The 59,769-nt window shown below is 38.4% G+C and overlaps 1 protein-coding gene across 7 annotated transcripts; it reads right to left on the bottom strand.

Annotated features, from left to right (window-relative positions):
- Nucleotides 1-9,136: 9,136 nt before the first annotated feature.
- On the bottom strand, nt 9,137-46,634 carry FZD6 (frizzled class receptor 6). Of its 7 annotated transcripts, none has more exons than XM_036995552.2 (7): nt 46,437-46,634; nt 45,152-45,471; nt 19,151-19,347; nt 15,661-16,678; nt 13,241-13,389; nt 11,631-12,059; nt 9,137-10,615 (listed from the first exon to the last, which is right to left on the bottom strand). In XM_036995552.2, the coding sequence occupies exons 2-7, from the start codon at nt 45,326-45,328 to the stop codon at nt 10,447-10,449; spliced, it is 2,139 nt and encodes a 712-aa protein (XP_036851447.2). In that variant the 5' UTR covers nt 45,329-45,471; nt 46,437-46,634; the 3' UTR covers nt 9,137-10,446. The 7 variants fall into 7 exon arrangements, with proteins under 7 accessions (XP_036851447.2, XP_036851448.2, XP_036851450.2 ...); XM_036995553.2 differs by having other exon boundaries at nt 45,152-45,446; XM_036995555.2 differs by having other exon boundaries at nt 45,152-45,446; nt 46,487-46,618.
- Nucleotides 46,635-59,769: the final 13,135 nt, after the last annotated feature.

Genomic DNA, 59,769 nt, shown 5'->3' with positions numbered 1-59,769 from the left:
TATTGTGCCCCTTTATCCCCTCACCCTCTCTGCCACCCCCGGCCCAACCCCTCCCCCTGGGTAACCACTAGTCCCTTCTCAGTGTCTATGAATCTACTGCTATTTGTTCCTTCTGTTTTGCTTTGTTTTTATACTACACAAGCAAGTGAAATCATACAGTATTTGTCTTCCTCCACCTGGCTTATTTCACTGAGCATAATACCCTCTAGCTCCATCCATGTTGCTGCAAGTGATAGGATTTCTTTTTTTTATGACTGAATAATATCCCATTGTCTCTATATACCACATCTTCTTTATCCATTCATCTACTGATGGACACCTAGGTTGGTTCCATGTATTGGCTATTGCAAATAGTGTGAAGATAAACATATGTCTTTTCAAATCAGGAATTTTGTTTTCTTCACGTAAATTCCTAGAAGTGGAATTACTGCATCATATGGTATTTCTATTTTTAGTTTTTTGAGGAACCTCCATACTGCTTTCCACAGCAGTTGCACCAATTTACATTCCCACCAATAGTGTAGGAGGGTTCCCATTTAGAGAAAGATACTATTAAAAAACAACAGAGGGTGGTGGAAATCTCCTCCCAAAACCACATGTATTTTGAAAATACAGCAAATACACCTATTCCTAAAAGAGTGACCAGAAGATACAGTACTTGAGGAAAGCTATATCTGCAAGAGCCCAACATCTCACAGAAAAGGGTAGGATACAAACTGTGACCCAGCGGGACCCAAGCCATTCCCCCCACCCCATGACACCGGCGGGAGGAAGGTATGAGTGGGGAGGGAGTGGAAGCACAGGACTGCTAAATACCCTGGTGGTCTGTCCTGGGAGGCACAGACACACACTGCATGGTGCACTGGATATTTGAGGAGTGGAAATGCAAGGTCCAAGATTGAGACTGTGAACAGGTTCCCACAGCTGGCTGCCCTGGGACAAAAGAAAAGTGGGCGCTTTAAAAGTCTTGAAGGGACAAGGGTTTAACAGGTGGAGAAAATTGTCCTGGCACACTGAATCCAGCAGGCTGGCAACTTTAAGGAACGTCAGGTGCCCTAACCCGCTGGGTGGCAACACAGCTCTGAAGCCCTCACGGCAATAAGCAGCCGGCCGTTCCTTCCACGCCACTGGCACTGCAAGCAAACCAGCCGACCCGCCAATGATGCAGAACAGCCAAGAGCATCCCCACCTATAGCAGTCACACAGTTTAACACAGAGGCTTCTCCCAGAGTGCAGCTAACCAGCCCAGACCCAGAGGCTAGTCCCTGCACGCGGTTGACTGGCACAGACAGCAGAGACCAGCGCACAGTCCAAGAGGCATAAAGGGGCTTAGTTCTCATGGCAGAACATGCGCCGCTCACCTGCAAACCCCGCTAGTGCCCTAGGCCATCCCGAGGGCCGTGCCACCCACTGCAGTTTAGGGCATTAACCCAGAGGCTGGTCCCTGCGCACAGTTGACCAGCACAGACAATGGAGACAGGTGCGGAGACTGGGAGGCAGAAAGGGGCTTTGCCCTTGTGGCAGAACATGCGCTGCTGGCCTGTGACCCCCTGCCTTTGCCCTAGGCCATCTCAAAGGCTGCCCCGCCCATGGCAGTTTAGGGGATTAACCCAGAGGCTGCTTCCTGTGTGGGGATAACTAGCACAGAAATTGAAGACAGGCAAGGTGACCAGCAAGCAGGAAGGGACTTTGTTCTCTGAGCTGACACATGTGCCTCTTGCTGGCAACCACTCTCATTGCCATGAAAAGGCAGAACCTTGTTGAGTCCAAAATTCCTCAAACACCAGAGAGAGGGCTTGGTGAGACTGAAATCACCAATTTTCCTGAAAAAAAATTCAAAATTAAAGTCATAAGCATGCTGATGGAGTTACAGAGAAAAATTCAAGAGCTAAGGATGAAGTTGAGAGGGAGATAACAGAAATGAAAAGAAACAATGGAAGGACTTAAGAGCAGACTGGATGGGGTGGAAGAGACTGTTGATGGAATAGAAATGAGAGAACAGAAATACAGAGCTGAGGCAGAGAGAGATAAAAGGATCTCTAGGAAAAATGAAAGAATATTAAGAGAACTGTGTGACCAATCCAAATGGAACAGTATTTGCATTATAGGGGTACAGAAGAAGAGGAGAGAAAAGAAGGGATAGAAAGTGCCTTTGAAGAAATAATTGCTGAAAACTTCCCCAATCTGGGGCAGGAAATGGTCTCTCAGACCATGGAAGTTTACAGATCTCCCAACACAAGGAACCCAAGGAGGACAGCACCAAGACATATAATAATTAAAATGGCAAAGATCAAAGACAAGGACAGGGTATTAAAAGCAGCCAGAGAGAGAAAAAAGATCACATACAAAGGAAAACCCATCAGGCTATCATCAGACTTCTCAGCAGAAATCTTACAGGCCAGAAGGGAGTGGCATGATATATTTAATGCAATAAAACAGAAGGGCCTTGAACCAAGAATAGTGTATTCAGCAAGATCATTATTTAAATTTGAAGGATGGATTAAACAATTCCCAATAAGCAAAAGTTGAGGGAATTTACTTCCCACAAACCATCTCTACAATGTATTTTAAAGTGACTGCTCTAGGGAAATATGCCTAAGGCTAAATAGCTGTCACCAGAGAAAATAAAACCACAGCAAAGAAAGCAGACCAACCAAATACTAAGTAAAGGCAAAATAAAATCAGCTATCCACAAAATCAGTTAAGAGAAACAAATACTTACAGAACTAAAAGGGGAAATAGAATGCAATGCATTCATTCTAGAAGACTTCAACACTCTACTCACTGTGAAGGACAGATGAGACAGAAAATAAGTAAGGAGACAGAGGCACTGAACAACACATTAGAGCAGATGGACCTAACAGACATCTACAGAACTCCACACCCCAAAGCACCAGGATACACATTCTTCTTAAGTGCACATGGAACATTTTCCAGAAAAGACCACATACTAGGCCTCAAAAAGAGCCTCAGTAAATTAAAAAAGACTGAAATTGTACCAACCAGTTTCTCAGATCACAAAGGTATAAAACTAGAAATAAATTGTACAAAGAAAACAGAAAGGCTCACAAACACATGGAGGCTTAACAACATGCTCCTAAGTAATCAATGGATCAATAACTGAATTAAAACAGATCAAGCAATACATGGAGACAAATGAAAACAACAGCACAATGCCCCAACTTCTGTGGGATGCAGCAAAGGCAATTCTAAGAGGAAAGTATATAGCAATCCAGGCCTATTTAAAGAAGGAAGAACAATCCCAAATGAATAGTCTAAAGTCACAATTATTGCAACTGGAAAAAGAAGAGCAAATGAGGCCCAAAGTCAGCAGAAGGAAGGACATAATAGAAATCAGAGAAGAAATAAATAAAATTGAGAATAAAACAATAGAAAAAAATTAATGAAACCAAGAGCTGCTTCTTTCAGAAAATAAACAAAATAGATAAGTCCTTTGCCAGACTTATTAAGAAAAGAAGAGAATCTACTCACATAAACAGAATTAGAAATGAGAAAGGAAAAATCACAATGGACCCCACAGAAATACAAAGAATTATTAGAGAACACTATGAAAAATTACATGCCAACAAACTAGATAACCTAGAAGAAATGGACAAAATTCTAGAAAAATACAACCTTCCAAGGCTGACCAAAGAAGAAACAGAAAATCTAAACAGACCACTTACCAGCAGTGAAATTGAACTGGTAATCAAAAAACTACCCAGGAACAAAACTCCCAGACCAGATGGATTCACTGCTGAATTTTATCAGACATTTAGAGAGGACATAATACCCATTCTCCATAAAGTTTTCCAAAAAATAGAAGAAGAGGGAATACTTCCAAATTCAGTCTATGAAGCCAGCATCACTCTAATATCAAAACCAGGCAAGACTCCACTAAAAAAGAAAACTACAGACCAATATCCCTGACGAACATAGATGCAAAAATATTCAACAAAATATTAGCAAACCAAATTAAAAAATACATCAAGAGGATCATACACCATGATCAAGTGGGATTCATCTCAGGGATGCAAGGATGGTACAACATTCAAAAATTCATCAACATCATCCACGACATCAACAAAAGGACAAAAACCATGCGATCATCTCCATAGATGCTGAAAAAGCATTTGACAAAATTCAACATCCATTCATAAAAACTCTCAACAAAATGGGTATAGAGGGCAAGTACCTCAACATAATAAAGGCCATATATCGCAAACCCATGGCCAACAACTCAACAGTGAGAAGCTGAAAGCTTTTCCTCTAAGATCGGAAACAAGACAAGGATGCCCACTCTCCCTGCTTTTATTCAACACAGTACTGGCAGTCCTTGCCACAGCAATTAGACAACACAAAGAAATAAAGGGCATCCAAATTGGTAAGGAAGAAGTTAAACTGTCACTGCAGATGTCATGATATTGTACATAAAAACCCTAAAGAATCCACTCCAAAACTACAAGAACTAATATCTGCATTCTGCAAAGTTGCAGGATACAAAATACACAGAAATCTATTGCATTCCTATATGCTAACAATGAACTAGCAGAAAGAGAAATCAGGAAAACAATTCCATTCACAGTTGCATCTAAAAGAATAAAATACCTAGGAATAAACCTAACCAAGGAAGTGAAAGACCTATACCCTGAAAACTACAAGATACTCTTAAGAGAAATTAAAGAGGACACTAATAAATGGAAAACCATCCCATGGTCTTGGGTAGGAAGAATATTGTCAAAATGGCTATCCTGCCTCAAGCAATATACAGATTCAATGTAATCCCTATCAAAATACCAACAGCATCCTTCAACGAACTAGAGAAAATAATTCTAAAATTCACATGGAACCACAAAAGACCCTGAATAGCCAAAGCAACCCTGAGAAGAAAGAATAAAGCAAGGGGGAATCTCACTTCCCAACTTCAAGCTCTACTACATAGCCACAGTAATCAAGACAATTTGGTACTGGCACAAGAACAGAGCCACAGGCCAGTGGAACAGAATAGAGAGTCCACATATTAACCCAAGCACATATGGTCAATTAATATACGATAAAGGAACCATGGATATACAATGGGGAAATGACAGCCTCCTCAACAGCTGATGTTGGCAAAAGTGGACAGCTACATGTAAGAGAATGGAACTGGATTACTGCCTAACTCCATACACAAAAGTAAACTTGAAGTGGATCAAAGACCTGAATGTAAGTCATGAAACCATAAAACTCTTAGAAGACAACATAGGCAAAACTCTCTTGAATATAAACATGAACAGCTTCTTCATGAATACATATCCATGGGCAAGGGAAACAAAAGCAAAAATGAACAAGTGGGGACTATATCAAGCTGAAAAGCTTCTGTACAGCAAAGGACACCATCAGTAGCACAAAAAGGCATCCTATAGTATGGGAGAATATGTTCATAAATGACATATCTGATAAGGGGTTGACATCCAAAATATACTAGGAGCTCATGCACCTCAAAAAACAAAAAGCAAATAATTCAATTAAAAAATGGGCAGAGGATCTGAACACTTCTCCAAAGAAGAAAATCAGATGACCAACAGGCACATGCAAAGATGCTCCACATCACTTAATTATCAGAGAAATGCAAATTAAAACCATAATGAGATATCACCTCATACCAGTTAGGATGGTCACCTTGCAAAAGACAAACAACAAATATTGGTGAGGATGTGGAGAAAGAGGAACCCTCCTACACTGCTGGTGGTAATATAAATTGGTTCAACCAATATGGAGCAATATGGAAAGCAATATGGAGGTTCCTCAAAAAACTCAAAATAGAAATATCATTTGACCCAAGAATTCCACTTCTAGGAATTTACCCTAAGAATGCAGCAGCCCAGTTTGAAAAAGACATATGCACCCCTATGTTGATCACAGCACTATTTACCATAGCCAAGAAATGGAAGCAACCTAAGTGTCCATCAGTAGATGAATGGATGAAGATGTGGTACATATATACAATGGAATATTATTCAGCCGTAAGAAGAAAACAAATCCTACCATTTGCAACATCAGTGGAGCTAGAGGGTATTATGCTCAGTGAAATAAGGCAGGCAGAGAAAGACAAGTATCAAATGATTTCATTCATCTGTGGAGTATGAGAACAAAGCAAAAACTGAAAGAACAAAACAGCAGCAGACTCACAGAACCCAAGAATGGACTAACAGTTACCAAAGGTAAAGGAACTGAAGAGGATGGGTGGGAAGGGAGAGATAAGGGGAAAAAGGGGCATTACGATTAGCACACATAATGCAGAGGGGTGGTATGGGGAAGGCAGTGTATCACAGAAAAGACAAGTAGTGATTCTATAGCATCTTACTACACTGACAGACAGTGACTGTAATGGGGTATGTGGTGGGGATTTGATAAGTGGGGGAATCTAGTAAGCACAGTGTTGCTTATGTAATTGTATATTAATGATACCACAATTTTTAAAAATGTAAAAAAAACCCAACAAAGATACAAAATGTTCTGTGACACTAAAATATGATGACCCAAGTAAAATTTGAGTGGAATTTTAGAAGATGCATTTGAGAAATTTTCTCAGAGAACAAAAACATAAGGAGATGGCCAAAAGGAACAAAGAGAAAATTATAAAGGATCAACCTAAGTCGAGTATCTGATTAAAAGGGATTCAGTGCAAAAGATCAAGCAAAAGGCAGGAAATTACCACACAAAATTAAAGAATATTTCCCTGAATTGAATGCCTGAAGCCCAAGATTTATTCAGATTTCCTTAGTTTTTATCTAGTGTACTTTTTCTTCTCTAGGAGACATTACATTTATTCATCATGTCTCTTTAGACTCCTCCCAGCTCTGATAGTCTCTCAGACTTTGTTTTTGATGATCTTTGTAATTTTGAGGAGTACTGGTCAGGTTATTTTGTAAAACGTCCATCTGTTGGGATTTGCCTGTTTCTCATGACTAGACTGAGGTTATGGATTTTGGGGGGAGACTAGAGGTCAAGTGCTGTTTTCATCACATTCTCTGAAGGTACATACTTTCAACATGCCTTACTACTGCTGATGCTGACCTCCACCATCTGGCTGAGGTAGAGCATGTCAAATTTCTCCTCTGTAAAGGAGGTACTTTCCATACTGTATTCTTTGGAAGGAAGTCACTGTGTGGTGCCCAGACTTAAGGAGTGGAGAGATATAGTGCACCTCAAGGGTAGACCATCTACATACATCAGTTAGATAAATATGTAGGAGCATGATTCCTGGATCATATGGTAAGACTATGCTTAGCTGTGTTAAGAAACTGCCGAACCTTTTTCCAAAGTGGCTGTGCTGCTTTGCATTTCCATTAGCAGTGAATGAGAGTTCCTGTTGCTCTGCATCCTCACCAGAAATTATTATTGCCAGTCTTCAGATTTTAACCATTCTGATAAGTGTGTTGCAGTATCTCATTATTTTCCTTGCTGACCTTTTTTTTTAAATTTTATTTATTTTTAATTATTTTATCATTAATCTACAATTACATGAAGAACATGTTTACTAGGCTCCCCCCTTCACCAACTCCCCCCCACACCCCATTACAGTCACTGTCCATCAGCATAGTAAGATGCTGTAGAATCACTACTTGTCTTCACTGTGTTGCACAGCCCTCCCCATGCCCCCACCTAAATTATACATGTTTATCATAATGCTCCCTTTCTTTTTCCCCACCCTTATCCCTCCCTTCCCACCCACCCTCCCCGATCCCTTTCCCTTTGGTAACTGTTAGTCCATTCTTGGGTTCTGTGCTTCTGCTGCTGTTTTGTTCCTTCAGTTTTCTTTTGTTCTTATACTCCACATATGAGTGAAATCATTTGGTACTTGTCTTTCTCCACCTGGCTTATTTCACTGAGCATAATACCCTCAAGCTCCATCCATGTTGTTGCAAATGGTAGGATTTGTTTTCTTCTTATGGCTGAATAATATTCCATTGTGTGTATGTACCACATCTTCTTTATCCATTCATCTACTGATGGACACTTAGGTTGCTTCCATTTCTTGGCTATTGTAAATAGTGCTGCGATAAACTTAGGGGTGCATGTGTTTTTCAAACTGGGCTGCTGCATTCTTAGGGTAAATTCCTAGAAGTGGAATTCTTGGGTCAAATGGTATGTCTACTTTGAGCTTTTTGAGGGACCTCCATACTGCTTTCCACAATGGTTGAACTAATTTACATTCCTACCAGCAGTGTAGGAGGGTTCCCCTTTCTCCACAACCTCGCCAACATTTGTTGTCTTTTGGATGGTCTTGCTGACCTTTTTAACTTACATGAGCTTAACAAATCTGTGCCTACTAATTCAGGAGTACCTCTGCATCTTTTTCTCTCATCCGATGCTTGTGCCAATTCTTGTTCATGTATCGTCATTTGCATGCCTGAGTATTCTTGATTATATGATGGACATTTATTTGAAAAAGTATTTGTAGAGTATGTAGAATGAAATTTTCTTTCACAGGGAAGATTTTCATTCGCTTCTGCTTGGTGCCTGAAGGTACTACTAATCCATTAGGTACTACTAAGGTACTACCTTATTCTAACTCCAGGATTAGAGATTTCCCCAGTCTACCTAGGTAATTTGAAGCAGATTGCTTTCCTTACAGTTCACTTAATTTGAGGTTACAGTTCTAAGAGTAGTGTGGTGTGCTGGACCCCTTTCTCCTTGTCCATCCCTTTGAAGCTGTTAATAACTGTTAAACTCTCAGCCACTATTTCCCAATCATCAAATGCTCCTTGGGAGAAAGAAGCTCTGAATGTTGGGGTTGGCAGTATGAATTTCTCTCTTCTCACAGATCTTAGCCTGGCAATTCTTCATTATCTTATTTGTTTTTAAAAGAGGTTTTGAGGATGACTATTATTTCCCACTGTCAGGAGTAAAAGCAAGGTTCTGGGTTCTGTTTGCTTCACCCGATCCTCCAGGTCTCCCACTCACTTTAAAAACTTATGGTAAATAGAGCTGTATAATTTATACTCTGGGACGGTACTGTGACAAATAAAAAATAAGTGTCTGGTCTTCTCCTCTAGTTAAAACCTTATTAGTCATGGAGCCTCTTATCTGAAAAGTTATACCACTTCCTAGGCCAAGACCACTGTACATAATCACAGAATACTCCATAATCTCTTATAGAGAAAATTTTATTACTGAAAAGATCACACAAAACAATGTTTCTGTATACAAAGTTCAAAAATGTGGAAAAGTTAATATTTACAACATTTTCCAAACAGTACAATAATTTCCTTTCTTACGCTTTCATAACAGAATGTTAATAGAGAAAAACAGTTCAAAAGCATCAGAAAACCTATTCAAGGAAACAGAATTGAAACAAAATTAAGAAAATTCTTTAACATTTTAAATTGTTATATAAAACACATTTCTTAAAATCAGGACTACATTTTTTTTCTATATTTGATTGGCACTAATATTGCTAACACACTTTTGAATGTTCAGCAAAATCTTACTTAGCTGCAGAAAGGAATTCTATAAAATATCTGAGGAAGAAACTGCACAAATACAGAGCATTTATAGTATTCCAAACATTCAAAAACAAAAGTACAAGCAACTGTAAATAGTCATAAAAATACAATCCTGGGTGGTCATGAAACATTAAAAGGAGAAAATCAATTGCACTTGGCTTAATTTATAAAAGAGTAATATTTCATCTACTGACCTTCAGGACATTTTATTTAAAAAATGCAAAAGGATCAGCAAGCAGCATGATACAATCCACACTGAACACTCTCAGTAAGCACCTTATTTCAGCTGAATAACAGATCTGTGAAACTCCCAGTACAATGAGACTTTATAAAATTCATACATTTACGGTAAGGTAGGATAAGAGGATTTTTAAAGTTGAATTCCTATTATAACACCTTTTGGTCTGTCAAATATTTTTCATACTGTAAGAGTATTATTTTAAATTTTTCTTAGAAATTCAGTGTAAAAGCTACCAAAGTAGTGCTAAAATGAGATCAGAATAACACAATCAAAAAAGCTGAAGAGATTTTCCAGCATGTCTTAAAAAAGTTAAAATACATATAAACTTATTTTCAAATATATAAAAAGATATAAAGGTAAGTTTTAAATACTTCAGCAAAGAAAAATCTTGATTTTATACCATAAAAGTGAAATAGTATATCTTAAACTACTTTTCACAGAATCTTCATAAATAGAAAATGAAGATTCCTCTAACTCCCTCCTCCCACACAACTTAAGGAATATTAACCCGCACATTTCTGCTTTTCCGGTGTATTGTTGTCATTACCCTCTGGGCGAACTGAGTCATACTATTCTCGGGATCTATTGTTTCCAGTGTAAAGTAGGCAATGCAGCCCAAAGTGCAAAAGAAGAAATAACAGTGATTCTGACAAGAAGCTACTGTCACCTCCAGTGTAACCAAACCTGCCTCTTAGTAATGGGAAGACCTGTTTCTTAAGCATCTGAGTGACTGCCGGTGCCCTGCTCTTTTCTAACTCCTGCAGCCGAGTGAATGAGCAGTGATGTGGAGCCTTTCAGGCTGCTTGGCTCTGGAGAACTGGGGACCGGCAGGTTGTTGCTCTGCACTGGGCCAGTTTCAGTGGTATCACTTTTCGGAGTTACCCTGGTAAAAGAACAAAAGTTGGTATACATACATACCAAAGCACAAACGTGATGTGATGTCCTTATAACTGCTATCTACTTTTCCTGAGTTTTACTGCCAACCAGTGTCCACCTTTATCAGAGGATAATTAACTAAATTCTTTATTATACTCTAACATCTCAAAATACAAATAATCTCTTTTCAAAATACAAGCTTCACTAACTTCAGAGACTTCATTAATCACTACCCATACATGGGCTGACCATAGTGTCTCATGGGGAATATTTAATAAGACAGGATTCCTGCCCTCCATTTACTGATTGATTTCCCACCACTGCTCAGACACTGTAAGACAACGGGAACACAAAGATGACTGAGACCTCAGTTCTGCCTTTGAGGAGTTTACAAATCTAGTGGAAAATAAGGTGTGTATCTAATTAGATCCACTATACAAAAGCTGTTGTAGAAACACAGAGAAGGTGCATTTTTGCCTAATTTGGCAAAGTGAGGCAAGACAACCTTGAGACCTTAAAGTAGTTAGCTGTCAATATTCTGACTAATTCAATGTTTACCTGTGTTTGGACCACCTATTACCATTCGAAAAAAACTCATTAAAGATAATGTCAATATCCTTTCATGTTCAGAAAATAAACACATTTCATAATCATCTTCATATAAAATGACAAATACCTTTAGACAGTACCATAATGTAGTACTAATTAAAACATAATAGCCTGTATTTCAGATGAGTCTTAAACATTTACCTAAATATACATCCAGCCCTTAACCATTACCATGGAAATGAACATTACATTTCCACTTGAACAATATAAATGAAGGCTCTTCTCTCAAAGCTAAGAATTAAACTATGAAATAGCATGTTTACAGGCTGAACCCAAACTTCCCTGGATTAGGAATATAAACATGTCATCTCAAAGTATGCTTCCTTTCCAGATTATTTTTTATACTTTAGTAAAAAACATATAATGAAGTATTCAAAAGATTCATGACTTAAGATAACAAAATCAAAGCTCACCTTCCTTCGCTCCGTGCACTTTCAGACACACTGCTCTTACCATTCACACTCCCTGACTGGCCTTTCTTGTTGGCCTGGTCCCCACAGAGCTTGGAGCTGGCTGCTGCTGGGGAGGCAGGTTCCCCACAGTCCTGTTCTCTTGATCTGGGGGTGTTCACCCCATCTGCTCTCACCTCTCTCACCGATGTTTCTGGCGAGGTTTGTATTTCTGTCAGAGTTTCCTGTCCTAAGTAATCATGGTTAGTGATTGTTACTGAAGAAGTGCCGTGATTTGCTGTAGCTCCTGTGCTAGTTCCCATGGATTTGGAAATGACCTTCAGCTTATGCGAACTTGATTTGTAGTGCTTCTTTTTGTGTTTGACTTTAGAATTGTGCTTTAAGAAAAACTCACATGATTCCTGTAGTACTCTTCGACTTTCACTGATTGGACTGCAAGAAATCCAAGGAGAGGATTTACCTGACTAGGTGATAGTAGAAGCCATAAAGCATAGCACATACATTGTGTCAAAAATCCTTATTCATTAAAGCTAGAAATTCTACATGATTTATATTATTTATAAAGTTCAGGATCATAAACACTATGAGATAAGAGTAGATTGCCACAAAGTGAAATTTTTGCGCCTACAATGTTAGTTGCTTCTGTCAGCATAAAGAGGAGCCTGGTAAGAAAGTAAATAGGCAAAATCAAAGGAAGAGGGCAAGAAAAAACAAAGTAACGTTAAATGGGGGATTATATGTGTACCCTAAAATATATTAAATATAAAAGTAAAAGAAAGGACATAGAATATAACTAATGGTCTTTATTTAAATTTGTTTTCTTTCTGTCATTAAAATTAGCAAGTTATACTAAAGTTAGTGTGGATATGTAAATATGGGATAGACACATAATAATAATGCAAAAAAAAGTCCAGTTAAATGCAATTCTTCAGACTTCAAAAACTTATTTATGAAAGTTCTACAGTTGTGAAATTTTCACCACAAAAAAAGCTCATTAATCAAAGCAATGGAGAAGTTAAAAAAACTCTATAGTACTTTGATGATAGACTGTATACAATGTATATTATATATAATAACTAAAGTGGACTATTTACTTATGTTAATCTACTATATGGTTAAAGAATATTTTTTTAATTTTTTACCATCTTTGGCAAGGTAAAGAAGTGATATTTTAAGTCAGTGTGTGTAATAAAACTTAGAGGTAGTGAATAATGATCATACATCACACTTGAATCACACTTCATAGGTTTCCGTTTCCTTGTACATAATTGACCTTATTTAATCTTTTATCATTAATGAAAAAGAACAAAATTATTAAAAATGCTGCATGCAAAATAATGAATCAAATGATGGCAGTAATAATACTAGATATATAATGAGCCATGGAAATAAAAAGCACACATTCTACAACTTTCATTTAAATTTCAATAGAACAGTGTATCTCAAAGACTATTATAAAAAAAGGCCAAAATAAAGCATATTTCTCCATGAAAAAGATTTCCAAACTTGAAAGAACAGTTGATACAATGAAACTCAGTACAATGATAATTTGAACATTTCCTTGGTAATTGATCTATTTAAAAACAGTATCTGATAATTTAACAGGGTCTTACTCTCTCTTGCGATTTCGTTTAAAAAACCCAACCCATTCTGTGCATGTCTTTTTGCTTCCAACCCAGAAGACAGCAGAGATGCCAACAATTAATGTCATCAGATATTTTATCATAAATAAAGCCAATTCTGGTCGAGTTTCTGTTTTTGCCTACAAAAAAAAATAGTGAATAATCAAAATTTCAATGATATACCTTAGAGAAAAGTCTATATAGTCAATGTAAAACTTAAAACAATGTTAATCTCCCATCTGTTCTATTATAAGTTTGCTATAACATAATATAATGAATACTGCTTTAAGTATAATACATACCTCCTGAAGTTCTGAACAAAGAACTTTTTTCTGTGTATGAAAATATATAGCTAGAAAGGGAAAAACACTTAAATATGCTAAAAAAATTTATCTATTTTCCTTTACTACAACCTACCAAAAATACATTTAAACTCATTAAACAATATACTTAAGTATTTATTCACTGTGCATGTTTGTTATAAAAATAGTAAAATAAGTATCAGTAAAATGTGGAAATTTTATAAAAATTAAATCACACTTTTCTTTCAAGCACAAACTTTCAAATATTTTTAAATGTTCCACAAGTGCCAAAATACTACATACTCTGTATTATATTTTGCTTTTTCCACTTTGTAATATTTCTTGGAGACCAATCTATATTAGCATAAATAGAGCTCTTTAGTCTTTTTCTATTCCATTTTGCCTATGAAGTGTAAATTATTCAATTACTCCTATTAATGGAAGTTTAGGTTATTTTCAATATATTGGGAATTGCAAATAATATTGCAGTGACTATCTTTGTATGTATGTAATCTCTCACATTTGTGAGCAGATCTGTTTATGAATTCCCAGAACAGCAGGATAAGAGTATGTGCATTTTAAATAATATTGTCAAAAGCTTTCCACAGGTTGAACTAACTCAATAGCAAAGTCTGAGAATGTGTATTTTGCCAGTTTCACTAATATAGCACTTATAAAAACTTTAAATGTTTGCCATGTCCTAAGTACGAATATAATTTTATTATAATTTGCATTTCTCTTATATAACATTTTTCACATGTTTAAGAATAGCTCTTTTATTCTCCTCTCTGAACTCTTTTCATATCCTTTTCCCATTTTTATATCAGATTCTTGGTCTTTTTCTTATTCATCTATAGGAACTCTTTATAAAGTAAAGGAATTAGCCCTTGAATTATGATGTGATGTGTAAATAAATTTTTCCAATTAGTCTTCTTACTTTGATTAAGGTGGGTTTTTTTGTCATGCAGAATCTTAAAATTTTTTTTTACTGAGTCAAATTTAGCAATCTTTTCTTTCATAGTTCCTGAATTTTATATACTTATAAAATCCTTCTCCACTTTAAGAATAGAATTTTCTCATTTTATCTTCTAGTACTTCATAGTTTTTTTTTACATGAAACGTAGTTTTTAAAAATAGTAAGACCTCAGAACATTTTTAGCAGTATATAGTAGTTCTTTTTTCTCTTCTAGTTTGCCAAAAATACTGAGGAATCTAGGAGACATTTAATATACCGGGATCACTTTAGAACAGCTCCTTTATTAAATATATAGTGAAAATTGACTGGGTTATGGACTACGGACAGTGTGTGAGGCAAATAAAACCATTATCTCCACACATCAGTCTATAAAACAGGCTCCACTGTGTTTGTAACTCATTAACTTTCTATAATGTAAATTATTATGGAAAATAATTCAGTTCACACATTATTTGATTTGCTACTCACATTCAATATGAGTTCATACCATAAATATTCAAGAAAAATGTATTAAAATCCATTAAAAACAAAACAATGTTTCTAATTAAAACCTCTACTGAAATGTTTTAAGAGATTTTCTATTTTCAGAGACTTACTTTTTAATCCTAAAAACACCACCTTTATACTAATCAGAAGAAGCATCAGAAACCTGTAAAACATACTTTGTTTCAACTGTGCTTTTTTTCAGTTAAGAAATGACAGGATGGTTTAGACAAAAATTAAGTTCTGTTTCATAGGCATATACTAAGCAAAACTATATAGAATGATACAATCAAATTAAATTTACCCAAATAAGGTTTTCCCCTACTAACTGAATAAAAAACAACTCCCCAATTCAGAAACTACTTCCCTTTTGCTATTATAAGACCTGTTCTTTATTACTATTAATCTGTCATTGCAACCCAATTTAATTTTTAAAAGAATAGCTTATAGGAGGCACTTTACTATTGTAACTGAAGTTAAACTTGAGGAAAGAACTCTTGAGACACTTAACCTGGTTTCAACTAATGCACAGGGAACTAGCTATTGAATTTTATCACCTGAACCTAACTTTATGTTAATGACTAATCCAAGTATATGTCAAGGAAACATTTTCTATGTTACAATAGCGAATAATACAAATGATCTTTTACCTGATAAGGACATGGGATATGGTACTGACGACAATGGTCAGAGACCCAAGTTATCTCCCAGGTAATCCTGTTCACTTGCTCATAGACATAACATCCAAGAAGTGTGACTAATGGCACAAGATACAGGCCACTGAAGACTCCAATTCGAATCATAAATTTCTTCAGTTTCTCTTGGTTCCGGCCATCATGTTGTATAACTTGCCGAACATGATTTAGGGAAATAATGCCAGCTAACAGAAGAGATAGCCCAACAAACACACACACGCACAGTGGCAAGAGTACAAAGTAGCGAGAAGCATCCAGGTCGTAAAGACCCACAAAGCAAACTCCACTAATGTTGTCTCCCTCAACTTTGTTCATAGCAAGAAGCATAACAGTCAGAAAACCTGGTATTCCCCATGCAACAGCGTGAAACCACACTGCTTTTTGTTCAATGGCTTCACAACTCCATTTTCTTCCTGCAGCTAAGAACCAAGTATTGGTAAGAATAACCCACCACACAGTGCCAGCCATTGTGAAAAAATACAAAAACATAAACAAAACAGTGCAAGCCTTATTTTGAGAGCCTAGAACTACTGTGTCACCAAATTCTAGCTTCTCATCTGCCTTATTGCAGGCTGTGCTATTACCTAGCAAAAATCCAATAAAGTATGTAAGAGATACAATGCTGTAGCAGACAGAGTAATATATAATTGGTCTCTCCGGGTATCTGAATCTTTTAACATCAATTAAGAAAGTAAGGAATGTGAAGAGAGTTGCACAAAGACAAAATATTGAAACTATTCCAATAAAACTTTTTGCAAACTCCAGCTCATCACTTTTAAAATACATGTTGGGGCATGGAGGTGCACACTGGTCAATTCCGAGAAACTTATAGCCTTGTCCCCCAGAAGTCTTAAGATGCCTTGGACACCAAAACCCAATGTCTCTTTGGACTTGTTCTGTTTTCTTCTGATCATCAAGAAACTCTGTGTGGGGATCAAAAGTTACAGGAACAGTCTCATCACAGTACTGTAATCTGTAAAGATTATAAAAATTAAATATATGAAGTCAACATTTTTACTGATTCACTATTTTAATGCTATGCTTTCCAACTATGAAATATTTCCTTATACATTCACAATTGATGGGAAGACATACTAACTTAAAAGATTATAGGCTAGAGTTATGTAGAAAGTTTGGAAGTTGACTAAAAACTTGTTCTTTAGGAGGCCTCAACACACTAATGTATGTTAAATACAAGGAAAATAAGCATGAAAATTCTCTTATTCAAAAACCAATTAGTTAATCATTTTTTAAAAATTTCTGCTTTCAAGATTAAATATTTAAGAAGAATTTATCTTAATTGATAGTCTCCAGACAAAAAAGTGTGGGCTTATCTGTTTATAGCATATGAAATATGAAGTATTGGGGAAATTCATTTTTGTTTTCTAATACCCATGAACAAAGTGGATCAACTATATGACTAAGGTGATGACAACTAAAATGAGTGAAATGAGATCCTTTCCTTTCTTTGACTGACAGGGTAGAGTTCAAGTGAACTCTAAGTTCTTAAAGAAAGTCAAGAGGATCACCAAGAGATAGGCTGAGGACCAGCTTAACTCACTTCACCATTTTGTTTCAGTTTGGCTGGTTTTCATTGTTGGTGGGGCTTTTTTTTCTTTTTTTGAGGTATAATTGACATACAATATTATATTAGTTTCAAGTGTAAAACATAACGATTTGACATTTATATACATTGCAGAAAGGTCACCATAATAAACAATTTCCATCTGTCACCTTGCAAATTCAATACAACACTACTGACTATATTCCCCATGCTGTACATTACATCCCCATGACTTATTTTATAACCAGAAATTTGTACTTCTTGACTCCTTTGTTTATGGCTGACCTGACTGATATACAGGGATATTTCTGTTTTGTGCAGAACTTTACTACTGAGTTGAGTTTCTACATATAATTTTAGAGGATCTATATAGTTTAAAAATTAATGGGGGTTTTTACTGAGAAAGCAATTTAGGTACGCTTAGATAAGAACTGAAAATAACAAATGTCCATAAAAAGAACACATATATCTACTATACTTTCAAAACTTAATATTATGTCAGTTTTGCCTTGTATCTTTTTAAATGAACAATATAACACAGATCAATTGGAGCCCCTTTGTGGTCCTATTTCCTTTTTTCTCTCCCCCAAAATACTCATTGCCACAAGTTCAGTTTTTATTCTCCTTTTGCATTTTAAAATGTTACTATGTTACTTTCTAACCATAATGTTATATAGTATTGTTTCACAGGTTTTGAATTTTATATAAATGACATCATGTTGCATATAACTTCCTTTTTTTACTTAACACTATAATTTTTAGATTTATCCATGTCTTTAGAGGGGGGTGATGAACTTTATCAACTGTATGGTGGTAGTCTAGTGCGTAAGTACATCACAGTTATTACTCATTCTCCTATAATGGACTTTTTAGCCACCTTCCCATTTTTTAAAAACTAGGAATAATGCTGCCATCAGTATTCTTGTGCATGATTGTTTGTGTAAAAGTGTCTATAAAAGGGATTCCTACAAAATAGCAGTAGACTCATAGACACTCAGAAAGGACTAGTGGTTATCAAGGGGGAGGCACTGAGGTGGGTCAGGGGAGGGTGAAGGGGATAAGGGGCACAATAATCCATAATCACAATATAAGCTGGTCACCAGGGTGGTAGTACAGCACGAAGAATACAGTGAATGATTCTGTAACGTCTTACTACATTAAAAGATAGTAACCACACTAGAGGGGCTGAGGATTTAATAATATGGGTTAACTGTTGAACCACTATGCTGTATATTTGAAACCAACATAAGATTATATATCAAGGATACTTAAAAAAAAAGAAGTAAAAGGGGATTCCTAGGATGTAGGGTATGTGCATCCTCAACTCTACTATACATTACCAATTGTTCTCAGAAATGATTATGCAACTGCAAAGTAAGAGTTCCACAAAGGCAGTCTGCAGATAAACAAAAAGCCAGATTTATAATAATTCTTCCCAGATTTTATTACATGAGGTCCCATTATATCAGTAGAATATTTCAAATTATAAGCCCCCAGTGTCTAGAGAATAGGAGACAAAAGTAATTAATCAAGACTCATGTGCAAAAAAATTATAAATTAATTTCCCCCCAATTTGGATCAAAGGTCCCTTAAATGTTCTCATAGAATTATTGTATCTAATATAGTTATAATATATATTTATTATTATAATTATTTAAAAAATATTATCTGTTCCTCCCACCCCATTATAACTTCCTACTACCAGCCTGTTTTTTGCTCACCATTGTGTCTTCTACACTTATTACCACAGTGGCTGGCATATATTAACTGTGCAATAAACATTTGTTGAATTAAATAATGAAAGCCTGTCACTAACATTCTAGAAAACTAATACCAATATTAAGATATCATTAGTAGCTTTCAGTTGAAAACATAATTTACCTGTCACATTCAAGTTCCTCAGGCCATCGGATACCAAAAGTATCAATTAATTTTTTGCAATCAGAATATACTTTCTCACAAAATTTACGACAAGGTGGAACCACATGAATTTGCTCTGTGCAGGTTGGTACAAAAGCTTTGCAAATGAAAGTTTCAACATCTGGTGAACATTCCAGATTTGCAAGAGGAAGAAAATGCTAATAAGAAAAACAACAAAGTAAGGTTAGAAAACATTTTAATAACAAATGAATGAAATTAATTCATATACTATTTCAAGTATATCTTTTCACTTATACTCCAAAAGAATCTTTGAATTATCACTCTCAATATAATTAAATTTTGAGGAGATAATTTTGTTTAATCTCTTAGACTTATGAATCCTTCATACACAATGGAATATTATTTTTTATTCAATTATACATATTTCAAGAAGAAATGCTAAATCAAAACAAATCAAAAACAGAAGTTGATTGCTAGGTGAAATAAATTACACAAATACTCAATTTGTAAGTATATGCTGATACCTTAACACTGTACTGAGCATTGTAGAGAGTAAAGGAATGTTGGAGCAGAAGGAACAGCATGAAAAAGTTGTGAGGCTCACAAGAACATGGTATGTTCAGGGCAAGAAATTCAGTATGGCTAGAACGTAAGGTCAAAGAGGTAGAGTCAAGGACAAAGTAGAGAGAGGTAAGATGGAGAGGTACACTGGACCAGATCATAGAGAATACAAATGACATGCTAAGTTGCTTAGATTTAAAAATAAAGGAATGGAATACTATTGGAGAGTTTTAAGCAAGAAGTGCCTCTATAGTCTAAGAGCTGAGTTTGAATCCTAGTCTCATTTACTGGCCATACAACTTTGTCAAGTTTCTTAACTATTCTGTGCCTTAGTTCTTCATCTGTAAAATGGCAATAATAATAATGATATCTGTCTCATAAGACTGTCATGAATACTGAGTTAATAAATGTAAAGCACTTAGAAGAGTGTCTGGCATATAGTAAGCACTCAATAACATTATTGTGATATTTACAGAGTGTAGATAGGTTGTGGATAAACCTGTTAGATTAACCACCTATGTCTATCTTTCTTCCCTCCTTGCTTCCTTACTAAAATGATAATGAAGAAAAAGAAGGTATTGATCCACCAGTAAGTGGGAAGAAGGGACTACATTAGCATATCTAAGTTTTCCAGAGAACAAAAACAAAAGCCCCAAATTTTTAAAAACAGAAAGCTATGAGAGGTGTTAAGAGATTAAAGGGACCTGGGGTGGATTACAAAGTAGGAGTGGATGAATTTAGATGAGAATGCACTTACTGGCCAGAGAGAATCTATGTTCTCAGTTCTTGGAGACTCAGTTCTATAAGGTACCAAGTAGTGCAAAAGGCTAAAACTGGAGGAATGTTTACTCAACAGTTCCTTTCTCTGGGCTCCCATCACTGGCCCCCTACCCCAGAAAGCTGTATGACCACTGCATTCTACCAGGGCTGCTTCCAGGAGAAACGGAGCTAGAGATGTTCTGCACGTGAGATATCAGGCACAGAGCAGGAGGAAGATACACCACAGAGAGAGGGGGCACTGAATAACAGTCTATCTACAGAAACTTGAAGGCCTTGTCTTCCTTTTCCTGCTCTCTTTCCAGAAGGATGACACACAGGCACATAATCACAGTCTTTGAAAAACCTGAAGAGTCCAGAAGAAAGACCTCTACACATTGACAATGACAAAGCTAGCTGCCCTGGAGCTCTCCTTACTATGAAGCCCACCAATAACAAGCCCCATTCATGCACATGGAGCTTTTTAGCGCCCCCACAATATACATTGGCAGCCAAAGATAATCAGGCATTTGAAGAAAGCCTCCCATATGAAAGCGAGACCAAAACAAGGAAACAGATAATAGGAAATTTAGAGAAAAGAGATATTATTCAGGGAACAGACAAAAAAAACAAATCACAAAACAAAAACTTTAGTATCTTATATGACAAGCTATTGCATCCATTTGAAAAGAAGAGGATGCCATGGAAAATTAAAATAATAAGATAGCTGAAATAAAAAAACTCTACAGAAAGATTAGAAGAAGAGCCCGAGGGAAGAGATGGTCAATCAGACAATCAGAGAGAAAATCCTCCCCATCAGAAGGTCTTCTAAGTATCCAACACCTGACAAAGGTGTTACAGAAAGAACAACAGGGAAAAGTGAGTTGGGAGTGATAATCGAATAAAGAATATAAGAACATTTCTCAGAACAGAAGTGTTCTAGTTTCCAAACTGAAAAGGCTGGTATCACACTGAAAGCCTACTACTAACACATTTCTGGGCTAAAACTTCAGTCAATTACCTCTTGTTTGTAGAAATCTCTCTCACATTCTCCTCTCTTTTCAAATCCTCAATTCCACACTCCTTTATCCCAGTTAATGATTTTGTTACTAGTTCACTGAGAAAAAGGAAATAACCAGATAATGTCCTCATCCCTCACCAAATGTACCAACCTCCCTGCACCTTATCCACCTCCTCTGCCTTCACTACTTCAATGGATGCACTGCTTGAACTCATACTCACCAAGTCTTCCATTTGTACACTGGATCCCTCCCCACTGGCCAAGGACTTTGCTTCTGCAATTGTCTCCCATTCTTGTAATAATTTCTCCCCATCTCTAGGCTATAGTGATTCCTCTATAAGACAAACTTGCTCTATTCTCTCCCACCATAAAAAAACAATAATATCTTTCCTTGACTCCACATCCCAATCCCCATCCAGCCATTGTTCCATTTTCCTGTTCCCCTTTACAGAAAAATTGCTCAAGAGTTGTCTTTACTTTTTCCAATTCTGTTTTTTCCATTCCTTCTTGAGCCTACTTTTCAATCAGATTTTGTCCCCACACTTCAATGAAACTGCTTATCAGAGTCACCAATAAACTCTGCATTGTCAACTCCAGTGGTTAATTCTGAGGCCTTATCATACTCAACTCTTAACAACATTTGACAGAGTGAATCCTGCCCTCCTGAGAAACATTTTTTCAATTGTCTTCTAGAACACAAACTCTTATGGATCTACCTCATTGGCTGTTTCTTTTCTGATCCTCTTCCATTTCCCAATGGTAAATTCTAAAATGCTCTAGAACTCAATCCCCAGAGTTCTACCATATCTGTATCATTCCTCATGGGAAACTCATCAACGAACCATGGTATTAAATACCAACTATACATGAAGGATTACCAAATTTATCTCTGACCCCCATCTCTCCTGTGAGCCCAAGACTTGAATGACCACCTGCTTCCTGGACATCTTGCCTATCAACATGTATCTCAAACCCAATATATCCAAAACACAGCTCAATCCCACTGCATCCTATCCCCCAAACACTACCTCGGTCTTCCCCATCTCAGTCAAGTGTTGCCATCATTTACCAAGCTGCTCAGTCCAAAAATCTAAAGATTCATTCCTTACTCCTCTCTTTCTCCGACCCCATATCCAATCCATCAGTACACTCTGTATAATTCAACTCTGACCATTTCTCACTACATCTAAGCCACTACATATTTCACCTGGACTTACTGAAATAGACTCCAAATAGGTCTCACTACTTAACACTCTTGGGAATCTTACAGTCAATTTCCATACCAATCCATGCTCCCATTAATGTGACTCTTTAAAATGTAAGTTTGTGCTGTTCAAAAGACTCTAACAGAACAAACTCCAAAGTTCTTACCAAGTCCTATGAGGCCTTAAATTCCCTGGTCTCTGGTTACACATCCAATTTAGGTTCCTACCGCTCTTTTCTCTTATTCACTCCATGGACAGCAAACTGGCCTTTTGCTTGTCATCATTCCATGTGTATTTCTGCTTCAGAATCTTTGTGTTTGCCATCCCTTCACCTAGAACACTCTTCCACCAGACAGTCACGTGGCTTGTGTTCTCACTGATTTGGGTCTCTGCTCATCTGAGTGAGACATTTCCTGTCCACCCTATGTAAAAAATTATCCTGTCATTCTCTGTTCTATTACTCTGTTTGTATTTATAGTCCTCATTTGTATCTAACATTTCATTATATACTACTCTATTTCTTAATTTATGCCTTCCTAGAAGAATGTAAATTCCATGAGGGGAAGGGATTTTGGCACTCCTATATCCCTAGTGTCTAGAATTGTGTGTGTGTGTGTGTGTGTGTGTGTGTGTGTGTGTAATTTCTCTAAATATTTATTAAATAAATGAATGACTATCCAGAACAATGAATGAACAATGACAAGGCATATCAATAAAAAATTTCAGAGCATCAAGATAAAGAGCTCATAGATATTTCCAGATAGAAAAAACAGGTCACATACAAAGGAATTAAATTCTGAATATTTGATAATATTGATAGAGAAGGGTGAGCAGGGGCTGTTGCTTTTCTGTTAAAAGGCTTGAACAGTGAGAGATTTTTCCCAGCTTTATTCAGGTATAATTAATGCATGATAAACTTAACATGTACAAAGTATACATTTTGATGGGTTTTGAAACCATTACCACAATCAAGATAATAAATATCTGATGCTAGGAGACAATGCAGAAATAACTCTGAAATTATGAAAGAGTATTACTTTCAACCCAGAATAATTCTATACCTAACTGAACATTTAGATGAGGGCAAAATAATTACCTTTTTTGAATAAAAGGTTTTAACTTTTAAGTAGCCCTTTTTAGGAAGCAACTAGAAAATGTAGTATTTCTAGAACCAATTGAAAAAGCATATGAATAAACCAGGAAGGAAAATGACATGGGACCCAAACTCAGGAATTAGTTGATCAAACACTGAAGAATGGCAAGAGAAAGCCTCAGGCACAATAGATAAGTATTTAGTTCAGAAAGCAAGCAGAGCATATTGATAGAAGTAGATAGTTGAAGGAGGAAGGTCTCCAAGTGGATGGGAATGGAATTTGGAACTGACAGATTATATGATATTCTAAGCATCTGAGAAAATTGCTACCATATATCTAACAAGTCTGTTGGGATATCTGAAAAATATTAGCCATAGGTACATAGAAAACAAAGCAAATGGGGGAAAATGCAATTACTGCATTAACTATGAGGGGATGGTTTTTAAAAAAATAAATAAATGCAATCAAGGTATACTACTTGACTCAGCAATGCATGATATTTAATATTCCTAGTAATGCTAGCACTGACTACTGATTTAACCAACAATTGTATTAGGACGTTGGGAGGAGTATAAGTGGTGGAGTAAGAGAAGTAAATTATCTACCCTAACAGGAAAGAATTAGAACATGGCCTATGTATCAGAAGAACACCTAAAAGAGTAAAAAGTGGCTGCTGCCTTTTTAAAAGAGCAGCGGAATGAATGGGGCGATGATCTGGGGTAGGAACAGAGAAGGGTAGGCAGGGACATTGCTTTTCTGTTAAAAGGCTTTAACACAGAGTTTTCTTCCAGCTTTATTCAGACATAATGTGTGATAAACTTAACATGTATAAAATGTACACTTTGATGGGTTTTGAAACTATTATCACAAAGTAATCAATATACTCATCACCATCAAAAGTCTCCTTTAGCCCCGTGGTAATCCTTCCCTCTTATTTCCCTCCTTACCCCTTCCTCCTGCCCAAACCTCCCTGGAAACACTGATCTGCTTTCTGTCATTACAGAGTGGTATTTTCTGTAATTTTACATAAGTGGAATCATACAGTATATATTCTTTTTTGTCTGGCTTCTTTCACTCAGCATAATTATTTTGAGATTCATCCATGTAACTCTAGCTCATTCTTTTAACTGCTGAGTAGTATTCTACTGATGACTATGCCATCATTTGTTTATCCATTCACCTACTGATGGACAGTTTGAAGTCCCCATGGGACATGTGAGTGGGTATCTACTAGTAGGCAGTTAAGTAGAGTCTGCAGGGGAAAAACTTTAGGGTAAGGACACAAATTTGGAAGTAATCATCATAAAAATGGTAACTAAAATATTGAATGAAATTACCCAAAGAGAACATGTAGTGTAAGACAGGATGAAAATTCTGATTAAAGGAGAATGCACTGAACTTATATATTAACATTTTCTTCCTCTCCAAAAGCCAACGAAATGAAAGAAAAAGTTTAAATATAAAAAGAAAATCTAATATAGGAGAAGCCAAGATGGCGGCATGAATAGGGCAGCAGAAATCTCCTCCCAAAACCATATATATTTTTGAAATTACAACAAATACAACTATTCCTAAAAGAGAGACCAGAAGATACAGTACAACAGCCAGGCTACATCTACATCTGCAAGAACTCAGCACCTCACAAAGGGGGTAAGATACAAGCCAGGGAACCAAGCGCTCCCCCAACCCCAGCCCACTAGTGGGAGGAGAGGAGTCGGAGCAGGGAGGGGGTGGAAGCACAGGACTGCTGAATAACCAGCTCTAGTAATTCCCACTGGGAGCACAGACACACAGTGCATGGTGTGCTGGATATTAGGGAGGGGATATTAGGATATTAGGGAAACAGAACAATAAAATCTGCGAGTGGGTCTCCACAGCCGGCGCCCCTGGGACAAAAGAAAAGCAAGTGCTTTTTGAAAGTCTTAAAGGGACAGGGGCCTCATAGCTGGACGGCAGCATCCCGGCACACTCAGCCTAGCAGCTGGGAATCCTGGGGAACTCCAGGCGCCCTAATCCCCTGGGCGACAGCGCAGCTCTGAAGCCACTCACGGCAATAAACAGTCTCCCATCCATTCGCCCTCTGGCATGGCCCTGCCATAGCAGGGGAGCAGCCTGAGAGCAGCTGCGCCCATAGCAGCCACCCAAAGCCTCCTCCGCAGCCACCTGGGCCAGACTCAGAGGCCCCGCCAGTGTGCGGCAGCCCAGCACAGACAGAAGAAGCTGGGACAGGGCGTGAAAGGACACTGTTCTCGCAGGAAAGCACACCTGGTGTGCCTGCCTCTCCCCGCGGGGCTCTGGGCTGCCCCACCAGCTGACCCGCCCACTGCAGCTCAGGAAATAAAACCAGAAGCTGCTCCCCATGTGCGGTACGTTTTTCTCCCAGCTGACACATGTGCCAACTGCCTACGACTACCTCTATCGCCATGAAAAGGCAGAAGAACTTGATCCAGTCCAGATTTACCCAGAGAACCCCTGAAAGGGAGCCTGGGGAGATAGATTTAACCAATCTTCCTGAAAAATAATTCAAAATAAAGGTCATAAGCATGCTGATGGACCTGCAGAGAACTATGCAAGAGATAAAGGATCAAGTTAGGGGGCAGAATACAGAAATAAAACAATCTCTGGAAGGACTTAGGAGGAGACTGGATGAGGTGCAGGAAGCCGTTAATGGAATAGAAATGAGAGAACAGGAATACAGAGAAGCTGAGGCAGGGAGAGATAAAAGGATCTCCAGGAATGAAAGAATATTAAGAGAACTATGTGACCAATCCAAATAGAACAATATTTGTATTATAGGGGTACCATAAGGAGAAGAGAAAAAGGGATAGAAAGTGTCTTCGAAGAAATAATTGTTGAAAACTTCCCCAAACTGGGGGAGGAAACAGTCTCTCAGACCATGGAGGCCCACAGAACACCCTACACAAGGGACACAAGGAAGATAACACCAAGACATATAGTAATTAAAATGGCAAAGATCAAGGACAAGGACAGAGTATTAAAGGCAGCCAGAGAGAGAAAAAAGGTCACCTACAAAGGAAAACCCATCAGGCTATCATCAGACTTCTCAACAGAAACCTTACAGGCCAGAAGAGAATGGCATGATACATTTAATGCAATCAAACAGAAGGGCCTAGAACCAAGAATACTGTATCCAGCATGATTATCATTTAAATATGAAGGAGGGATTAAACAATTCCCAGACAAGCAAAAGTTGAGGGTATTTGCCTCCCACAAACCACCTCTACAGGGTATTTTAAAGGGACTGCTCTAGATGGAAGCCCTCCTAAGGCTAAATAGATGTCATGAGAGAAAATAAAATCACAGCAAAGAAAGACCAACCAAAAACTAACTAAAGGCAAAAAATAAAATCAACTACTCACAAAAGCAGTCAAAGGAAACACAAAAGAGTACAGAATAAAACATCGAACATATAAAGAATGGAGGAGGAGGAGTAAGAAGGGAGAGAGAAATAAAGAATCATCAGACTGTGTTTATAATAGCTTAATAAGCAAGTTAAGTTAGACAGTTAGATAGTAAAGAAGCTACCCTTCAACCTTTGGTAACTATGAATCTAAAACCTGCAATGGCAATAAGTACATATCTTTCAATAATCACCCTAAATGTAAATGGACTGAATGCACCAATCAAAGGACACGGAGTAATAGGATGGATAAAAAAGCAAGACCCATCTCTATGCTGCTTACAAGAGACACATCTTAAACCCAAAGACATACACAGACTAAAAGTCAAGGGATAGAAAAAGATATTTCATGCAAACAACAGGGAGAAAAAAGCAGGTGTTGCAGTACTAGTATCAGACAAAATAGACTTCAAAACAAAGAAAGTAACAAGAGATAAAGAAGGACATTACATAATGATAAAGGGGTCAGTCCAAAAAGAGAATATAACCATTATAAATATATATGCACCCAATATAGGAGCACCAACATATGTGAAACAAATACTAACAGAATTAAAGGAGAAAATAGAATGCAATGGATTCATTTTAGGAGACTTCAACACACTACTCACTCCAAAGGACAGATCCACCAGACAGAAAATAAGTAAAGAGACAGAGGCACTGAACAACACACTAGAACAGATGGACCTAATAGACATCTACAGAACTCTACACCCAAAAGCAGCAGGATACACATTCTTCTCAAGTGCACATGGAACATTTTCCAAAACAGACCACATACTAGGCCACAAAAAAAGCCTCAGTAAATTCAAAAAGATTGAAGTTCTACCAACCAACTTCTCAGACCACAAAGGTATAAAACTAGAAATAAATTGTACAAAGAAAACAAAAAAACACATGGAGGCTTAACAACATGCTCCTAAATAATCAATGGATCAATGACCAAATTAAAATAGAGATCGAGCAATGTCTGGAAACAAGTGACAATAACAGCACAAAGCCTCAACTTCTGTGGGACGCAGCAAAGGCAGTTCTAAGAGGAAGTATATACCAATCCAGGCCTTTTTAAAGAAGGAAGAACAATCCCAAATGAATAGTCTAATGTCACAATTATTGAAATTGGAAAAAGAAGAACAAATGAGGCCCAGAGTCAGCAGAAGGAGGGACGTAATAAAGATCAGAGAAGAAATAAATAAAATTGAGAAGAACAAAACAACAGAAAAAAATCAATGAAACCAAGAACTGGTTCTTTGAGAAAATAAACAAAACAGATAAGCCCCTAGCCAGACTTATTAAGAGAAAAAGAGAATCTACACACATCAACAGAATCAGAAATGAGAAAGGAAAAGTCACAACAGTAAACCACAGAAATACAAAGAATTATTAGAGAATACTATGAGAATCTATATACTAACATGCTGGAAAACCTAGAAGAAATGGACAACTTCCTAGAAAAATACAACCTTCCAAGACTGACCAAGGAAGAAACAGAAAATCTGAACAGACCAATTACCAGCAAAGAAATTGAAGCACTAATCAAAAAACTACCCAAGAGCAAAACCCCCGGGCCAGATGGATTTACCTCGGAATTTTATCAGACATACAGAGGAGACATAATATCCATTCTCCTTAAAGTTTTCCAAAAAATAGAAGAGGAGGGAATCTTCCAAACTCATTCTATGAAGCCAGCATCACTCTAATACCAAAACCAGGCAAAGAAACCACCAAAAAAAAAATGACAGAACAATATCCCTGATGAACATAGATGCAAAAATACTCAAAATATTAGCAAACCAAATTCAAAAATACATCAAGAGAATCATACACCATGATCAAGTGGGATTCATCTCAGGGATGCAATGATGGTACAACATACGAAAATCCATCAACATCATCCACCACATCAACAAAAAGGACAAAAACCACATGATCATCTCCATAGACGCTGAAAAAGAATTCAACAAAATTCAACATCCATTCATGATAAAAACTCTCAACAAAATGGGTATAGAGAGCAAGTACCTCAACATAATAAAGGTCATATATGAAAAACCCACAGCCAACATCATACTTAACAGCGAGAAGCTGAAAGCTTTTCCTCTAAGATCAGAAACAAGACAGGGATGCCCACTCTCCCCACTGTTATTCAACATCGTACTGGAGGTCCTAGCCATGGCAATCACACAAAACAAAGAAATACAAGGAATCCAGACTGGTAAGGAAGAAGTCAAATTGTCACTATTTGCAGATAACATGATATTGTACATAAAAAAACCCTAAAGACTCCACTCCAAAACTGCTAGAACTAATATATGAATTCAGCAAAGTTGCAGGATACAAAGTTAATATGCAGAAATCTGTTGCTTTCCTATACACTAACAATGAACCAATAGAAAGAGAAATCAGGAAAATAATTCCATTCACAATTGCATCAAAAAGAATAAAATACCTAGGAATAAAACCTAACCAAGGAAGTGAAAGATCTATACCCTGAAAACTACAGGGCACTCTTAAGAGAAATTAAAGAGGACACTAACAAATGGAAACTCATCCCATGCCTTTGGCTAGAAAGAATTAATATTGTCAAAATGGCCATCCTGCCTAAAGCAATCTATGGAGTCAATGCAATCCTTATCAAAATACCAACAACATTCTTCAACGAACAGGAACAAATAGTTCTAAAATTCATATGGAACCACCAAAGGCCCTGAATAGCCAAAGCAATCCTGAGAAGGAAAAATAAAGTTGGGGGGATCTTGCTCCCCAACTTCAAGCTCTACTACAAAGCCACAGTAATCAATAAAATTTGGTACTGGCACAAGAACAGACCCACAGACCAGTGGAACAGAACAGAGACTCCAGATATTAACCCAAACATGTATGGTCAATTAATATACGATAAAGGAGCCATGGATATACAATGGGGAAATGATAGCCTCTTCAACAGCTGGTGTTGACAAAACTGGACAGCTACAAGTAAGACAATGAAACTGGATCATTGTCTCACCCCATACACAAAAGTAAATTCAAAATGGACCAAAGACCTGAATGTAAGTCATGAAACCATAAAACTCTTAGAAAAAAACGCAGGCAAAAATCTCTTGGACATAAACATGAGCGACTTCTTCATGAACATATCTCCTCGGGCAAGGGAAACAAAAGCAAAAACAAGTGGGACTATATCAAGCTGAAAAGCTTCTGTACAGCAAAGGACACCATCAATAGAACAAAAAGGCATCATATGATATGGGAGAATATATTCATAAATGACAGATCCGATAAAGGGTTGACATCCAAAATATATAAAGAGCTCACCCATCTCAACAAACATAAAGCAAATAAACCAATAAAAAAATGGGCAGAGGAGCTGAGCAGACAGTTCTCCAAAAAAGAAATTCAGATGGCCAACAGACACATGAAAAAATAGATGCTCCACATCGCTAGTCATCAGAGAAATGCAAATTAAAACCACAATGAGATATCACCTCACACCAGTAAGGATCACCACCATCCAAAAGACAAACAACAAATGTTGGTGAGGTTCTAGAGAAAGGGGAACCCTCCTACACTGCTGGTGGGAATGTAAATTCGTTCATCCATTGTGGAAAGCAGTATGGAGGTTCCTCAAAAAGCTCAAAATAGAAATACCATTTGACACAGGAACTCCACTTCTAGGAATTTACCCTCAGAATGCAGCAGCCCAGTTTGAAAAAAACATATGCACCCCTATGTACCCCTATGTTTATCGCAGCACTATTTACAATAGCCAAGAAATGGAAGTAACCTAAGTCCATCAGTAGAAGAATGGATAAAGAAGACATGGTACATATACACAATGGAATATTATTCAGCCATAAGAAGAAAACAAATCCTACCACTTGCAACAATATGGATGGAGCTAGAGGGTATTATGCTGAGTGAAATAAGCTGGATGGAGAAAGACAAGTACCAAATGATTTCACTCATATGTGGAGTATAAGAACAAAGAAAAAACTGAAGGAACAAAGCAGCGGCAGATTCACAGAACCCAAGAATGGACTAACAGTTACCAAAGGGAAAGGGACTGGGGAGGATGGGTGGGAAGAGAGGGATAAGGGGGGGGGGAAAGAAAGGGGGCATTATGATTAGCATGTATAATGGGGGGAGGGCATGGGGAGGGCTGTGCAACACAGAGAAGACAAGTAGTGATTCTACAGCATCTTACTACACTGATGGACAGTGACTGTAATGGGGTTTGTGGGAGGGACTTGGTGATGGGGGGAGTTCAGTAAACATAATGTTCCTCATGTAATTGTAGATTAATGATACCAAAATTTAAAAAAAGAAGAAAATCTATAGCTGTATTTAAAACAAAACAGGGACAAGTCTTATCAGTGAACTATAAATATTGTGGTATTTCTGAAAGACAAAAGAAGGAATGAGGACTTCTACTTTCAGCAGTAAAGCAAGTATCTCCTGCTTGGGTAAACTGCAATAGATATATTTTAAAATGCATTGCTTAATACTATATATACCTAGTAAAATAGCCTAAAAAAATCAAAGTAAAAAGCAACAAAACTACAAGGAAAAATGAACAATTCCGTAATTGTAATGAGAAATTTCAATGCGTATTTCTTAGGAAATGAAAGGTCAAAAGAGACAAAAATTACAAGTCAATACAAAATATGATTACAATACTATAATTAACAAGTTGATTTCAAGGACACATACAGAATCCACACCTAGCAATTAAGAGGACAACAGCTTTGGGGGACGTTAGACCAGTGGAGAGTTCACCTGTCCTCATGGAGCAAAGTAACTGAGCAAAGACAGGGCTGTCACAGTTGGTGTAACTATATCTTTCTTATTTGAATGCTGAGACCTGACCCTTTCCCACCTAACAGGAGCCTGCTGGAGAGCAAACAGCAGAATACTTTTCTCAATTTTCTTTATCCTGATGGGGAGAAAAGCCCAGACTGTATGAGTAACCTCTTCCGGGACTGAGGTAGAAGAAAGGGACAACTGGTAGCATTTACTTCTTTGTTTACTAAGAATAAACTGGGTTAATAAGCCTAGTTCCTAAAATTTTTGAGTGTACGGTAATCAGATACTATGATGGGAAGAATTAAAACACAGTTTAATTATTCTGAGAAGCCATTCTGCAATAGTTACGATAAATGGTCGCACTTAACTGTTATTGTCTGTTTAAGGGTAGACAAAATGAAAGTAACATGTACTTTTATTATATTAAAACAATTTTCTTACAACCTTTAATTTTCCTAGAGTGCCAACATTGGTTAACCCAATATACTGATGTTCATGCAATTTGAAGACAAATCAGATGTTGAAAACTCAAATACCTTCAGAGGCTCTATCAGGCAAATTCAAAGGGGTATTAAGACAGTAAGAGTAGTTAGATAGCAGCTGCTATTCAACCCCAGGAGACTCTTATTTAGGAATGGGGGTACCTAATTGTCAGATATATCAATTTTTCACAAGAAAAGAGAATCTGTATTTTTATGTTAAATCCCCAAATTTTACATTTTGGCACCTCAATGTAAACATTAAAAATAGTGAAGACCAACAAAACATGTCTTCAGGTCAGATGCTCTGTGGGACACTAACTTGCAAGTTCTGTTGCAAACTAACAGATCTGGAAGAGACCTGAGAGGGCTCCTACGTCTATTACTGTTGAAGTGTGTGTGTGCTGTGTGTATTTTGACAAGGAACATTTTCTTTAAATTAGAGATTACAAAGAAACACAATGTATTAAATAAATAAAAGCCAAGCTCTTGGGCTGAAAAGGAAGCCGAACTTCTGAGATACTTCTCACTGCCCCCTTCCTTACAAGGGAGCTCAAAGCACCTTCAGGGGTTTGCAAACCACTGACCTAATAATCCAAACCCTCAGATTATAACTGAGAAAACAGAATCCAATTTCTTACTCAAGTTGCTATTAAAATCCCAAAATGTCATCTGAATTAGAATTTAAGTGCCCTAATTCCTGATTTAATGCTACTTTTACCCATAGTATTGCTACTGATAGTTATGTCAGAGCTTTGATCTACTCAGCAGTTATCATAAACTAGGTACATGCTTTCTTAGATATCAATTCTTTTTATAACAATCCTGTGAGAGAGATGCTTTTATCTTCCTTCACATTGCAGATGGGAGGCTTTGCAGAACTGAGGCTCTAAGAGCAACTGTTACAGAGTAACGTAAGTCGTAAGTGGCAACCAGGATATGAACCAGGGGTCCGTATGACTCTAGAGTGTGTCTTCTTTAACCCTGTCATGCTGCCACCTAACTCTCCATGAAAATTACCTTTCCTTAAAGCATAAGAGGGGCAGGAATGCCAAAAAGGAGAAAAGATATCAAAAGAGGACTGCTAATCTTCTACAGGAAACAAAACTCTTCAGTTTGAAAAAATAAATGTTCACAGGACACATAAAGACTGTAAAACGTCCAACTATGTTTATCACATTCCAGGTGATACATGTACCTCCTGAAGCAGTTAACTTTGGAACAAATTATTTTAGAATAAAAGGATTTTAAATAACAGGTAGTCAGCCTGTTATTAAACTCATCCCAATCAGCTAAAAACGAACAGAATGAACATATTTCCTTAATCTATTGAAGTAAAAATCTTGATAAGAACCTTTTATGCTCTTCAACAAAATGTTCAGGTATCATTCTCAGAAACCAAAAACCTTGAGATGGAAAGATTACTAACTTGACTCACTGTGATATCTCCTATGTCCTGAATCTTACACTTAGATCTCATCATATTATTATAGTATTTAGCATTATAAGTAAGCCTGTGAATTGAGCAAAGATTCAAACTTCCTAGTATGTTAAGTCTGTTCCCTTCCTTTCCCTTTTCATGACACACCTCCTTCAACTCTCTTCAGTAACCCAGTGCCTTCATGGTCTCACTTATGAATTTCTCCTTTTCAAATTCATTCTCAAAGAAGGCTCAGAAACTCATCTAATTTCTAACCACAACATAAAATATCAATAATGCTTTTCAGATTCTACCATTCAATAATAAAATAATCTGGGTGATTATAGATTTAATGTTCAGAAAAATAAACGGTAAGCTCCTTTAATGAAATGGTAGGTTCCTGGCAGAAATGAAGAAGTCTAAAAAATGATTTTTAAAAGAGGTGATGGGTTTAGCTGGACAACAGACTTATCAGAGACCTAAAGGGGTCCTTAAATGTTTACACTTCACAGAGCAAATACTGTTAAAGCAGTTACAAGGATCTTGAGTAAATTCTTTGAGAATGTTAATGGACTGCTGTATAATAAGGTTGTGCAAACTCTGTCATTTACTTTCATGACTGTGACCAATCTCAGGTAAGTCAGCTCCTTTAAAAAATGCAAAGTGGAACCTGGTATACAAGAAAAGAATAAAAAGCAGGAATTTGCATTATTTCCACACTGGAATACTTGTTATTTTTAAGTAGTTCTTAGCAGGGAGTAAAATTTAAAATCATAAATTTTAAATTATTTCTCCAAAAGAGTATGCCTTTGGAAATTAGACAAATATACACAGTATGTGGTTGGTACTATGAAAGAATCTATGCAGTGAAGAGTCAGTCTCTTAATTTAAAACTTGTAACTTGAAAAACCTACAATTCTGGGGAAAACTATATACTCAGGTACACATTCAACAAATATTAAAGAATGAATACATGACAAATATAAAGTTAAAGACTTCATTATCTACATGCCACATTCTCAAGGAAAGTAAACAATCACAACACAACAGTCCTCCCATCGCCTGAAAGAACCATGTCTCTTTGTGGACTAGCTCTCCTGAGAGCCAGTAAGAATAGAATCCTAGATAATGGATACCAAGGAATGGCCCTATAGGAACCCTGTGCCTATCAGCAGAGCCTCCTTGGAGAAATACTGCCCTCTGTTCACATACAAGTCTAACCCTAGTTCTACAGACTCAAATGTAGTTAAGGTACTTTCCCTACTGGAACACATCACCACCAAGGAAGGTAAATTTGTGGTTTCTAATTTAAAACACAACAGTAACGACTATACATACTGTAAGAATATAGTACTTTATCCTCCATTTGCCCCATGGTCCCAAGTACATAAACCAGTGAGAATTACACCTGGGACTTGCCTGGGCTTCCCCCGCCTTATCTCTAAACATCCCGACCCTCCCCCAAAGCAACAGGCCGAGCGGATCCGCCACAATAAAAGGCACCATGCTGCTGCCCTCTCTCTCTGTCTCTGCTGCTCTCTCTCTCTCTGTCTCTGTGTGTCTGTCTGTCTCGCTGCTCTCTCTCTCTTTGTCTCTGTCTCTCTGTCCCCCTGCTCTCCCTGGGCTCTCTCCCTCTCTCCCCCCACCCCCGTCTGGGGCAGTCACTTTCTCCATCAGATAATAAAGTCTCTTGCATGGGCCCGTGTCTCCTGAGTCTTTCTGGGGTAAGGAGGGTCATGGCAAGATACCCTTACATTGGTGCCATGACTCGGATGAGGCTCTCCCATTGACTTTCTCTTCCTCCAGGAACCTGAGCTGCTTTGGAAACCCTCACTGCCCGATCCTCCTCCACAGGCTCACCATCCATTTCCCCGGTCACTTGTCTTCTCGCCTAACACCGGTCTTCGATTTGGTGAGTCTCCCCTTCATGGTCGACTTAAATGTCCCTTTGGAACCTGGAAAGTGACCGTTGAGTGTCCGGCACACCCAAGGGCTCCTCTGGGACAGGGGCACCCCCAACCACGACTTTCAGAGTCACGGTTGATCCTCATAGTCGACCCTTCTCTGCCTCCCCTTGGTGAGAATCCTCATCCACTGAGGCCCGGTCTCCCTTTATCTACGTTTCTACTCGACTCGAAAACTCCTGGTACCAGGTACCGAGCCTCCCCGACGTTTTCGCCTCGACCCCACAGTTAAAGGTGGTGACGACCCCCTAACTGTGCTGGTCTTCTCCGCGACCTTCTCAATCACTCAGGGACGCTTCAGCGACTTCTGAAAGGTCTCATTCTCACCATGGGATCTGGCCCCTCCGATCCCACAGATTCACTGCTAGGGTGCTTACTCAATAATCTAAAGCCCCTCCACCTCACTCCAGACCTCAAACCTGTTCGCTGCTGTAATGAGATCTGGCCACAATATCCCTTGGACAATCAGTCTAAATGGCCCCTAATGGCTCTTTATATCCTAAAATTCTCCGCGACTTATACAACTTCTGTGAGCATACAGGCAAATGGAAAGAGATCCCATATATCCAGGCTTTCTCCTACCTCTGAACCAAGCTCTCTCTCTGTCTCCCCTGCAATCCTAAACACCTACTACTTGCCTTAAAGTCCACACCCCTAAGCTTTTTTCACATTCCCAAATACCCTCAACTGCCTATAAAACTCCTAGGCAATGCACCACCACGGGCTCTCTTGTCCCCTCCTGGCTCATGCCAGGAGCTCTGTCTGTCCTCTCACTGTATCATTATGTCTCAATCTGTATGTCTGTGTCTAAGTGTGTAAATGAAAAATATTTTTCTACCTCCGGATGGTATTAATAAAAATTGATATAAGGACAAGCGCTTGTAAAAATTGGGCATTTTAAAATTTCCAGAAAATTCTAATAGAAGATATTAAGCATTAATGCTAATTTAAGTTGAACTGAATAGACATGTCCTTATGGTTATCAGCTGCCTAAGTTTACCTAAAGTCATTTAAGTTGATGGTATCTGTTAAATCTTTCAAACAAGAATGCTTAAAGTGAAGTGTAGCTTTGTCTAATATGAGTAACTATTTAAGCAAGTGCCTTAAAACTTTTAACAGCTTCCCAAAATCAAATGCAAAAAGGTGCTTTTACCTCTAGTTCACTCTGATATTTTCCAGAGGGCCCCTGGACCAAACATGTCAGAGGAATTTTTTCTCATTGGAGAAAATATTTGGCTAATTTGGCTTATTTACCTGCTTAATTACCTAGAAGGCACTGTCGCAGGGAATGATGCTAAACTTTGTTACTCAATGTTTTGCGTTACAGAAAGATCCAACTTTCCCTATAACAACTGTCTTACAGTAAGCTCTCATCAGATCTTTAACCATTGTCATTTGTAAGTTTTTTGTCATCTATACTCACTGTTTTATTACTCCTAAACTGGTAAAAGACTAGATTTCAGCAGGACAGGTATTAGTTACATAGGATTAAGTAAACTGAAGAAGATGATTTGGTGGCTTTTAGTTTCAAATGTTGTTGATAAGTGTTTTAAACTTTTTCTCTTAAGCAGGCAAGTTTAGTAAATGACTATCCTTATAAGCAGAATTGAAACTTTATCTTTCTCTCTACCTGATCCCTCCAGAATTTAAAAACTCTCAGTGACTATTTTTATATTTCATGGCAGTATGTTTATTTGCATAAGTTCAATAAGAATCTGCTTTCCTTGTAAGAGGAACAATTAAAAACACTGGTTATATTACCTAGGCTTTGACTGGAACGTCATACCTGAGAGACACGTGTATAAACTCAGATATGAACAGACAGCTTTAAGGAACTAAGATTGACTTTATAAAGCCAACAAAGTCCCTTAGAAGAACTGGCCTAGTACCTTACTTACAGAGTGCCCAGCAGCCTGACCAGGTGAGTAAGGAAAGTCACTTCCTGGCAGGTACAGGAACCTCAGGAATGTCTTGGGAACCTCAAGAAGAGAGGAATTCACCCAAATCCACAGGTACTGCAGGCACAACCTCATGGAAAGTCTGGCTTAGCTTTCTGGCCTCAAGAAGCCTTTAAAAGTCCAATCTGAAATTCCTTACAAAAAGTTCCAGCAAAGCACATTTAAAAGATCCCATGTAATCAATTACTCTTCTTGCTGCACTTATGCAAATAATCAAGCCAAGTGTTACTTATTTTCTTAACCTGGTTACTTCTAATAAAAATGAGGGTGATTTAAGAGAAAAGTATTGTTTCAATAATGCAGTCTTATCTATACTAAATCCTAATACTAGTCATTGAGATGTAAACTCGATCCAGAATTCCAGTTTCCCCATGATACCTGGCTATGATTCTCAATTAGACTCTTCAGATTTCTAGTTCTCACAACTCCAGATGTTGCTACTTAACCTAATAACAATTTGTTCTATCTTGCCTAAAAGCCACAAAACTGCAAATAGTAATAGAAATGAAACCCGGAATAGAAGTGCCAACCTTCTGAGGCCCTCTCAACTGACCAGTGATGGAGACCTAGCTGCACCCTTTACTGCGCCCCCTCTCAGCATGAAGCAGCCAGAGCAGTCGTCGCCCCCTTTCCCTAGCAGCAGCTAGAGTCTCTGTAGAGGGAAGAATGAAACAAGGGACCATAGGCTTAGAATAAGGTGAGAGCCTCTGGAGAAAGCAAGGCAGGATATTTGCAGTCAGAGCAATGTAACTACATGCTAGGAACCACCCCCCCTTTAAACTATGTTGAACATTAAGCTCTAGAATCATTCTTCAGCGAGATCAGTTAATGTTCCCCAGATAAAGAGTAGCACATGTTTTATTATGCTAATCATTTGTAATCGTGTATAAGATTCACTTTAGCATACTAAAAGGCCCAGGCCTCTGTGCTGTCTTTCCTCCTCCAGATCTGACGAGGTAATTTTGCAAACTGAGCAACTAACTGCAGACCCAGCTGTAGACGGCATAGTAAAAGGCAGGATTCTTTAGCAAATAGACAATACCTCAACCCACCTTGCGAGCTGAGCAGGCAGCCTTTTGATATGCTCCCAGACCAAGGCGCCGGTGTCCCAGAGAGAAATCAAGGCAGGAAATTCCTTATGTTAAGTTAATTTTTAATATTCAGAGAACACTTAACAAGTCCTTCCCCAAGCCTTTAGAGATAGTCCCCATCTTTTTGGACAGGCTCTAACACAAGACCCCAAATCCCTTACTCTCTAGAGCTCCACCCCCCTTCAATATGTAGATGATCTCCTCTCGTGCAGTCTCTCCCTACAAAACTCTCAACAGGATACTATTCTCCTTTTATACTTTCTCTCAGAACACAGCTATCAAGTTTCACCCCCCAAAGTTCAGCTGTCTGCCACTCAAGTCACATACCTGGGAGTTCAGCTCTCCCCGTGCTACAAGGCCATTATCATAGATCGGAAAAAACTTCTCCAAACCATGCCCATTCGAAAGGCACCATCCCTAACTCCCAAATGGCAAAGACCATACACATTAATCCTTTCCATGCCAACTGCAGTTAAACTCCAGGGTCTTCCCCATTAGATACACAACTCCCACCTTAAGCCGTTTGTCTCAGCTTATTCCCCTCCAATCAAATCTCCCACAGGTTCCTACTCCACCCTGACAGGACCTCTTACTCTCCGTATTTTGCACCGCTCATCTCCGCTTCCACTCATCACTGAAGAAGTTTCTGCCAGCACGGAGTCCTAAGACCTCCCTTAGAATGGCCATGCGTCATGCCTCAAAATTGTTAACCCTGGTCTCAACACTTATTCTCTCACCAGACCTATCTTCCCAACACCAGCTCTTCTTTCAGACTGTCCAAAAAATTGCACCATCAAGGATTCCCTTTGCCTTACAGGTTGCTTTTCTGCCTACACATAGGTCCCCATCAATGCTATAATTCAGCCACCCTATGTAAACATAGCAATCAGCCCAAATGCAAAAAATTTCTAACCAAACCTTTAACCAGCTTATATTACAGGATTACCAACCCCTCTCCAAAGACGGTGATCCTTATTGAACCTGGAACACGCCATCGCCACTGCAGACCAAGGGCTCATCTGAGGACCGCCCCCCATCAATACAAAAATGAACTTCATCGCCCCTAATTAGCAGGAAGCAGTTACTGAAGACTGACCTTCACCCCTTCCCAAATCCTCTACCACTTATAAAACAGAAAAGGGAGGAATGTAAGAATATAGTAATTTATCGTCCATTTGCCCCATGGTCCCAAGCACATAAGCCGGTGAGAATTACACCTGGGACTTGCCTGGGCTTCCCCCGCCTTATCTCTCAACATCCCGACCCTCCCCCAAAGCAACAGGCCGGATCCGCCACAATAAAAGGCACCACGCTGCTGCTCCCCCCTCTCTGTCTCTGTTTGTCTCGTTGCTCTCTTTGTCTCTGTCTCTCTGTCCTGCCGCGCTCTCTCTCTCTCCTCCCCCCTCTCTCTCTCTCTCTCTCTGTTGCTCTCTCTGTTGCTCTCTCTTTGTCTCTGTGTCTGTCTTGTCTCGCTGCTCTCTCTCTGTCTCTCTGCTGCCCTCTCTCTCTCTTTGTCTCTGTCTCTCTGTCCCCCTGCTCTCCCTGCGCTCTCTCCCTCTCTCTCTCTCTCCCCACCCCGTCGGGGGCAGCCACTTTCTCCTTCAGATAATAAAGTCTCTTGCGTGGGCCCGTGGCTCCTGAGTTGTTCTGGGTAAGGGTCACGGCAAGATACCCTTTCACGTACAACTGACTTGAACACTTTAAAATATCTATTTCATTTTAAATAACCTAATCGCTTACTTTTAGAACAGTTACAGCTATTTTCAGAGAGTCTTCCCCGAAAATTTCAGGTTAGTCACACTACAATTTTCCTTCCTTGCACAGGGGGCATAAGAGTAGAGAGTAAGGAAGAAAAGAATGGGTCCATTAGACTCTTCTAAAAGCAGAAAAAGGAAAATGTTTAAAAATCACTGCCTATTAGATATAGATGTTTTTCTTGTAAGTTTGTTTATACAATTTCCTCCATCCCTTTACTTGTACTCAAATATAGACATTATAGTAGTGCATATTAACAGGTGGAAAGGAAAGAGGTTTTTGTTTTGTTTTGGCTCACTTCCCTTTTAGACTGCTCTAAAGTGGATTGACCACATGCTGTTCCAAATACAATACATAGCTTTGCTTTTGCCTAGACTTCAATGACGGCAATGCAAAAAGAAAAATACAATATTCCTGTTTTCATTTTCCCTAGATCAGTCTCAGCTCTTTCTGGATGAAATAAGTCTCTCAAGGGACATCAACCTCATAATCTGAGAAACAATACACTAGATATGAAACAAAAAGGAACACAATGGAAAACCAGAAGCCATTTGTTTTTCCACTTGGGAGAGTTAGCCTGTACAACATCCTTTTCATTACAAAGCCAAGTTACTATTCAGAATTGTAAACTAACTCTTTGCAATACAAATGACTTCAGCTTCAGATAATTAAACAAGGAATCTGAAACAAAACTAAAAAATTTGCATTTCTAACAAGCTCAAAAGCTGCTGGTCTATAAACTTGAGAACCACTGCTCTCAACCATTTCATATAATCACAGATAAACAATGACAATAAATGCCATAAATTCTATAAACCAAGATAACCATCACATAAAATGAACACTAAGGCATAAAAAAGGAGTGAGATAAACCTCTTGACTTACATGAAGTCTTGGTAGCTAGGAAAGCACAATTGGTTGTTATAATTCCTCAGCCGCCCCTCATCTTAACATTAATTCACTGTGAACACCAGAAATTCGACCAGCAGGAACCAAAGGCAGCTGAGTTGGAGGTGTAAAGCCTAATCTGTTTGATAGGAAAGCTACATAACACTTTTTTAAAACTAAAAGCCAAGGTATATGCAGTTATAATTTAGCACTTAACTGGACTATAAAGTGTTAAGGTACAATGTTAAAAAAAATTGACACATAGAGTTTATGATAGTCCAAAAAAAAGAGGGAATTCCTTCATTCCATGTAAATAATATACATGGTTAAAAATCAAATTATTTAAATAAATTCTAACACATGTCAAGCTAATATAAGAAAGAACATAGAGAATGTCAACTGATACATTTTATTAGAACTAGGCTCAGGCAGAAGGAAAGTGGATGATACGTAAACCACCTAAAAAATACCAGAATGTCTTTCACTTGGACATGCAGAAGATAGAGGAGGAAGTTAAAGATTTAGAGGGAAAATTCTCTGCTGGCTTATTAGAACAGGACACATCACCTTTTTCTTTATTCTGACAGAGATTGTGTTAGATTATAGTTACTGGACAAATATTTTAACTTTATTGAGCATCTACCATCCTTTGAGACACCAGGCATTAGGGACAGAAATGAATAAAACACAGTATCTACTCTTAACCAGCTCACAATTAGTGAGAAAGCCATATAAACAACTGGCTGTACCTATACACAATATAAGAACAGTCATATGCATTAAGTATTATCAAAGTGTAAATAGGGAGCTGATTAAATATGCTTGGGAGAAAGGTGAAAGAAGACTTCACTAAGCACAGACATCTGCTTCGAGGCTTGAAGAAATAAAGCAGGTGAAGAGGATAGGTAGAGAGCCCACCAGGGAGTGGATAAAACATGAGCAAAGGAAATGAGAGTGAGTAATATAGATGTGAGTTCTATAAACAGGTCAGTTTGGCTGAAGCAGAGCATGTAATATGGGAAAAGATCAGATGGGAAGATGGACAGGAAGGCAGGGTCCCATATGAAGAGCCTTGGGTGTCAAGCAATTGTCAGGTCTATTTTTCCAGCTTTAAGGAAATGGTGAAGAATTTTAACCCCAAAGTGGACTACGCGGATCTGCATTTTAATGAAATCACTTCAACACCACTACAGGGGAAAGACTGAAGATTAAGGATTTTAATTTTTATCTAAAAATTCTGATGAGAGTTTATATTCAGGCATAGATGAGGAGAAAGAGGTAGAGTTTAATAGAGGTTAAAAAAGAAAACTCCCAGTTTAATTTTTACAGAACAAAGTTTGCAAAGAAACAACAAAGACTGAAAGACTGAAATATTTTCTTTGTTATCCAAAAGGTCAAGGGTAAAAGAAGCAAAAAAAACCAAAAGAGTTAACAATGACATTATGTTCCACCCTGACAAAGACTGTGTTAGATTATAGTTACTGGACAAATATTTTAACTTCTCTGGGCTTCAGTTTTTTTCTACATAATGAAGGGCTCAGGGGTTCTTAACCTGGGCTGTAAAATAGAAGTGTATTTCAGTGTAATTGCTTTCCTTTGTAATCCTACTCATTTTATTTAAATTTTAAAATATTCTCTCTTTCTGAGAGTGTATCAATGGCACAAGAGATTGAGATTAAAGAGATTACTTAAAACTCATATTATAAGATTTTGGACATTTAATACAGGAACTAAAAGAGAATGCTGCTGGCTAAGGACAAATAAGGACGGGGAAATAGGAAAAGTACAATACCATGGACCAAAAAAATAATACATAGCTATTTAAAGTCTGACTCATGTTAATATTATTTTGCCTTTCCATTTCCCTTTCTTCTTTTATAGACTTAGGTTAATGTTGGTATTAAATGACTGCTCAATGGCTTTCTTCTTTTATATCCTTAACCTACTGAAGTGTGACTTACAGAATAAAACCTGGTAGTAAAGGCCATAGGAAAATTTAGTGTAGGAGGAAGATTAGGTAATGAAGATAATGGTAATGTTAGCAATCAAATAAAGGAGGTAAGAATGAAAAAGCCTTCTTGATAATGTTCAGACACAAAACTACCTGGTAAAGAAGTTAGGTAAATAAAAAAAATTAAAAAAAACTTTTTTAAAAGTCAGAAACAATTGGATTTAAAAAAACATGTGTGGAACAAAACTAGCTCTTATCATCTCACACTTACAGATTTAATAGCAGGATGTATCTCTCCACTTTCTTTATAACAGTACTCTATGATAAGGAACTCAAAATGACCTGAATTTGTAAGGTCAGGGATAACATTCAAACTTAAAATGTATATAGCTACTATACAGAAAGGAAAACAGATTCAAAAAAAAACATTTTTAAGAACTATATGAGACATGAGGTATAAAACATATTATCATAGAAAATGTGAATGATATAATTATTCTTTGAAGTTATTCCCGCTACTTAACTTTATTTAATCAGATTAAACCATCAAAATAGTTTTTATGAATCAATGAAAGTACTATTTCATCATTTACTCAACGTTCAAAATGACATCTTGCACTGGTTTGAAAAACCACTGAAATATTACAACAATGTAATTTGTAATATCCTTTTACAGTAAGTAGATCTACTTAGTATTTAAAAAGCTCTATTTTACGCATGAGTCTAGTGAGGTAGTCATACAACTATTCAACTAAACAACGGAACGCTTTTTTTTTTTTAAGCTGCAAAATCAAAATCAAGTCTAGTCAGTTTTAAAAATGGTGTTAAGAGATTTCATCTCCTAGCAACAATCTGAGGGAAAAAAACCTTGGAGTTTTTCTGGAGAAAAATTATAAGAACATTTGTCTTTTTTCCTTCATGAGATTTATCAATCTAACAGATCTGTAAGGGAGGGCAAGTTCCTGTCTCTACAGGTAACTCTTCCCACACCTCCCTAGCAATCTGCCTATCTCCAAACCAGAGGCAGGTAACTGAGGCACCTAAGGCAATCTTTAATGTCAACTCTCCTCTTTTCTGTTAATAGCTATTTTACAAAGAATACACGAATGCTATGCTTTAAAAAAGTCACTTTTTAGCAAAACACTATCTAAAACTCCAAAATCTTGCAGTAATTGATTTGTTTCAGAAAAACTATGAGCATTACACTTGGCTCACTGTGTGCCAAGTGAGCACTGCAACCATTTACGAAAATATATGTAAGTCCAGGCCCGTTTAGTCCAGATTAATACAGATTGTATGTTCAATCAGAGGAAAAATTCAGAATTCACATTTCTGGAGAAACTACCATAATTGATTTAGGAAAGTAAAATATTTGCCAGGTGCAAGATATTTTGAAATCATTCATAACTATCCTTCAAATAAACCCCACCTTAAGCAAATCCACTAAACAGGGCCACAAATGTACACGGAACATAGTCAGTAGGGGAATTTCGTTTTTCAAAAGGATTTATTTAAAATATGACTTGTACACAATGTGAAGAAATCCTTTACTGTGTTTCAAAAAAAGTCATACATACAGTTTATTCCAGAACGGAGAATAAATTATTTTTCTATAAAGTTTAAAGACTACTCACCTCCATTTGCACAGCAGCAGTATTCTGGTCATAATGACCCATCAGATTAGGGAAAAATGTCATGTTGTAGGCCATTTTCATACATCTGGGAACAGTAATTGGTTCACAGGTGAAAAGACTGTGCCCTCTTGTGAAGGGCAGAAAAATACATGTCCACAGAAATGCAAACACTTCCATTTTCTTCAAATTCCTGACTTTACCACATGGCTTGGATTATCACTCTTTTCATTCTCAGATAAAATATTCAAACTCTTCTTCATTTTATTATTTTACCATTTTGAAAGCCGCTCTTTTCCTGAAAATGAGTTCTGGGTCAATTACTGTAAAAACAATCAGGAGAGTGTATCACCAACATCTGTCATAAACTCAAAGCCAGACGTCAAAGTGCAGAGTTAAGATTTTCACCCTAGGTAGCTAATACTAGAAAAAAAGACAATTCCGTTTTAGGGCGACTTTCTTCCACCTGCCTTGGCACAGACTATATAATCTTCTGAGAAAGTCTCATCTCTAGGGATCCGATGACAGAAGGTCTGTGCTGTATGGAACACTGGGCAAAAAGGGAGTACAGGATGAGATGGAGAAAAAAAGTAATGCTGGGGGTTGGTAGTAAGCTAAAAAGGGTGAATAGAATCTTAAAATCTAAGGGCCCCTGCTGGATATCTTATTGCAAACAAGAAAACTGAGTCCTAGGTATATTCCTTAAGATTTAATGGGTTCTGAAACTCTAAAAAAGACTCCAAAGAACCCTTATTGTGGCAGTCTTCTGGGAATATACTTAGAATTCTTTTTCAAAAGGCCGGCTAGGGGGATACGTCTAGGACTTCTCCTGCGGAAGAGCGAAATTAGTTTTCACGGGCTGCGGGGAGTGGTGATCCCACTGAGAGGGAAAATGAGCGGAGCTGTGCCAGGAGGGCGACGGAGTGCCGGGGAGAAGACCTTGGGTTCCGCATCGCGAATACCCGCACCCCCCTGTGCCCAGGCTCCCAGCGCCGACAGGGTAACTCGCCCCACACCCCGGCACCTGCCTCCGGCCTGGCGCCAGTCAGTAGAGTCCCCGTCCCGCTCGGCGGCGCGGGGTCCCGGCACCACCTTTCCGGAGCTGGCCCCAACTTCTGCGGAAACTTCGGCGGCCGCGGCCTGCCCCGCCGCCGCCGCCGCCGCCGCCGCCCCCACACCTGCGGCGGGGCGCGCGTCCCCAGCCCGCCCCGCACCCCTGGAGGCCCGCCCCGCCCCGGGACCCGCGCGGCCACGGCCTCCCGCCCAGCCGGTGCCCGAGGAGCCGCACCTCGGGCGGCAGTCGAAGGCAGCGCTCCTCCCCGTCCCGCTCCAGCCTACCGTCCCCCCAAGACCTGAGACGGCTCCGGAGAGTATCCCGGACTGCAGCCGCCTCCGGAGCCGCACGGGGAGCGAGAGCTGAGCGATCCCGCGAGACTGCGCCGCCGGGTCCGGCGAGCAGGTCCGGGCTCGCGGCGGCTGCGGCGCGGCGGCTAGGCCTGGCCTTCCGCCCGAGCCCCGCCCGCGCTGTGCCAGTCGGGGCCGCGCCCCGGTGAACGGTGTCGGGGTGCCGCAGTCCGGCTGTGGGGCCGGGAATCCCCCCCACCCCTGCCGCCTATGGTACCTGAAGCACCGGGCTGGACCCTGTCTCGCTATCCAGGTCCAGAGGGGCTCAGCCCAGAAGGTTTTTTGAAGCTCTTGGTGAGCCTCTAAATAAAGCTTCCTTTAAAAGAACCCACTTCATGTCGGATTTCAGGATCCAAGAATTCTTAAACTGGCTATTTTGCTCTGTAAAGTCAATCGCTCAAGTGACCTTAGTTGGAAAGTGGGTAGCTTCATGGTGACTCGCCTTTAAAAAACGCCTTTATGAATTCGGGGAGTCTGGTCACCAACTTGAGGCCCAGGTGGCAATGGGATTACAGCGCCAGCAGTCCTACCATTTTACTGAAAGCTAAAGGAAAGTTGAACTGCTTTAGAAGTCAACTTAGTTTTTAGTACCAACTATGCCACATGTCATCTCCTGTGCTCTGCCTCTTCATCCCTCCTCCCTTTCTAAGGCCTGACGACCAGGGATCCTTTTACTGTCTCCACAGTTTTGTCTTTTCTAGAATGTCATACAATTGGAATCATACAGTATGCAGTTTTCAGATTGGCCTCCTTCACCTAATATTCCTCCATGGCTTTCCATGGCTTGAGAGCTCCTTTCTTTTTAGTGTGGAGTAGCATTACATCGTCTGTATGTATCACAGTTTATTATCTGTTCACCTACTGAAGGAATCCCAAGTTTTTAGCAATTATGAATAAAACCATAAATAAACGTCTACGTGCAGGTTTTTAGTAGATGGACGTTTTCAACTTACTTGGGTAAATACAAAGGAGCCCATTGCTGAACCATATGGTAAGGGCATGTTTGGTTTTGTAAGGAACTGCTAAAGTACTTTCCAAAAACAAAGTACTTTTGCCTTTTCTATAATGTCATACAATTGGAATCATACAGTATGTAGTTTTTCAGATTTGCCTCTTTCACCTAATATTTCACTTTCCAAAGTGACTGTACCGTTTTGCATTCCCACCAACAATGTTTGAGAGTTCCTGTTGCTCCACATCCTCACTAGCATTGGGTGTTATTAGTGTACCAGATATGGGCCATTCTAGTAGGGGTGTAGTGGTATTTCACTATTGTTTTAATTTGCATTTCCCTTATGACATATGATGTGAACATCTTTTGATGTGCTTGCTTTACATACGTGTAATTTTTTAAATTTGATGAGGTATCTGTTGAGGTCTCTGGACTATTTTTTTAATCAGGTTGTTTTCTTATGGTTGAGTTTTAAGAGTCCTTTGTATATTTTGGATAACAATCCTTTATCAGATATATCTTCTGCAAATATTTTCTCCCAGTCTCTTATTTTCTCATTCTCTTGACATTGTCTTTTCCAGAGCAGAAGTTAATGTTAATGAAGTCCAGCTTATCAATTATTTCTCTCATGGATTTTACTTTTGATGTTATATATAAAAAGTAATCACCAAACCCACAAACTTATAGATTTTCTCCTATTACTTTCTAGGAGTTTGTTGTTTTGTATTTTACATTTAGGTCTGTGTCCATTTTGAGGTAATTTTTGTGAAGGGTAGAAGATTTGTGATGAGATTCAGTTTTTTGCATGTGGATGTCCAGTTGTTCCAGCATTGTTTGTTGAAAACACGATCTTTGTTCCATTGTATTGCCTTTGCTTCCTTGTCAAAGGTGAATTCACTACATTTATATAGGCCTATTTCTGGGCTCTCTATTAAGTTCCACTTATTTGTCTATTCTTTCACTGTACCACACTGTCTTGATTACCATAGCTTTATAGTGAGTCTTTAAGTCAGGCAGTGTCAGTCTCCAACTTTGTTCTTCAATACTGCGTTGACTATACTAGGTCTTTTACTTCTCCATATATAAACTTCATAATCACCTTGTCAATATCAAAGAATTGACTTGCTGGGATTTTGACCGGTATTGCTTGAATCTATAGGTCAAGTTGAGAAGCAGTGGTATCTGGATAATATTGAGTCTTCCTATCCCTGCATATCAATTCTCTCTCTTATTTTTCATCAGAGTTTTGTGGTTTTCCTCATATAAATCTTATATATTCCTTGTATAGATCTTGTATATATTTTCCTTATACAAATCTAAGTATTTTGGGAAGGCTAATGTAAATGATATTGTTGGGGTTTGTGTTTTTTTGTTGTTGTTTGTTTCCAAACTGGTCTTGTGTTTTTAATTTCAAACTCCACTTGCTCATTGCTGGTATATAGAAAGCAGTTGACTTTTTATGCTAACCTTGTGTTCTGCAGCCTACTGTAATCATTTATTTGTTCCAGGAGTTTTTTGGTTGATTCTTTCATATTTTCTACATAGACAATCATGTCTTCTGCAAACAAAAACAATTTTATTTCTTCCTTCCCAATCTGTATACCTTTTATTTCCTTTTCTTGTCTTACTGCATTTGCTAGGACTTGTAGTACAATGCTGAAAAAGAGTGGTGGGAAGGGACATCTTGCCTTGTTCCTGATATTAGCAGGAAAGCTTCTAGTTTTTTACCATTAAGTGTAAGTTAGTTGTAGCTTTTTTGTAGATGTTCTTTAACAAGCTGACTTCCCTTTATTCATTGTTTGCTGAGAGTTTTTATCATGAATGGGTGTTGGATTTCATAAAGGGCTTTTCTTTATATATTGATATGATCATGTAATTTTTTTCCTCATTAACCTGTTCATGTGATAGATTACATGAATTGATTTTCAAATGTTGAATCAATCTTGCCTGATTTACCTGGGATAAATCCTTTATCAGACAATTTGACATTATTGTCAGTAGAACATAGATTATATGAAAATCTTGATTATAGCAACATATTAAGTGATTTTGCCAAAGAAAAAGAGAAGAAATTCTATGGAGTAAATGTATCATTTGCAAATTGTGAAAGTTTCATTTTTTTACTTATCCGAACATCTCCAGTTGATCTCTAGGCTATACAAATATGCACAATAATATGTATTCATCTTTAATAGTTTGCCCATGCTCATTAAAACATAGCTTTATATATTTAAAAAAACTTTGTCTTAGGATAGAGGTAGGAGGACAGGCAACACATTTTATATAATAATTTGTTAGCTTGATTTATGACTTTCAACTATGTAGACATATAGTATGGTGTCCTCTTTGTTCTCCTGCCTGGGGTCTACACACACAATGTGGGTAGACCTGCTTGTGACCACTGGCTGGATGCCCAGACTCTGGGGAGCAAACAGCAGTAGGGGCCTGGCTGGAAGAGGCTGGGCTGAGCAGAGAAACATGGAAGAGAACAGAGGGAAAGAGAGAAACATCAGCTACATGGGCTCCTTCCCTCCTGAAGTTCTTTCCCAAATTACTTTGCCTAGACCTTGAGAGCTCTAGCCATGGCTCCAGTCCCTCCAAGTGAAATGTGTGAATTTGAACTTACTGCCTTTATTTAGGGGAGACTGTGGACAAACACAGAGAATAGCCTTTATTTACAAACTTTCACCTGAAGTGCATTACCTGTCTCTCTCGTTTCTCTAAAAGCTAATTGCTGTGGTGTTTGGAGCATAGCAATTAACCTTTTCCTGTAGTTGTATCCATTATGGCTAGCCAGAAATAATACACATTCTAATTACAACCTCCAGTATTACTGGAAAATAAGAATTTCAGTAGTAACATGACACTGCAAGAAAGAGCCACATATTTTAATGACAGTTTGATGTATAAGATGGCCTCCTTCGAGCTCTGGTATTGTCATTTGCAAATAAAGAGATTCCTAATGCTAAAGAAAGACAGTTTCATGCCAACTAATGCTTTGAGCTACATTTTTATGCCTGTGAGTTTACCTTACTCGGTTTTGGTTCTGACTGACTTCAATACCTACTTTAATAAATATAGTCATCTTTAATATTTAATATCTTATCCTTTTTCCTAACAAAGCAGCCATTTTAAGTGAAGGATTAGCAATGGTATTTTTCCCTAAAGCTCTTAGCATATAGAAAATGGCTGCTGCTTCAAATTTATACCTAATTGTGCATTCATAGGCTGCTAATGATTATATGTAATTTTTTTTAATTGCCTTTAAAGCCAGTGGGATTAAGTATGTGTTAAAGGGTGATAAATAAAGGAAAATATACTATTGAATTTTAGAGGAAGTGGAATTAAAGCAAATTTTTGCAATTGAATAGGAAAGATTTTATGGAAGAGATAAGCTTTGGGGAGCAACTGGAATGTAAAATTATTGAAAAATTCCATGTTTCAGACATGGTATGTAGGTTGGGAGACAGTTTAGAGGTGGCAATGGGATAATTTTTTTTTTTTTTTGAGAGGGCATCTCTCATATTTATTGATCAAATGGTTGTTAACAACAATAAAATTCAGTATAGGGGGGTCAATGCTCAATGTACAATCATTAATCCATCTCAAGCCTAATTCTCGTCAGTCTCCAATCTTCTGAAGCATAACGAACAAATTCTTAGATGGTGAACGAATTCTTACATAGTGAATAAATTCTTACATGGTGAACAGTACAAGGGCATTCATCACAGAAACTTTCGGTTTTGATCACGCATTATGACCTATAAACAATCAGGTCAAATATGAATATTCATTTGATTTTTGTACTTGATTTATATGTTGATCCCACATTTCTCCCTCTATTATTATTATTATTTTTATTTTTAATAAAATGCTGAAGTGGTAGGTAGATGCAAGATAAAGGTAGAAAACATAGTTTAGTGCTGTAAGAGGGCAAATGTAGATGATCAGGTGTGTGCCTATGGACTAAGTATTAATCCAGGCTAGACAAGGGCAGCAAGACATCCACGGATGCAGAAGATTTCTCTCAAAGCAGGGGGGTGAGGTTCTGAGCGTCACCTCTGTTGATCCCCAAATTCTCACCTGATGGCCCCCCTGCGACTGTGTCTGTCTTAGGTTGTTCCTCCCTTGAGGAATCTTACCCGTCTCTGGCTAACCAGTCATCTTCCGGGGCCATACAGGGAAATGTAAAGTTGGTAAGTGAGAGAGAAGCCATATTGTTTGAAAAGGTTAGCTTTTTGCTTCTTTGCAGATTTATGCCCTGTGGCTTCTATGCCCAGCACTTGTCTCGAGGTATCCTTACCACCTGGAGGAATTATGATACTCGGTAACTTTGATATGAGGCACGAATTCTATTTAAGGGTTGTAATTAGGAAGGAAGAAGAAAAGCTATAGAGGTAGCATATGGAAGAAAACATGGGAGGATTGATTATTTCTTTGACATATCTTCTTGTAGAGTACCTTAAGTATGTATAGGTTTTAAACTACTAACTAATTTGCACACACATATTAACATAATAGGAATATGGTGACATAAACGAAGCAAATCTATAATTACCATCCATCTCCAGTGAAGCCAAGAAAACCATTTAGGCACCCTAGGCATTTGTGAAAATTTGTCTATGATATAATGGATATTGTCCAACTGTACTTGAACAGTCTGAGAAAAATCAGACAAATTAAAGCAGCCCATTTCTGGGATCTGTTCACCTCCCATATGTTCTTTTAACCGTAGATAGTCTATAGTCATAAGATTTTGGAGTGCTACACCTTGCACCCCTCCCAACTCCTGGTTGAGTTCCAACAGTACAGATCCGGTCAAATTCGTTGTCTCACTGTATGCACATGCCAGCCTAGACATCTCCCTCCTCATTCCTATGGCAAGTCCAGGAAACGGTGGGGTGGACGCAGACACAACCACAGCATCGCCCGGATCCCTGTGAGGCTTTCTGATGATCATCCCCCGGCACGAGTCCTCCAGAGAGTGCTGATGCCGGAAGCTCCTCCTCATATCGTATCTTAGTTCATTTTCTGGGTATCCAAGCTAGGCCTTGATCTTCTGCGTAGAAACAAACAGACCCTTTGCCCACACTTTGACATGCCCTCTATACCACTGTGCAGAACTCATTGGAGGTCAGCACACAGTAACTGCTTTTTTTTATTTTTTATTTTATTAAGAGAAAGGAATATTATCAGAATAGAGTACCTCCATAGCTGATCATCTGACACCCTTTAAGTGATCAACATTAAGGATATTTAAAGCATGCGTTGATCTTTGATTTACCAATAGTTTTATCCTATCAAGGAGTAATCCCCCTTTTCTTTCTTTCTTTCTTTTTTTTTTTTTTTTTAAATTTTTAATCTACACTTACATGAAGAATACTATGTTTACTATGCTCTCCCCTATATCAGGTCTTCCCTAACAACCACATTACGGTTACTGTCCATCAGCTTAGCAAAATGTTGTAGAGTCACTACTTGTCCTCTCTGTGTTGTGCAGCCCACCCTCCCCTTTCTCCCTCCCCCCCATGCATGCTAATCTTAATACCCCCCTTATTCTTCCCCCCCCTTATTCCTCCCTGCCCACCCATCCTCCCCAGTTCCTTTCCCTTTGGTACCTGTTAGTCCATTTTTGGGTTCTGTAATTCCGCTGCTGTTTTGTTCCTTCAGTTTTTCCTTTGTTCCTATAGTCCTCAGATGAGTGAAATCATTTGGTATTTCTCTTTCTCCGCTTGGCTTATTTCACTGAGCATAATACTCTCCAGCTCCATCCATGTTGCTGCAAATGGTTGGATTTTTCCACTTCTTATGGCTGAGTAGTATTCCATTGTGTATATGTACCACATCTTCTTTATCCATTCATCTACCGATGGACATTTAGGTTGCTTCCAATTCTTGGCTATTGTAAATAGTGCTGCGATAAACATAGGGGTGCATCTGTCTTTCTCAAACTTGATTGCTGCGTTCTTAGGGTAAATTCCTAGGAGTGGAATTCCTGGGTCAAATGGTAGGTCTGTTTTGAGCATTTTGATGAACCTCCATACTGCTTTCCACAATGGTTGAACTAATTTACATGCCCACCAGCAGTGTAGGAGGGTTCCCCTTTCTCCACAGCCTCGCCAACATTTGTTGTTGTTTGTCTTTTGGATGGCAGCTATCCTTACTGATGTGAGGTGATACCTCATTGTAGTTTTAATTTGCATTTCTCTGATAATTAGCGATGTGGAGCATCTTTTCATGTGTCTGTTGGCCATCTGTATTTCTTTTTTATAGAACTGTCTGTTCAGTTCCTCTGCCCATTTTTTAATTGGGTTATTTGTTTTTTGTTTGTTGAGGCGTGTGAGCTCTTTATATATTCTGGACATCAAGCCTTTATCGGATCTGTCATTTTCAAATATATTCTCCCATAGTGTAGGGTTCCTTTTTGTTCTATTGATGGTGTCTTTCGCTGTACAGAAGCTTTTCAGCTTAATGTAGTTCCACTTGCTCATTTTTGCTGTTGTTTTCCTTGCCCAGGGAGATATGTTCAAGAAGAGGTCACTCATGTTTATGTCTAAGAGGTTTTTGCCTATGTTTTTTTCCAAGAGTTTAATGGTTTCATGACTTACATTCAGGTCTTTGATCCATTCTGAGTTTACCTTTGTATATGGGGTTAGACAAAGGTCCAGTTTCATTGTCCTACATGTAGCTGTCCAGTTTTGCCAGCACCATCTGTTGAAGAGACTGTCATTTTGCCATTGTATGTCCATGGCTCCTTTATCAAATGTTAATTGACCATATATGTTTGGGTTAATTTCTGGAGTCTCTAATCTGTTCCACTGGTCTGTGGCTCTGTTCTTGTGCCAGTACCAAATTGTCTTGATTACTATGGCTTTGTAGTAGAGCTTGAAGTTGGGGAGTGAGATCCCCCCTACTTTATTCTTCTTTCTCAGGATTGCTTTGGCTATTTGGGGTCTTTGGTGTTTCCATATGAATTTTTGAATTATTTGTTCCAATTCATTGAAGAATGTTGCTGGTAATTTGAGAGGGATTGCATCAAATCTGTATATTGCTTTGGGCAGGATGGCCATTTTGATGATATTAATTCTTCCTAGCCATGAGCATGGGATGAGTTTCCATTTATTAGTGTCCCCTTTAATTTCTCTTAAGAGTGACTCGTAGTTTTCAGAGTATAAGTCTTTCACCTCTTTGGTTAGGTTTATTCCTAGGTATTTTATTCTTTTTGATGCAATGGTGAATGGAATTGTTTTCCTGATTTCTCTTTCTATTGATTCATTGTTAGTGTATAGGAAAGCTACAGATTTCTGTGTGGTAATTTTGTATCCTGCAACTTTGCTGTATTCCGATATCAGTTCTAGTAGTTTTGGAGTAGAGTCTTTAGGGTTTTTTATGTACAATATCATATCATCTGCAAATAGTGACAGTTTAACTTCTTCTTTACCAATCTGGATTCCTTGTATTTCTTTGTTTTGTCTGATTGCCGTGGCTAGGACCTCCAGTACTATGTTAAATAACAGTGGGGAGAGTGGGCATCCCTGTCTAGTTCCCTATCTCAGAGGAAATGCTTTCAGCTTCTCGCTGTTCAGTATAATGCTGGCTGTGGGTTTATCATATATGGCCTTTATTATGTTGAGGTACTTGCCCTCTATTCCCATTTTGCTGAGAGTTTTTATCATGAATGGATGTTGAATTTTGTCAAATGCTTTTTCAGCATCTATGGAGATGATCATGTGGTTTTTGTCTTTCTTTTTGTTGATGTGGTGGATGATGTTGATGGATTTTCGAATGTTGTACCATCCTTACATCCCTGGGATGAACCCCACTTGGTCATGGTGTATGATCCTTTTGATATACTGTTGAATTCTGTTTGCTAATATTTTGTTGAGTATTTTTGCATCCACATTCATCAGGGATATTGGTCTATAATTTTCTTTTTTGGTGGGGTCTTTGCCTGGTTTTGGAATTAGGGTGATGTTGGCTTCATAGAATGAGTTTGGGAGTATTCCCTCTTCTTCTATTTTGTGGAACACTTTAAGGAGAATGGGTATTATGTCTTCTCTGTGTGTCTGATAAAATTCCAAGGTAAATCCGTCCGGCCCTGGGGTTTTGTTCTTGGGTAGTTTTTTGATTACTGTTTCAATTTCTTTGCTCGTAATTGGTTTGTTTAACTTTTGTGTTTCTTCCTTGGTCAGTCTTGGGAGGTTGTATTTTTCTAGGAAGTTGGGATAATTTAATACAATAGACTTTATGTGTTTTCACTGGAAGGCAGGGGCATATGCATGACCCTAACGAAGCTTATGCTTCAGGGGCCTTTCCAAAGCTTTGTGTAATTTTGTATTTGAAATCTTACCTTCTGTTTTCAAAAAGAGTCCTTAAAATCAAGTAAGCTTCAAGGACCTAACAATCAGAATTCACTCCTCTTTTAAGAAGGAAAATAGTACCATGGAGAGCAGGGAAATGGTGTAACTCAGGTGGATTTTGAGCTAGTTAATAACAATTATAAAGAATTGAAGTGATTTCCTCTAGGAAATGGGGAATGGTGGAAGGGGAGGTGGCTGACCTAGGTTTTATTAATAATAATCTTTGTAGAACAAGTCAAATTTTTTTTGTAAACTTAAAACATTTACTAACTTACTTATTTGAGGGAAATTGGAGCACTGGGCAGTACATGTCCATGTAAGTTCTTTATTGCAGAAATTGTCAAAAGAGGGTATGCCCTGCCAGTCTTGTCCCTCCACCCTTTCCTCCAATCTAGAGGCCTTTGCTGCCAAGAGAAAGTTCATGGGAAGAGGAAATTTTTCTCCCACATTGCTTGGCCTGACTCTTCACCTTCTCCATTAATGATGAGGAATTTCTTTCCTTCAAGGAGTTTTCTTTATCTTCTCCCACGGGCTGGATCTTTTTCCCCCCATACTACCATGTCTGAAAGTAGAATCCACACTCAACGTGGATTTGGCCTCCAAATAAATCTACTAATGAACAACTAAAACCACAACAAAAACTTGGGTCAATTTTGGTCTCTTTTTAAATATAATTTTGGATAATCACTTTCATTTTAAATTTTAAAACATGTCTTTTACTTAAATTACTATACTTTTGCTCAAATTGAATGGTTTACAATCTTAAGGATAGTATTTATTATTGAAAAGAGAGAGATGATTTAAATAGGAAAAAGACCAGTGGTTGCTCTGGGTTCGGGGAGAGAGCAATGAGTAAGTGGAACACAGGATTTTTAGGGCAGTGAAACTAATTCTGTATGGTATTATAATGATGGATGTGTCATAAACCTGTCAAAATCCATAGAATGTACAAGAGTGAACCCTAATGTAAACTATGGACTCTGGGTGATAGTGACATGTCAGTGTAGATTGATCTGTTGTAACAAATGTACCACTCTGGCGTGGGATGTTGATAATGAGGGAGGCTGTGTATCTATGAAGGCAGAGAGTATATGGGAACTTTTGGTACTTCCTATACAATTTTGCTGTGAACCCAGAACTGCCTTGAAATATAAAGTCCATCTAAAAAAGGAGAAGAAAAAGGACAGTTTCCATGAAAACATCCCAGAACAAGATTGGCATCTTTTGAGAGCCTGGTGGTTAATTTCAAGAGGGGAGAGAAGTTAGGGGGCTCTATCAGGGCCTTAAAAAGCTGTAGGCAAAAACAAGCTGAGAATATAGGAATGCTCTAAAATAAAATTAGTTAGACAAATGAGTGAAATAAAAGGAAGGTCATAAGCAGATAGATGGGTATTTGCACTATCTGCCTAGAGGCAGCAGTCAAATCCCTAGCAGTAGAAGAGGATTAAAGATGGTGGCGTGAGAAGTGAGACAGAGACTTCCTCCTAAAACTGCATATAATATGAAAATATAATTAATACGACCAATTCTGAAAGAACAACAGGAAAGAGGGCTGCGCCAAACTGCATACACTTGGAGAAAAGAATAAACCTCATGGCACAGGGTAACGTACCAAAGCTGTGGCCCAGTGGGACCCAAGCCCTTCCCCCACCCCAGCTCACCAGTGGGAGGAAGACAAATGGAGCAAGGAGGGAGTAGAGGCCTGGGACTGCTGAACACCTAGTTATGGAGATCTGTTATGGGAGCACAAACCTACATTTCATGGTGCTGTCATGGTACTCTCGTGATTAGGGGGTTGGAAAGCTAAAACAGGCAGAATACCTGGAGAGACTGAGATTCCAGCCTTTTGTGGAAAGCAGGGATCCGTATCCAGCTGTTTGGGACCAAAGAAAGGTGGGCAGTCTGAGAGACTTCCTAACAGCAAGAGGGCTCCTAAAGGGGCAAAGATTGCACAGAGCTTACTGCTCAGGAGAAAGGACAGGTAGACAAAATTCTCCAGGTGCACTCTGCCCAGCAGGTTGGGAACTTTCTTGATCTTCAGGCGCTCCAGCTTCCTGGCTGGCTACGCAGCTCAAAGGACCCCCTCCACGATATGGAGCCTACTGCGCCATTCTCCCAGCAAGCTCCACCTGCCTTACAAACTGGCAAACCCTACCCTGGTATTAGGCCAGCCAGAGGGAAACCCCATCTAAAACAACTACAAACACAAAGCACAGAAGCTTATACCTGTGTACTCGGCCCACTGGTTCTAGCAGTGGAGGCAGGCATAGCAGATGGGAAGCAGGAAATAGCTCTTCCCCCCCACCCCCAGGCACCAGGGACTACCCCTCTGCTACCCCCAACATTGCTTCAGTGGCTGAGCAGCTCCAGAGAGTAGAGCTTCTGGACCCTAGAGGGTGCCATATACAAATATGAAACACCATAGAAACCTGGTTCAAAGTAAAATTATGAATACAACACCAGAGAAAGATTCAAATGAAATCAACCTCATGAATCTTCCTAAAAGGGATTTGAAAATAAAAATCATTAACATACTCATGGAGGTACAGAAAAATATTCAAGAACTCAGGGATGAAATCTGTTGGAGATCCAATTGTTGAAGAGCACAATGGAAGGTAGTAAACGCAGATTAGATATGGTGGAGGAGACAACAAATGAAATAGAAATTAGAGAAGAGGAATACAAAGAAGCTGAGGCACAGAGAGAAAAAAGGATCTCTAAGAATGAAAGAATATTGAGAGAACTGTGTGACCAATCCAAATGGAACAAAATTTGCATTATAGGGGTACCAGAAGAAGAAGAGAGAGAAAAAGGGACAGAAAGTGTCTTTGAGGAGGTAATTGCTGAAAAATTCCTCAATCTGTGGAAGGAGATAGTCTCTCAGGCCATGGAGGTACACAGATCTCCCAACACAAGGGAACCAAAGAAGACAACACCAAGACATATAATAATGAAAATGGTAAAGATCAAGGATAAGGACAGACTATTAAAAGCAGCCAGAGAGAGAAATAAGATCACATCCAAAGGAAAGCCCATTAGGCTATCATCAGACTTTTCAACAGAAACCTTACAGGCCAGAAGGAAGTGGCATGATGTATTTAATGCCATGAAGCAGAAGAGCCTTGAACCAAGAATACTTTATCTGGCAAGATTATCATTTAAATTTGAAGAAGGGATTAAACAATTTCCAGATAAGCAAAAGCTGAGAGAATTTACCTCCCACAAACCATCTCTACAGTGTATTTTGGAGGGACTGCTATAGATGGAAGTGTTCCTAAGGTTTAATAGCTGTCTCAAGAGGTAATAAAACCACAGTAAAGAAAGTAGAACAGTTAATTACTAAGCAAATCAAAATTAAATCAACTATTCCCAAAGTCAATCAAGGGATAGACAGAGAGTACAGAATATGATACCTAATATATAAAGACTGGAGGAGGAAGAAAAAGGAGGAGAAAAAAGAACTTTTTAGATTGTGTTTGTAATAGCATAGTAAGTGAGTTAAGTTAGACTCTTAGATGGTAAGGAAGTTAACCTTGAACCTTTGGTAACCACGAATTTAAAGCCTGCAATGGAAATCAGTACAAACCTATCAATAATCACCCTAAATGTAAATGGACATAAATGCACCAATCAAAAGACATAGAGTCACTGAATGGGTAAAAAAACAATATCCATCTATATGCTGCCTACAAGAGACTCACTTAAGCCCAAAGACATACACAGACTAAAAGTCAAGGGACGGAAAAAGATAATAGGGAGAAAAAAGCAGGAGTTGCAGTACTTGTATCAGACAAAATAGACTTCAAAACAAAGAAAGTCACAAAAGACAAAGAAGGACATTACATAATGATTAAGGGGTCAATCCAACAAGAGGATACAGCCATTATAAATATCTATGCACCCAA

This window comes from Manis javanica, chromosome 2, assembly GCF_040802235.1.
Source record: "Manis javanica isolate MJ-LG chromosome 2, MJ_LKY, whole genome shotgun sequence".
NCBI lineage: Eukaryota > Metazoa > Chordata > Mammalia > Pholidota > Manidae > Manis > Manis javanica.
Note: the sequence above shows the minus strand (reverse complement) of the source record. Positions and strands in the feature narration are given on the sequence as shown.

Excerpts from the sequence above, each read along its gene's own strand:
- FZD6 (XM_036995552.2), bottom strand. The coding sequence starts at position 45,328 with ATGGAAGTGTTTGCATTTCTGTGGACATGTATTTTTCTGCCCTTCACA. Across the intron at positions 12,060-13,240 it reads AAACGAAATCGCAAGAGAGA|TCCAATCAGTGAAAGTCGAA; the intron begins GTAAGACCCTGT and ends GATTTCTTGCAG. Across the intron at positions 10,616-11,630 it reads AGTGCACGGAGCGAAGGAAG|GGTAACTCCGAAAAGTGATA; the intron begins GTGAGCTTTGAT and ends TTCTTTTACCAG.